Genomic DNA, 72,089 nt, shown 5'->3' on the forward strand with positions numbered 1-72,089 from the left:
ATAGGTTAATCCTAGAAATGGCTAGAATCTGTCCTTGTGAACTCTTGGTATCAAAGCGATCATTCTCCTGATCCAATGCAACGGTGCCTAGGATGTATATAAGTTTAAAATTGGTTCATTTAATTTATTAAATAAAAAGTGAGTTCTAATAAAATACTCTATGGTGTTTTTCTGGAAGCCTGGCAACTAAAAACTATGTTTACCATTACTTGCTAAATAAATAAACCACCTGTATGCTAATATGACCTTTATTGTGCTTTTATTTTTCAGAAAGGCTACTAAATTTGCTTCTGCGTTTACTGCGGTATATTTTGTTTTAGTGTAAACATCCTGCATCTGGTCAACACACTCTGGGTTTGCCAAAATTGCCGCTGGTGTCTCCACTCATTGTACACTGCTCGGCACGGAGCATTTCCAACCACAGTGCTGCTGACATTCAGACAGCATTTCACACCTCAACCAGCCTTGACAGGGTGATCGGAGAGGACAACAGAATTTCTAATGAAAAAGAATGACATGTTTACATTTCAGAAGAATTTGGAAGTCAAACCTGGGTTGCTGGCCAAAAAGCAGATTTAGCTTAAAAGAAAGGGAAATGAAAACGGAGACTTGCAAGGACGGCTGTGAGGTCATGACCACGTTAGCTGTACAAGGGGTTACTCTAATGTTGCTCTCAGCTGCACATGCTTCATCACAGGTAACAGCCTTGGCCTCAGAGTCATGACTGGAATTTTCTTTGGCAGAGGAAGCAATCGAGATAAGAGTAGTTCAGGGATTGTTCTTAAATACATGTTATGCAAACCAAGAGGAGGTGAGAAAGTTAGATGCAGACATTTCTTCTGTGAGGAGGCCTGAGCAAAACTGAACAATACCAGATACCCATGAATGGTCAGGATCACGGGGATCCATCAAATACCTTAAATATTTGCCATTTTGATTGAATTTATAATAAAACATGCATATTTTCAAATAGCAAATTTAACTTGGAAAGCAGCAAACCTGACACATTATTTCATGGGCCAAAATGGTGTGGCCAGAGCTGGCTGATCTAAGTGGAACAGTAACACCACTGCCACGAAAATGCTGAGAGCAGCGAGGCCCATAGACAACTCCAAGAGGAGGCCAAATATCCATAAGGTTAATGCCCCAGGGGTGGGTGGGAGCAAAGCTTTGTTCTTTGTGCTTTTCTCCTCCAGAGAAGGACGAGTCAGTTTGGTCTGGACTCATGAATTCTAGTAAGGAGAAGTAGCCTCCGAATCAGAAACAGACACAATGCTTGGTACCAGTTTGCAATACTTTTGTCCTGTCCTATCCATTCTGATGGGGGATCCAGGCAGCCATGGCAGCTCTCAGGCAGTACAGACTCAGGCCACTACTTGATTAGGACTCCACAGAAGAGGCACAGACAGTAAGTCAGTAGCTGCTAAGTCATCTTATAGTTTATGCCCAGTGAGGAAGTGTCTTAAATCTGCCAGGGTAGATGTTCAAATCTAGCACACAGGTGGGCCACGGGGCAACAATCCATCCATGAATCCAGAAAAAAACATAGGGAGATTGGTTCAAGAAATACTGTCCAGGGCTAAGAGAATGGCTTTGAGTTCTCAGAGTCTCAGAGTGCAACTTTTTTTTCTGGTCCTGCCCCAAGCAGGCACTGGCTCATCAGTATCAGACTTCTTTCTTTTCTTTTCTTTTCTTTTTTTTTTGCTTTTTCCAGTTTTATTGAGAAATAATTTATATACATCACATCAATTTAAAGTATAAAGCATAATTTGATTTACATGTTTTGCGAAATGCTTACCACAAGAGATTGAGCTGATATCCATGTCCTATAGATACAATAAAAAGAAGTAATAAAAGATGTCCAGCCCTGGAGATTAAGAGATCTACACCAGCTCTGAACATGCTAAGTCTCAAAAATATATCTTTGTCATTTAATCTGACAATTTGATTCCAGTATCAATGACTTGTTCATTCCAGTGTACGTACTTGTTGTAAACTTATTTACATAATTAAACATCCATATGTTAACTGAAAAAAAAAAGAAATAATAAAGAAAAGGAAAAAAGGAAAAAATTCTTCTTTGGTAAGAACTCTTAGAATTTATTCTCAATACATTTCCTGGATATCATAAGGCAGTGTTAGCTATAGTCACCAATCCGGTTATCAGTATCAGATTTCAATAGTCAAGCCACCTGCTATCCACACCTCAGTGACCCCAGACCTTCTGAGCTATCAAATTTCCTCACATCACAGAGGGAGGGATGAAATTTCCACAAAAGGGAGAGATGTGCCAGTTTTTCAGGTACAGGCAAGATAGTTCTAGAACAGGCTGTCTGTGTTTCTGGACATGACATTTACATTTGACCAGAAGGCTTATGAGTTCCTGCTCTCTCTATTCTTATTGAATTCAAGTTAAATCACCCCAAATAGGGAAACCAGACTACAGAGTCGCAATGACCCATGCATCAAGTGTTCAATTTTGACAAGAAAACATGACAGAACAAATGAATAGCTGTCTTTTAAAAGGAATATAAACAGGTAACCAGGTTAGGAGACTAACAGCCTAAACCTCAAGGACACTTCAGATGGCTTTCTTCCTTGACTAAAAGTCTCTATTAAAAAAAAAAAGAAAAGAAAAGAAAAGAAAACTGTCAGTTGTAGAAAGTTGTATTTCCAAGGGTTTATTAATGTCCTGAGGCCACAATGGTGTTAAGATTTGCCACAATTGCTCCCAAAAAATGTGTTGATTTGTTTGTTAATCTGTCAAATAGAAGACCCCAGCCTCCCTCCAATACCCAGTAAAATGCTGGCGCTCCTTGTTGGAAGTGGGCATGGAAGTGAAGAGACTGCTGTGTTTCTTTGACTTCTGGAGAAATTAGGCTTGTAAATCAGTCCACATTGTCCCAAGAGAGCTATTACGCAGATTCTTAAATTTTGTAGTTTATCAGCGCTCTCTGCTGGCAGACATATGCCATTGCAGCCGGGCCCGTCAGATAGGCTCTGATTTTCTGATCAATGGAGCATCCTTAATATGTCAATGCTTTGCATGTCAGTGGATCAAGCATTCCATATAAATCCTGACCTTCTCACTAGAGGCAAAAGCCAGAGAGCTTGTCCCTCTAGCATTAGTCTCTTAATCAAGGGAATCTTTCTGGCAACCATGGAATGGAAAGGAAAATTATAAGGATATGTCAATTCTACAAAAATGTAGAAGAAACAAGTGCATTGAATTTGCCCAAAGACCAACACCTATGAAATTTTCTAAACTTAGATTTCCCAAATTCCATCAGTTAGATGTATGCTGTACCCTTTCTCCATGAGATTGGGTAAAATGATGATGGGGTGAATATCTCAAGCAAAACCTTATTTAATATTATTTAATAAACAATAATTTATAAGTAAAAAAATAGTCTATATTTTTTCATGTTAGAGAATTTCATGAAAACTTTGAGTGGAGAGGATATTTCCTAGTGTGTCTATCAAACTGAAGTCACTGATTTTAAATAGGCTGTTTGAATATTCAGTATTTTATACTGAGTGGGTGTTTGTTGTGCTTATGCATGGATGTGTGAGTTTTCACATTATTTATATACTTTTCCTAGATTTTATTTTGATTTGATTTTCGTTATACTACAGATAGAAAAAAAATGCTGAAAAATCAGCATTATAAATTTGGCTAGCTTGAGTTAATTATTAAAAAAAAGAAATGGAGATTGAACACTTTTGTAAAGCATGTTGCGATTAGTCAAACTATATTTCTGTTAAAGCTAAAGGCTCTGGACCATGGCTAAGTGCTAGGCAGGATTTTTGGTGATGGATTCAAAGTACCATTGACAGAGGTCTGCTCTTGAGTACAAAAAAAGTCTCAATCAGTGTGAACAATGTCACAAGACCAAGATTTTGTATCATATTCTCAATATGTGGAAACCAAAGAATTGTATGTCATAGGACCCAAGGGTAAAAATCAACAATTTGTATGAAACTTAGGACAAGTCCCTCTGCTTTATTGTAACCTTTCTTAAAGAGTAATCAGTAAAATAAGGGCCTCCCCCGTGGGGCAGTACGTTGAGCATAGAGGGTTGAGCGCCGCGGTCTGAAGCTGTCCGACGCCTCCGCAGAGCGGGTTCCATCCGGAGGGCCAGGGAGCCAGCACATGGGGCAGCAGACCTCTCCTGTCTCGCCCACTGCTCCCCTCAGCAGTGTATTTTGTCAGTCCACTTGTTCTGTTCCCCACTCTGACAATGGTGAGTTCTCTCACCCTCCCGCATCTCTGGCCTATACCCTGGTTCTTGTATAAAAATAAATAAATCTTTTAAAAAAGAGAGAGTAATCAGTAAAATAACTGATAAACATTCTTTTTTTTTTTCTCAAGTGGGGTAGAGGCAAGAGTCGCGGGAACGCTGGATCCCTGGTTTCTGATGCAGCCAAACAATACTCACAACGTTCTCACTTGTCCTGTTCTGACCCATGGTGGCTCTAACCTGAGAATCAGGTAAAATTAGAATCAGGTAAAATTAGAATCAGGTAAAATTACAAAAGATTACATCTTTTATATCCAGAATACTTAGGCGCCGCCTCCCTTTGCCCCCTGGAAGACACTGAGGAAATATGGCTTCAGGATCTAAAAGATCCAGGAACTCTCTATGGTCGCCTAGTGACGCGTAAATATTTTTGCTCTGGAGTTCATATCTTTTGATCAAAGGTGAGGCAGGCACCCCTGTGGTCAGGGTGGTGTGCTGACCTCAGAACACACATTAGGCTGGAAATTACATTACTTTGTAAATAATAAATAACATAGGATTTTTTTTTTACAGCATTGTAGGTTTCACATATACTGTTGATATTTTTTATTAGTATCATAATTTTGTGCTTTTTTGTTGTCCTACCTTTTTCTGGGTTTTCCTCTCTCCAGCTTCTTTTGGATTTATTATTCTCAATCTATGGTTTCCTCCATAATTTTTGAAGCTATACTTACCATCCTTTCAAAATTCATAGAATATATGCATAAAAGGTAATGAATGTTACTTATTAACGTCTGAAATGTACCATTATATTTGCCCACTTCCAAAACAAAAGATCCAGAACTCTCTATGGTCCCCTGGTCACATTTTTTTTTGTTATGACGTTCATGCCTAAAGATCAAAGGTGAGGGCAGGTAAACCCATGGTCACATAGTGTTCAAACCTCAGAAAATACATTAGGCTGAATATAAAATTTCACATATAGAGAGTCTAATACTTTTGATGACAAAAATAAACTCTATTCATTAAAATAAAGAACACAGTAATGAAAAATACAAATTAGCCAATTTATTCACTTAAATATTATTGCATTGTAATCTTAAATATTTAAGCACATCATAACAACAGATTTTTTTTCCTACCAATCACAATTAAGAAATCACATAATATAATAATTGTATCTCTTCCCAGAGATACATGGAAAAGTATCCATGTCAATACTTTCAAAAATCTCTCATCTATATTTCTGCCTCTAAGCTTCATTGTAGGAATACATTACAATTTATTTCAATACTTGATTTCTTGATAATTACACTTTTCCTTTTACATTGCTGAAGAAAACATCCTTTAGTCACTTGAAAAATTAGGAAAAGGAATAAATGATCATATCATGTTAAGAGTAGTTATATTGGGCCTCCCCGGTGGCGCAGCGGTTGAGCGCTGGGTTGCGAAGCTGCCCGTGGCCTCTGCGGCGCCGGTTCGATCCCCAGCTGCTCCCCAGCCACCGGAGGAGGGTCCCACATGGCGCGCAGACCTCTCCTGCCGCCCGCTGCTCCCCTCAGCGGTGTGCTTGGGTCCTTCTGCCTGCTCTGCTCCCCGCTCTGGCTCTGGTGGATTCTCTCACCCTCCCGCGCTTCTGACTGTACCCAGTGCATGTATAAACAAACAAACAAACAAATAAATAAATAAACATGCCTCAAAAAAAAAAAAAAGACTCTTTAAAAAAAAAAAAAAAAAAAAAAAAAAAGAGTAGTTATATTGAGTGAACAGAGTTGTATGTCATTTTCACTTACTATGGGGTACATTCTAATATATTTTTAATCATTTATAATGAGCATGAATATTTATTACCACAAAAGTTATAAGAATCAATATGTTATCTTATTTAAATACAACATACCATTTCTATAAATAAACATGCTTTAGTGTTCATTGTTCTATTCATTAATTTTGAAAAATAACAGGACAGAAAAAAACAATAAAAGTAGTAGAATTTTACATTTTAATTTGAAAATAAAGAGGTGATCATTAAACCAGAAGAATAATAGATTTAATCTGTAGGGACTAGATCACATTGTCTTTTATTTTAAGTGAAAAGAAGTAGTTTACATATTAAAAGGGTAAATATCCTGTTTGATGTCGCAACAGTGAGGTCTGTTTCTTTGCTCCTGTCTCATTCTGACCCTCAGCTGGTCATCTGATGGTTGACACTTAGCCCAAACTATGGAACCAGAATTGTTGAATCTGTCCAGCCACTGCGATCCTCATCTTGAATCAGTGGAATTTCAGGAAAGAAATACAGGTAAATTCAGATACTGCTATTATTGCTAAATAATTCCTTTATTTGATGAGAAAATGATATCAAAACAACAAAGTTATACCAGATACTTTAAGAGGACTAGTTGAAAATCTTTTGTCTTTATGGATGAATTTAAGATTCCCTAATGAAATGCAATTAAATTTTAGTTAGTCACCATTTGATGAATTAATACCTACAATGGGGTTAAATATGATTGTTGACTTGGTGGTTGTGAGTCCGCTTGACTTTGAAGAAGTGCCTGCACTGTCACTAAGACAATATATCTACCCAGTGAGAATTACATATATATTTTGTCTCATTCTCCTTTAAGATTAAATTAAACTCTAAAAAGGAACAAAGATAGGCATTTAAATTAATTTTTATATATTTCTACCCTTACTTCTGCATCCAGTGTTACACCTGATGTTATTGCCTATTAGATTCTTATAATTACTGGTCTCCACTACAACTACTATTGCTACTTATAATAACATGATAGCAAATGTATGGTTCCAAACACATGCTATTAATTTTGTATACATTAAAGGAGCATTGTTATCCCTTTATGGATGAAATAAACTAAGAATTGAAACAGAGCTTACCATATTTCACAAAGCATTGAGTCAATTTTTAAAGTTTTATATAAGCATAAAATGGGGTAATTTATTATGATTCTAATGTCTTTTTAATCACATGCTTATATATCACACGTATATGACTTCATTTATTCTTATCTATTTTCTAGACTTTTGTGAGGAAAACATAACATACGCAGAACTCAAAGTTAAATGTTCTTCAAATATTCAGAAGAAAAAATTGACTCGAATTTTGAAAACAAAAGGTAAGACACATTTAAAGCTCTATATTTCCTTTTTGTTTGAATATTTTAATGAACTAATCATAAAAACAAATATTTTTGGACTAATCTCTGAGTTGGAATCTTTACTCTTACCCAAACTTTTAAACTGGTTAAAGTACCTAAAGTTCAGTGTTTAAAAAATGTGAGAATCACTGGTGGCCACAAAGCTTAGAAAGATACTTAATAGTCATAGAACAAAGAATGGTGCCTATATAGTTTTCCAGTTTAATATTTCAGTCTGGCAAAAGTCAAGTGTCCTTTCTTTTTTTTTTTAAATAATAAATTTTATTTTTATATTCCCCATACAATTGCAACCCCTCCATTCTGACCCCAATCCCTCCCCTCCCGCCCCCCACCCCCAAAAAGTGTCTCTGGTCCATAGTTTTTTGTTGATTTTGATTTTCACTTTCTTATAGTTATTCATTTTCCTGGTCCCTTATTTAAGTTTTCTAGATTCCTGCTATGAGTGAGACCATCCGGTATTTTTCTTTTTCTTTCTGGCTTATTTCGCTGAGCATGATCCCTCCCAGCGCCATCCATGTTGCTGCAAATTGCATGTGTTTATCTTTTTTGAATGCTGAGTAATATTCCATGGTGTATATGTACCACATCTTCTTGATCCAGTCATCTATTTTTGGGCATTTGGGCTGTTTCCAAAGCTTAGCTATTGTAAATAGTGCTGCTATAAACATAGGGGTGCAGGTGTTCTTTGGAATGGATGTTTCTGTGTCCTTTGGGTAAAGACCTAGGAGTGGAATTGCTGGATCATATGGAAGCTCTATGTTTAGTAGGTCCAGAAATCTCCACACAGCTCTCCATAGCGGTTGGACCAGTTTGCACTCCCATCAACAGTGCACAAGAGTTCCTTTTTCTCCACATCCTCGCCAACATTTGTTGTTGCTAGTTTTTTTAATATGTGCCATTCTCACTGGTGTAAGATGGTATCTCATGGTAGTTTTGATTTGCATTTCCCTGATTACAAGTGATGTTGAACATTTTTTCATATGCCTGTGGGCCATTTGCATTTCCTCTTCAGAGAAGTTTCTTTTTAGCTCTTCTGCCCATTTTTTGAAAAGTCAAGTGTCTTTTCAATGCTTCAGTATTCCTACAAAAAAAAAAGGGGGGGATTTTATAATGCATATCTTAATAAATATCTGTGCCAACAGCTTTTATAGGAGTTTTATTTTTTTTTTAAAGATTTATTTATTTATTTATACAAGCACTGGGTACAGTCAAAAGCGCGGGAGGGTGAGAGAATTCACCAGAGCCAGAGAGGGAGCAGAGCAGGCAGAAGGACCAAAGTACACTGCTGAGGGGAGCAGCAGGTGGCAGGAGAGGTCTGGCGCCCTGTGGGACCCTGGACCGGCTGTGGCAGCCTGGGGATCAAACAGGCCCTGCAAAGGCTGCAGGCAGCTTCACAAACCAGCGGTTGGCGCCACCAGGGAGGCCCAGGAGTATTATTCTTAACCTACTTCTTAACCCTCTTCCTTCCAAAGTAGGAAGAAATCTCTTTTTTATAATTGGGGAAAACTGATAAATTTAATCTCCAATAGGATTTCTAAAGGCTCCTTTGCAGTCTTTGGAAGATTTTCTTAATAGGACACCGTCTTATTCCACAAACAACTTGTTCCTGTATAAAAATATCCCTGTCTTCTCTGACTACCCAAATAAACAGAATAAGTTTCAGAGTCCCCTTCGCAGGCTGGGGTGTATTTTTCCCCAATGTGGTGCTGCCATGAATTTTGATTTCCGCCTCATTCAAGTAGATTGAATATTCCTAACCAAATTCTTTCCATTCCCAACTCCTGCATCCTCTCTCCATTGGTGTCACAGCGGCCCACTTCTTTCTCTTTGCACAGGGTCTCCATGGTGCTGGGCTGCAATAATATTTGCATTCCTTTATTTAATTACTTTGGCAGTTGCTGCAGTTATGGTTGCTAAGGGTAAGCAATTTTTAAAGTTCTTTCCTTAATTTGTTTTAAATTACAAGAATGTATTTTCCCTCAAATTTTATTCATTTATTAGTCAGATACATAGCTATATAATTTTGGAAGTAAAATTGATTTTAAAAATATCTTCAAGGCATTTTTTTCTCATTTGTTATTTTAAATATCAGACTAATTTATCAATTCAGTTTTTGAATTCTTAAATTAGGATAGACTCAAGTGATATACCAAAGATCTTAATAGCTAGGTAGTTGAATGTCATGATAAAGGGAAAATAATAGCAGCATTCTGTATTTTGTATAAACTGTCCATGCGGCCTCTGTTTGCTAAATAAACTATTGAAAAGAAGGCTTAAGACACCATATTTGACAAAGAATCTCCAGCCATTAGATGTAATAAAATGGGAAAATATTTATAGATGTTTTTGGTGGGTCCTATTAAAAATTAACTATAAGATCATTGAGTCAAGTAATTTGAATGCAAATTTAATAGAGGAAGGGAAAGAGGATGGGCAGGTATTATCAAAAAATGAAATGAGTGATCAGGATATTGGACTGAATCTATACATTGCTTGAACTTAATTATGTCTTAATATTATTTTAAAATATGTAACTTTTAAAAAATAAGTCCATAAAACAACACTATTAGCAAATCAGAAATGTGAAAAATTTCTGCAAATATTGAAAGCAAGATAAATTAGATTTATAAAACACAGGAAAAAAAAGGTCAAAACACAGAGTATAAGTTCATTCAAAAGACATAATTACATCATAAAACTATAATCTCAAAGAGAATTGTTTCAGAATATAAAGCATAATATATAATGTTCAATAATAAATTTTAAAAAGGCTTGCTGAAATATATTCTGGAAAGACCCATATGATGATAAAGAAATGCAAGGCAATGTGGAGAAATTGAATAAAATAACTAGATTTTCTAGATAAATGAATAATCAAAGATGTACATCCAAATAGATACCTGACTATTTTTTAAGAATGAATTTGAAAATATCTTAACAACACAAGCTGATTCTTAGATAAAATGTTAGTTATCTAGCAAAAGTTGAAGGTGTCCACCCAAATCAATAAGGTGACTTTACCATTATTTCAAATTATCTCCAGACACAGGAAGATGTCTACCCCTTACAAACTTATAAGCAAAAACCTTACATAAAAGAACTGATATAATATTCTATTTTGCTAGAAGAATGCTAAATGATAATAAAATTGTGGTCAAAATTAGGGATAAGGTTGTACATTTATATAGAAATGTGTCAATATAAAGGAGAAAAAAAACAGCTACAAGTAGGGCCTCCCCTGGTGGTGCAGCGGTTGAGCGCTGGGCTGCGAGGCTGCCCACAGCCTCTGCAGCGCTGGTTCCTTCCCTGGCCACCGGCAAGGGTCCCACCAAAAAAAAAAAAAAAAAATAGCTACAAGTAGAAGGAAATACAGTTATCTCAATTAAAGGTATGGTATCTATAAGTACCTTCAAAGAATGTCATCTTTCATAAAGAAAAACTAGAGTCATTTTCAATAAAATCAGGAAGTTCAAGGGTGACTGATAAAATTATGATCTCCCAATATTTTTATTTCCTGACCAAAGCAAAGCAGTAGTTCAGGAATACCTACTTAGATATTAAAAACTGAATACCAAAATTATCTGCATATGATATACTTCCTTACTGGGATATTGCCAGAAAATCTACTGACATGAAAATAATCAGAATTGGGGCCTCCCTGGTGGCACAGGCGGTTGAGCGCTGCGCTGTGAAGCTGTCTGCATCCTCAGCAGTGCCGGTTCAATCCCTGCTGGCCAACGAGAATCCCACATGATGAAGCAGACCTCTCCTGTCTCCCCTGCTGCTCCCCTCAGCAGTGTGTTTCATCATTCTGCCTGTTCTGTTACTCGCTCTGTCGCTGGTGAATCCTCTCACCCTCCAGCGCATCTGGCCTGTACCCCAGTTCTTGTATAAATAAATACATCTTAAGGAAAAAAAAAAGTAATCAGAATTAAAAAGAACACTCACATACTTGAAAGAAAATGAACAGTTTTATTATATACCAGCAAGAGCTAACATCCAAATATCTAAGTCCATATTTTATTCTTCTACTGGACATTTGTTTTTAGAGAAATTTTACAAAACACCTAGTATACTACATTTCCAAACAAACTTATCTTCCTGGCTCTGAGTCTTACCAAAATCAAGAAAAATACCAGGTACCTAATACTATTGTTTTTCTTGACACTTATAGCAAGTGAAATGAAGCCACAAGTTATCCATGTTACTTATCCATGTATTACCTACCATGAAATTAGACAACAATCTCCCCCATCTCTATTACTATACAAGCCCAAGTGATCTAATTACCCCATCTTTAGCCCCTTCCAATCAATTTCCAGCATCACCTCTTCAAAATATAAAGTTTACAAACTCATCATACCTTCATTGTTATCTTCGTAATACTCTAAATTCAGTATAAATTTAATAATCCTAACATGGTTTATAAGGCTGTTCCTCAATTGGTCTGTGAACTCTGGCACCATGTCTGTAGGCTCAGACGAGGTTGTTCCTTAGTTCATTGATTGACTCATGGCCAAAGTTACCATGTAACATCATAAAGGCAAGTATAATTTTTAAAATGAGGATATACACTGTTAAGAATTACTGTAAGACAACAAGAATAAATCAAGACTTCTCTCCATTGTACTTTTATCCTGCCCCTGTTGGTTTCTCTATATTCCGCATACAACTGAAACCATCCAGTATTTATCTTTCCCCTTTTGGTTTATTTCACTTAGGATCATTTTAAACAAGATAAAGGAATAATTACTTCACTTTCAGCTTGTATCAAATCAGTGCCCTGCAGCTTCCATCATAGAATGGATATAGAATATGTTTAAATAGGGAATCTTCCAATTTAGGGAACAATCATGGAAGACAGCAAGTTTGAGGGAATGGAAAGTTTGATAATATACTCTTCTTGTTCCAGTGAGTTTGTCATAAAAAGATATTTAACTTCAGTCTCTAAATGGCCTATGAGGAGATGACCCAGCAATATTTATTACATGTATTTTCATGAGTCCAGCAATGCATTTAAGTCTCAAGCTGGAGCAGGATGGTGCAGAGAACTTAAGATCTGAAATGATGTGAGTGACATGAGTCTATACTTGACTAAACCCTATTTCCAGCAAGTTACATGACTTTGTAATTGGACTGGGATCCAATCTTGGTAAATCAGGCATACAGAAAGATTTTCTGTACATTTAGTGAAACTTTCCATAATCTCTTAGAAGTAGCCATAGACTATTTGGACTAAAATAAATTTAAGCTAGGTGTATTCCATTTGCTCTGTCTTTTCAAATTTATGTGGTGCACATGGAGTACCAATGGCTTCAAAACAAAACCAACCACATTAATGAGAAATTATGCAAGTTGAAGTTTTCAGATTTTAAATGAAAATAGAGCTGTTGAAAAAAAATCAGTGAAATTTTGCAAAATTTCACTTGAAATACACTTAATTTTTAACATATAAACAGCCAATAGTCTCTGAAGACAGCTGGAAGGGTCACATTTTTCAACTGTGCATCAAAGTCTTATCTCTAGAGGCATTCTGAGGAAAATATTGTAAGTTGAGACTAAAGACAGAGTCTGTAGACCATTATAACAGCTCAACATAAAAATAATGAAAATCTGAATAGGGAAAAGTTTATGGTACTGTGAAGAGGGGACAGATGTATATTTGTGATTATGGTTGAATAAATAGTATTTTGTGACTAATAGAATTTGTGGTATAACAATGGTGTTTATGCCTTAAAGATAGTTTCTGTCATTCTGTCCTAACTGCCCAGGTTTACTAACTACATAGAGTGGCATCAGTCAGATGCAGAAACTTCAATTATTAAAGCACCAGTTAGGGCCTTATAAGTAAGTGTCATAAAAAGTTCATACTTTAATATCAGTCACTTGCAAATGATAACTTAAAATTCACTCCAGTTAATAAGAAAAAAGTGACTAGATAATTGTTATTTAGGCAATTTTAGATTTCTGTTTGTTTTTTTTTTTAAGATTTATTTTGCACAAGAACTGGGGTACATGTCAGAAGCGCGGGAGGGTAAGAGAATTCATCAGATACTGAGCGGGGAGCAGAACAGGCAGATGGACCAAAGACACTACTGAGGGGAGCAGCGGGTGAGACACGAGAGGTCTGCTGCGCCATGTGGGGTTCTCCCTGGCCAACAGGGAATCAAACCGGCGCTGCATAGGCTGCAGACAGCTTCTCAGCATGGCACTCAACCGCTGCGCCACTGGAGAGGCCCTAGATTTCTATTTTATTTGCAGTCCCAAATATTTGAAAGTGATGAAGTCTTAAAACATATTTTCTTTTGCAAACTTTATGAATTCCAGCTCGTTGTGTAGAAGACCTCTTGAATAACTACAACATATCTGACAATGCATCCTGCAAAATCCTATAGCAAAACAGAGGTATGTGTCAGATTACAATGGGAATCTTGCTAACACATGTAACCTGCTTAAATTTAATCTTGTGTATGTAATTATAATTAAAGTATCAACCAATATAATACTTATCTACCAATACAATATCAATAAAATAGTTTAAAAACTATGGAGCACTTAGAAAAATGCTCATGAAACAAGACTTCTCTTGAAGTTGGGGAGGATAGTTGTGAATAATCATGAAAAAATTATAATGTGCAGGGCCTCCCTGGTGGCACAGCGGTTGAGCGCTGGGTTGCGAAGCTGCCGTAAGCCTCTGCAACACCAGTTCCATCCCAGGCCACTGGCAATGGTCCCACATGGCGCGCAGACCTCTCCTCCCTCCCACTGCTCCCCTCAGCAGTGTACTTCGTCAGTTTGCCTGCTCTGCTCTCTGCTCTCGTTCTCCGCTCTGGCTCTGGTGAATTCTCTTACCCTCCCGCGCTTCTGACTGTACCCAGTGCTTGTATAAATAAATAAATAAATCTTAAAAAAAAAAATTGCAATGTGCTGAGTGACTATGGGTGATGAAGTTATTTTAATGTATGTACTTTTTGTCTATCAAGGTAACTCCTGCTTCCCTGAAGAAAACTGGTATTTTATTTCGCTGAAAAGAAAACCTTGGCAGCAAGGAAGCTGTTCTGAATCACTGAGCTCCAGTCTGATCCAGACAAGTAGCCAGGAAGTCTTGTAGTGTATGGCATGCTATTCGTTCCTGTACTTTCTTATCCAGAAGACAGTTATAAAGATCTTTTTAACATCTTGTGTTCATTCACATACTATGCATACTAACCTCAATATTATTATTGGAAATCTCTTACACCTGAAAAGTTAAAATATGGGCTTAAAGCTATCATGTAAACTTTAAATTATTAATATATTTGCTTGTGGAAGTAAATACTAATACATGAAATTTTCAATTTCAATTTACCTTGGTAAATGAGGAAAAAAGTTACATAGGACATAAAACTAAAATGAACCTACTCACAATTAGCATCTAAAAATTTGATATTTATTGAGTGTTTCTAATATTCCTGGTCCTTCTTCAGTGAGTATTTAAGTGAAAGTGTGTACTTTCTCAATAGTCCTTTATATTAATGCTGTCATACTAATTAATGTGATCATATTAATAAATAAACTGAAGCCCAGAGAATATGGGAAGCTTTCCCAAGGTTGTAGAGCTAGTGAGAATGAAAACCAACATTTAAGCCAACATAGTCTTACCCTAGAGATCACGAGTACGATCTTTATGCCATTCTGACTCCAAACAACAAATCATCAAATCAGTCGTAAGAGTATTGCTTCTTTGAAAATAGTCAGGGCTGCTCATTTAAGCAGAATAACATTTTTTCCCTCAGAATGTATCTTACAGTGAGGAACAAGTGGAAAAAAGAATTTTCAAGAATCAAATAGAAAATTTCTTCATAAGGACTGGTTATTTTTCTGCTAATTATTGTTTGGAATATAAAAGAATAAGACATTAATAGAATTCATCACCCTCTCCAATTCCTGGCAAACTCTAGCAAGCTTAAAGAATATAGGTCCCCTTATCTTTTAGTTCTTATCCACTATGTAATTATTGTCTCAATATTATTTATTTATCAGTTTCTGTTACTGGCTTGAATAAAGACATCAATCCATATCAGTGACGGTAAATTTATGGCGGGTATGCTGACAATTTCTGCATGGTGTTCTTGGAAGGCACACATCACAATTACAACATTCTTCCTTACTGAGGGTAGAATCCACTGAATATTTTTCAACAAATCACACCTGAAAGTCTTCCCCAGATCCACTGTTCTCATCTCATTTACATGCTATACTTCACACTGAACTTCATATCATTGGATAGATATAGATAGATAGATAGATAGATAGATAGATAGATAGATAGATAGATAGATAGATAGATAGATAGATAGATCATTGGTGAACTCTTTCAGGAAAACAAGTAGAAAATTTGTATTACGAGTAATAAGTCTGCTAAAGCAATGTCTCTTAATGGTCTGTTACATTGAATTTTGCTTTTGGAATTCACAGTTTACCCATAACTTATCCTGGAAAAAAGCATGCCTGTGAATGTTCAAAATTACAGAAGACATCACACTAAATACTAACAAAGATTTGTGATCTGGGCAGCGTGAACAAATGAAAACGTTATGAATGTCATGCATAATTGATGCAAACTGAAGCAAACTGAAGCCAAAATGCTGTAGGACAGTTAGAGAAAGCAAAGTTTATCTTCAAAATAGCATTTAGTGGCTAAACTTTGAAAGAAAAAAAAAAAACAGGAATGTCCTATAACTACAAAAAACAATTGCTAGACTAAAATATTATTTTTGGAGGTAAGATTCTAATTACATGAGAGTCACATGAGTATATAAAATCATGTTTCACAGGTGAAATAAAGGTATTTTTTTGCAGGAAAAGTACTTCTTTATTTTTCTATAGCAAGACTTCTTTTCCCAAACCCTCCTTCTATTGGGTTCTTTTTATTTTTTGCATCATTGTTCATTTTTAAACAGTATTTGCTTCCCCCAGCCCCTCAGGTGTAGTCCCCATAGTTTCCTCCACCAATGCATGTCACCATCACCTCAGTCCCTTGTGCTCCTCCCTCCCCTGCTCTGATCCCTCTCCCACTTCCTCCCCTGCAGGATGTCTCTGATTTATAATTGTCTGTTTTTGCTTTGCTGTATTTTGCACTGTTAACATTTTTTTACACTGATGTCTTTTTTATGAGCATTTTTATTTTATTTTATGTATATTTTTACATCATTTTTCACTTTTGCACAATGTATGCATTTTCATCTTGGTTATAGTCCCCATACAATTCCCACCCCCCTTGTTTTATTTGGTTCCCCTATATTCCTGCTATAAGTGAAACCATCCAATATTTTTTCTTTTTCCTTCTGGCTTGTTTCACTGAGCATAATTCCTTCTAGATCCATCCATGTTGCTGCCAATGGCATGATTTTATCTTTTTTGAATGCTGAATAATATTCCATTGTGTGTATATACCACATTTTCTTGATCCAGTCATCTATTTTTGGGCATTTGGGTTGTTTCCACGTTTTACCTATTGCAAATAGTGCTGCAATAAGCATAGGGGCACAAGTATTCTTTTGAATGAATGTTTTTGTGTCCTTTGGGTAGAGCCATAGGAGTGGAATTGCTGGGTTATATGGTAGTTCCATTTTTAGTAGACTGAGGAAACTCCAGACAGCTTTCCATATTCATTGGAACAGTTTGCCCTCTCACCAGCAATATAGGAGAGTTCCTTTTTCACCACATCCTCGCCAACATTTGTTGTTGCTTGTTTTTTCATATGTGCCATTCTTACCAAGAATATTTAGAAGCCTTATATGTTGCTGGCTCTTGTGTGTATGTGTGTGTGTGTATGAGCGTGTGTGTATACATGTGCTGTATTTGCAGACTCAAGGTCATATATCACACAGGATTCCACTTAGATATCCAGTGTTAGCTTTGACCCTTGATCACTGGTTAACATACACTTGATCAGGGAAGGCAGGGCCCCTGCTTTACCATCAGAGTTCTGCTCAGTACCATGCATGGAGTCCAGGAATTATTTGGCTTCTTGTGTCCTGCTGGTGCATGAGATGGTGTAAGAGCAATGTGCCCATTTTCAGTGGACACCCCAGTCCACCCCAGAGGGCTCTTGCTGAATTTCAACAGATGTGGTCCTTGGTGCCAGGGAAGGATCCTCCTCCTGGAAGGAGAAAGTTAATTTAAGGTAGGGAAAGATGTTGGGGCTCAGAACACAGAGGTCACTAGTTACAGTAAAGTTGGAGATTAAACTGTAACTGAATTGTCTGATTTTTGAAATTTCCAGAAATGCTACTAAGATGGTCATTTGGGGTTAATCAGGCCATCATTTTTTGACCAGATACCAAGAATCAGTTCTGTGTATATAATGTGTGACTGACACATCACACTGTGCAGTTGGAATATTTCTAGCCACAAACTAGTTGCTGCTTGAAATAACATTTAACTCCTACACTAGTCACTGTTGTTAATTGAGCTCACTTTAATTTACACAGTGTTAATTGAGCTCACTTTAATTGTATAGGTTTCAGGAGGGCAGTTTCTCACCCCAGCAACAGTATATCTCACCCGCCCACCACCATCTCACCATTGGGATTGAACCATACAGTCTTGGGGATAAGGTATGTGGGTACTAAGTAGAGGGAACAGCATTTCTGAAAAAAGAACAAGAGGCAGCTGCAAAAGGTATAGGTAGCCAAGGCAGTGCACCTGGCCAAGGAACAGAAGCTAAAACTTCAGGAGGATAGGAGAGCAAAGCAGAGCATACAGTCTAGATTTGGTGGTATTATCACTTTATTTTTTTTTCCTTTAATTCCACTGTTTGTGCTATTTCATTGGGGCAAGTGTGACCACAGGAAATGGCCCTAAATTCAGAATCATGACAACATTTACCCACTAAGAAAAGAGGAGGGAAAACCAAAGAGTCAGGTGCTCAGAAAAACAACATGTTCCCAAAGCATTTATTGATCTGCAAACACCAACATCATATTTTGCATGATGCTTTTTTTAACCTAGAAATATCTTTTAATAGAATGTAAAAAGGAGGCATATTTTATGGAATTAATGGACTAATGGACTGATTAGATGGAAAATAAAGACACATCAGGAACAATTAAGATGCTATGGGGGAAGATTTCAATAGTAATATACAAAAAAATTACCCTGGTGTTGCTATACAAATTTAATTAAAAAGATTAAGCTCTTAATGAATAGAATTACTACCTGCACCTAGTTCCTATTGAGGCCTTATCACCCAGAAAGGTGGTTGAAATAGATCAAAAAGTTTTCAGAACAGGCATAAAGACAGTTCACACTGTAAGAAATAGTGTATAGTAAAAATTAATGCTGAAATATGAAGTGTATCAAATAGCTATGATTTTTAAAACATTTTTTTCTTCTAAGATTGTATTTATTTTTGCATGGAAAAACTAGGATGTAGCCAAGATGGGGCGAGGTGGGGGAGGTGGTGAGATGATTCACCAGAGACAGAATGGGGAGAAGACAAGGAGAAGACAAGACAAGGAGAAGTCTGCTGCACCATGTGGGTCGCTCCCTGGCCGGGGATGACTCAGGCCAGGCTGTAGAGGTGTTAGTGATGGATCTTTCATATCCAGACTACTTAGGTGACCCCTCCCATTGCTGCCTGGAAACACTGAGGAAATATTATGGCCCCTGCATCTAAAAGATCCAGGATCTCTCTTTGGTCTCCTGGTGACACTACGTATTTTTGCTACGAAGTTCATGTCATTTGATCAAAGGTGAGGCAGTGGTCACAGTGGTTTGCATACCTCAGAGCACACATTAGGCTGGAAATTACATTACTTTTGTAAATAATAAATAATATTTAGGATTTTTTTAACTCCCAAGTGATGATCTTCATCTTTTTTACAGGAGCATTGTAGATTCCACATACACTGTTGCTATTTTTTATTCGTATCATAATTTGGTCCTTTCTTCTTGCCCTACCTATTCCTGGGTTTTTCTCACCAGCTTCTTTTGGATTTATTTATTATTCTCAGTCTATAGTTTCCTCCATAATTTTTGAAGCTATACTTACCATCCTTTCAGAATTCATAGAATATATGTATAAAAGGTAATGAATGTGTATGTCACTTATTAATGTCTGAAATGCATTATTATATTTGCCCTCTTCCAAGACAAAAGATCCAGAATTCTCTATGGTCTCCTGGTCACACTATTTTTGCTACGACATTCATGTCTGTTGAAGGCAGGTAACCTCATGGTCACTTAGTGTTCAAACCTCATAAAATACATGGCTGAATACAAAATTTCACATATGCAGTCTAATTCTTTTGATGAGAAAAATAAATTCTACTCATTAAAATAAGTAATGAAGTAATGAAAAATACAAATTAGCCAATTTAGTCGCTTAAATATTATTACATTGTAATCTTAAATATTTAAGCACATCCATAACAACAAATTTTTTTTCTATCAAATAAAATTAAGAAACCACATAATATAACAATTGTATCTCTTCCCAGAGATATATGGAAAATTATCCTTGTCAATACTTTCAAAACTCTCTCATCTATATTTAATGCCTCTAAGCTTTATTGTAGGAATACATTACAATTTATTTTAATACTTGATTTGATAATCACACTTTTACTTTTACATTGCTGAACAAAACATTCTTTGGTCACTTGAAAAATTAGGAAAAGGAATAAATGATTATATCATGTTAAGACTTGTTATATTGAGTGAACCGGGTTGTATGTCATTTTCACTTTCTATAAGGTACATTCTAATATATTTTTAATTATTTACAATGACCATGAATACTTATTACCACAAAAAGTTATAAGAATCAGTTTATGTTATCTTATTTAAATACAACATAGCATTTTTATAAACAAACATGCTTCAGTCTTCAATATTTTATTCATTAATTTTGAAAAATAATAAGACAGAAGAAACCAATAAAAGTAACAGAATTTTAAATTTTATCTTTGAAAATAAAGAAGTGATCATTATACCAGAAGAATAATAGATTTAATCTGTAGGGACTAGATCACATTGCCTTTTATTTTAAGTGAAAAAAAGTAGTTTACATATTAAACAGGATAAACATCCTGTCTGCAACAGTGAGAGGTCTGTTTTTTTTGCTCCTGTCTCATTCTGACCCTCAGCTTGTCATCTGACCTTTGCCACTTAGTCCACACTATGGAACCAGAATTATTGAATCTGTCCTGCTTCTGCGATCCTTATTCAGAGTCAGTGGAATTTCGGGAAAGAAATACAGGTAAATTCAGATACTGCTATTATTGCTAAAAATTCCTTCATCTGATGAGAAAATGATCTCAAAAACAAAAGTTATACTGGATACATTGAAAGGACTAGTTGAAAATCTTTTGTCTTTATGAATGAATTTAAGATTTCCCAAAAGAAATGCAATTAAATTTTAGTTAGTCACCATTTGATGAATTAACATTCACAGTGGGGTTAAATATGATTGCTGACTTGGTGGTTGTGAGTCTGCTTGACTTTGAATGAAGAAGTGCCTTCACTGTGTCACTAAGACAATATATCTACCCAGTGAGAATTACATATATATTTTGTCTCATTCTCCTTTAAGATTAAGTGTGACTGTAGGAAGGAACAAAGATAGGCATTTAAATTCATTTTTAAATATTTCTACCCTTGCTTCTGCATCTAAGTTTATACCTGACGGTATTGCCTATTAGATTCTTATAATTACTAGTCTCCACTACTGCTACTATTGCTACTTAAAATAACACGATAGTAAGTATATGGTTCCAAACACACTGCTATTGATTTTGTATATATTAAAGGAACATTGTTATCCCTTGATGGATGAAATAAACTAAGAATTGAAACAGAGCTAACCACATTTCACAAAGCAGCAAGTCAATTTTTAAAGTTTTATATAAGCATAAAATAGGGTAATTTTTTATTATGATCCCAATGTCATTTTCAATTGCATGTTTATGTATCATATGTATGTTTCTATACATACCTATTAATTATGTATATCAACTGTAGTGATTGTATGCATTTTTCTTATCTATTTTCTATCTAGACTTTTGTGAGGAAAATATAACATACACAGAACTCAAAGCTGAATGTTCTTCAAATATTCAGAAGAAAAAATTGACTAGAATTTTAAAAACAAAAGGTAAAACAGAGTTAAAGCTTTAAATTTCCTTTTCATTTGAATATTTTAATGAACTAATCATAAAAACAAGTATTCTTGGACTAATCTCTGAGTTGAAATTATCACTCTTTCCCAAACTTTTAAACTGGTTAAAGTACCTAAAGTGCAGTGTTTAAAAAATGTGAGAATCACTGGTGGCCAAAAGGCTTAGAAAGGTATTTAATTGTCATAGAACAAAGAATCATGCATATATAGTTTTGCAGTTTAATATTTCATTCTTGCAAAAGTCAAGTGTCTCTTCACTGCTTCAGTATTCCTACAAAAAAAGGGGGGGGACTTTATAATGTATTTCTTAATAAATATCTATGGCAACAGCTATTTAGGAGTTTTATTCTTAACCTACTTCTTAACTTTCTTCCTTCCAAAGTAGGAAGAAATCTCTTTTTTATAATTGGGGGAAACTGATAAATTTAATCTCCAGTAGGATTTCTAAAGGCTCCTTCACAGTTTTTGGAAGATTTTCTTAATAGGATACCTTCTTATTCCACAAACAACCTGTTCCTGTATAAAAATATCCCCATCTTCTCTGACTACCCAAATAAACAGAATAAGTTTCAGAGTCCCCTTCACAGGCTGGGGTGTATTTTTCCCCAATGTGGTGCTGCTGTGAATTTTGATTTCAGCCTCATTCAAGTAGATTGAATATTCCTAACCAAATTCTTTCCATTCCCAACTCCTGCATCCTCTCTCTATTGATGTCACAGTGGCCCATTTCTTTCTCTTTGCACAGGGTCTCCATGGTGCTGGGCTGCAATAATATTTGCATTCCTTTATTTAATTACTTTGGCAGTGGCTGCAGTTATGGTTGCTAAGGGTAAGTAATTTTTAAAGTTCTTTCCTTAATTTGTTTTAAATTACAAGAATGTATTCTTCCCTCAAATTTTATTCATTTATTAGTCAGTTACGTAGCTATATAATTTTGGAAGTAAAATTGATTTTAAAAAAATCTTCAAGGCATTTTTTCTCATTTGTTATTTTAAATATAAGACTAATTTATCAATTCAATTTATCAATTCACTAGGAAAGACTCAAGTGATGTACCAAAGATGTTAATAAATAGGTAGTTGAATATGATAATAAAAAGGGAAAATAATAGCAGCATTCTGTATTTGGTATAAAATGTCCATGTGTCCTCTGTTTGCTAAATAAACTTGAAAAGAAGGCTTAAGACACCTTATTTGACATAGAATCTCCAACAATTAGATGTAATAAAATGGGAAAATATTTATAGATGTTTTTGGTGGGTCCTATTAAAAATTAACTGTAAGATCATTGAGTCAAGTAATTTAAACACAAATTTAATATAGGAAGGGAAAGAGGATGGACAGGTATTATCAAAAAATGAAATGAGTGATCGGGATATTGGACTAAATCTATACATTGCTCTAACTCAATATGTCTTAATATTATTTTAAAATATATAACTTTTAAAAAATAAGTCCATAAAACAGCACTACTAGCAAATCAGAAACGTGAAAAATTTCTGCAAATATTGAAAGCAAGATAAATTAGATTTATAAAACATAGAAAACAACAGGTCAAAACACAGAGTATAAGTTCATCCAAAAGACAATTACATCATACTACTATAATCTCAAAGAGAATTGTTTCAGAATATAAAGCATAATATACAATGTTCAATAGTAATTATTAAAAAGGCTTGCTGAAATATATTCTGCAAAGACACATCTGATGATAAAGAAATGCAAGACAATGTAGAGAAATTGAATAAAATAACTAGATTTTCTAGATAAATGAATAATCAAAGATGTACATCCAAATAGATACCTGACTATTTTTTTAAGAATGAATTTGAAAATATCTTAACAACACAAGCTGATTCTTAGATAAAATGTTAGTTATCCAGCAAAAGTTGAAGGTTCCACCCAAATCAATAAGGTGACTTTACCATTATTTCAAATTATCTCCAGACACAGGAAGATGTCTACCCCTTACAAACTTATAAGCAAAAACCTTACATAAAAGAACTGATATAATATTCTATTTTGCTAGAAGAATGCTAAATGATAATAAAATTGTGGTCAAAATTAGGGATAAGGTTGTACATTTATATAGAAATGTACAAATGTCAATATAAAGGAGAAAAAGAAATAGCTACAAGTAGAAGGAAATACACTTATCTCAGTTAAAGGTATGGTATCTATAAGTACCTTCAGAGAATATTATCTTTCATAAAGAAAAACTAGAGTCATTTTCAATAGAATCAGGAAGTTCAAGGGTGACTGAAAAAATTATGATCTCCCAACATTTTTATTTCCTAATCAAAGCAAAGCAATAGTTCAGGAACACCTATTTAGATATTAAAAACTAATACCAAAATTATCTGCATATGATATACTTCCTTACTGGGATATTGCCAGAAAAATCTACTGACACGAAAATAATCAGAATTGGGGCCTCCCTGGTGGCACAGGTGGTTGAGCGCTGCACTGTGCTACTGCAGTGCCAGCTCAATCCCTGCTGGCCAGTGAAAATCCCACATGGTGAAGCAGACCTCTCCTGTCTCGCCCACTGCTCCACTCAGCAGTGTATTTCATCAGTCTGCTTGTTCTGTCGCTGGTGAATCCTCTCACCCTCCAGCGCATCTGGCCTGTACCCCAGTTCTTGTATAAATAAGTAAATCTTTAAAAAAAAGGAAAAGAAAGTAATTAGAATTAAAAAGAACACTCCTATACTTGAAAAAAAATGAACAATTTTATTATATACCAGCAAGAGCTAACATCCTATTATCTAAGTCCATATTTTATTCTCTTACTGGACATTTGTTCTTAGAGAACTTTTACAAAACACCTAGTATATATACTACATTTCCAAACAAAGTTATCTTCCTGGCTCTAAATCTTACCAAAATGAAGAAAAATACCAGGAACTTAATCCTGTTGTGTTTCTTAACACTTATGGCAAGTGAAATGAAGCCACAAGTCATCCAAGTTATGTATCCATGTATTACCTACCATGAAATTAGACAACAATCTCCCTCATCTCTATTACTATACAAGGCCAAGTGATCTAACTACCCCACCTTTAGCCCTTCCAATCAATTTCCAGCATCACTTCTTCAAAATATAAAGTTTACAAACTCATCATACCTTCATTATTATCTTCTTAATACTCTAAATTCAGTGTAAATTTAATAATCCTAACATGGTTTATCAGGCTCTTCCTCACTTGGTCTGTGAACTCTGGCACCATGTCTGTAGGCTCAGACGAGGTTGTTCCTTAGTTCATTGATTGACTCATGGCCAAAGTTACCATGTAACATCATAAAGGCAAGTATAATTTTTAAAATGAGGATATACACTGTTAAGAATTACTGTAAGACAACAAGAATAAATCAAGACTTCTCTCCATTGTACTTTTATCCTGCCCCTGTTGGTTTCTCTATATTCCGCATACAACTGAAACCATCCAGTATTTATCTTTCCCCTTTTGGTTTATTTCACTTAGGATCATTTTAAACAAGATAAAGGAATAATTACTTTACTTTCAGCTTGTATCAGATCAGTGCCCTGCAGCTTCCATCATAGAATGGATATAGAATATGTTTAAATAGGGAATCTTCCAATTTAGGGAACAATCATGGAAGACAGCAAGTTTGAGGGAATGGAAAGTTTGATAATATACTCTTCTTGTTCCAGTGAGTTTGTCATAAAAAGATATTTAACTTCAGTCTCTAAATGGCCTATGAGGAGATGACCCAGCAATATTTATTACATGTATTTTCATTAGTTCAGCAATGCATTTAAGTCTCAAGCTGGAGCAGGATGGTGCAGAGAACTTAAGATCTGAAATGATGTGAGTGATATGAGTCTGTATTTGACTAAACTCTATTTCCAACAAGTTACATGATTTTGTAATTGGACTGGGAACCAATCTTGGTAAATCAGGCATACAGAAAGATTTTCTGTACATTTAGTGAAACTTTCCATAATCTCTTAGAAGTAGCCTTAGACTATTTGGACTAAAATAAATTTAAGCTAGGTGCATTCCATTTGCTCTGGCTTTTCAAATTTATGTGGTGCACATGGAGTGCCAATGCCTTCAAAACAATACCAACCACATTAATGAGAAATTATGAAAGTTAAAGTTTACAGATTTGAAATGAAAATAGAGCTGTCAAAAAAAAAATCAGTGAAATTTTGCAAAATTTCACTTGAAATACACTTAAATTTTAACATATAAACAGCCAATAGTCTCTGAAGACAGCTGGAAGGGTCACATTTTTCAACTGTGCATCACAGTCTTACCTCTAGAGGCATTCTGAAGAAAATATTGTAGGTGAGATTAAAGATAGAGTCTGTAGACTATTATAACAGCTCAACATAAAAATAATGAAAATCTGAATAAGGAAAAGTTTGTGGTACTGTGAAGAGGGGACAGATGTATATTTGTGATTATGATTGAATAAATAGTATTTTGTGACTAATAGAATGTGTAGTATAACAATGGTGTTTTATGCCTTAAAGATAGTTTCTGTCATTCTGTCCTAAATGCCCAGGTTTCCTAAATACATAGAGTGGCATCAATCAGATGCAGAAACTTCAATATTAAAGCACCAGTTAGGGCCTTATAAGTAAGTGTCATAAAAAAGTTCATACTCTAATATCAGTCACTTGCAAATGATAACTTAAAATTCACTCCAGTTAATAAGAAAAAAGTGACTAGATAATTGTTATTTAGGAAATTTTAGATTTCTGGGTTTTTTTTTAAGATTTATTGATTTTGTGCAAGAACTGGGGTACAGGTCAGAAGTGCGGGAGGGTGAGAGATTTGACCAGAGACTGAACGGGGAGCAGAACAGGCAGATGGACCAAAGACACTGCTGAGGGGAGCAGCGGGTGAGGCACGAGAGGTCTGCTGCGCCATGTGGGGTTCTCCCTGGCCAGCGGGGAATCAAACCGGCACTGCATAGGCTGCAGACAGCTTCTCAGCATGGCACTCAACAGCTGCACCACTGGGGAGGCCCTAGATTTCTATTTTATTTGCAGTCCCAAATATTTGAAAGTGATGAAGTCTATTTTTTTTTTTTTTTTTTTAAGATTTATTTATTTATTTATACAAGCACTGGGTACAGTCACAAGCGCGGGAGGGTGAGAGAATTCACCAGAGCTAGAGTGGGGAGCAGAGCAGGCAGAAGGACCGAAGTACACTGCTGAGGGGAGCAGCGGGCGGCAGGAGAGATCTGCGCGCCATGTGGGACCCTCCTCCAGTGGCCGGGGAGCAGCCAGGGATCGAACCGGTGCCGCAGAGGCTGCGGGCAGCTTCGCAACCCAGCGCTCAACCGCTGCGCCACTGGGGAGGCCCGAAAGTGATGAAGTCTTAAAACATATTTTCTTTTGCAAACTTTATGAATTCCAGCTCGTTGTGTAGAAGACCTCTTGAATATCTACAACATATCTGACAATGCATCCTGCAAAATCCTATAGCAAAACAGAGGTATGTGTCAGATTACAATGGGAATCTTGCTAACACATGTAACCTGCTTAAATTTAATCTTGTGTATGTAATTATAATTAAAGTATCAACCAATATAATACTTAACCAATACAACATCAATAAAATAGTTTAAAAACTATGGAGCACTTAGAAAAATGCTCATGATTCAAGACTTCTCTTGAAGTTGGGGAGGATAGTTGTGAATAATCATGAAAAAATTATAATGTGCGGGGCCTCCCTGGTGGCACAGCGGTTGAGCGCTGGGTTGCGAAGCTGCCAGAAGCCTCTGCAGCACCAGTTCCATCCCAGGCCACTGGGCGAGGGTCCCACATGGCGCGCAGACCTCTCCTCCCTCCCACTGCTCCCCTCAGCAGTGTACTTCGTCAGTCTGCCTGCTCTGCTCTCTGCTCTCGTTCTCCGCTCTGGCTCTGGTGAATTCTCTCACCCTCCCGCGCTTCTGACTGTACCCAGTGCTTGTATAAATAAATAAATAAATCTTTAAAAAAAAATTGCAATGTGCTGAGTGACTATGGGTGATGAAGTTATTTTAATGTATGTACTTTTTGTCTATCAAGGTAACTCCTGCTTCCCTGAAGAAAACTGGTATTTTATTTCGCTGAAAAGAAAACCTTGGCAGCAAGGAAGCTGTTCTGAATCACTGAGCTCCAGTCTGATCCAGACAAGTAGCCAGGAAGTCTTGTAGTGTATGGCATGCTATTCGTTCCTGTACTTTCTTATCCAGAAGACAGTTATAAAGATCTTTTTAACATCTTGTGTTCATTCACATACTATGCATACTAACCTCAATATTATTATTGGAAATCTCTTACACCTGAAAAGTTAAAATATGGGCTTAAAGCTATCATGTAAACTTTAAATTATTAATATATTTGCTTGTGGAAGTAAATACTAATACATGAAATTTTCAAACCTTGGTAAATTAGGAAAAAAGTTACATAGGACATAAAACTAAAATGAACCTACTCACAATTAGCATCTAAAAAATTGACATTTATTGAGTGTTTCTAATATTCCTGGTCCTTCTTCAGTATTTAAGTGAAAGTGTGTACTTTCTCAATAGTCCTTTATGTTAATGCTGCCATACTAATTAATGTGATCATATTAATAAACAAACTGAAGCCCAGAGAAGATGGGAAGCTTTCCCAAGGTTGTAGAGCTAGTGAGAATGAAAACCAGGATTTAAGCCAACATAGTCTTACCCTAGAGATCACGAGTACAATCTTTATGCCATTCTGACTTCAAACAACAAATCATCAAATCAGTCGTAAGAATATTGCTTCTTTGAAAATAGACAGGGCTCCTAATTTAAGCAAATAACATTTTTTCCCTCAGAATGTATCTTACAGTGAGAAACAAGTGGAAAAAAGAATTTTCAAGAATCAAATAGAAAATTTCTTCATAAGGACTGATTATTTTTCTGCTAATTATTGTTTGGAATATAAAAGAAAAAGACATTAATAGAATTCATCACCCTCTCCGATGCCCCGCAAACTCTAGCAAGCTTAAAGAATATAGGTCTCCTTATCTTTCAGTTCTCATCCACTATGTAATTATTGTCTCTATATTATTTATTTATCAGTTTCTGTTACTGGCTTGAATAAAGACATCAATCCATATCAGTGATGGTAAGTTTATGGTGGGTATGCTGACAATTTCTGCATGGTGTTCTTGGAAGGCACACATCACAATTGAAACATTCTTCCTTACTGAGGGTAGAATCTGCTAAATATTTTTCAACAAATCACACTTGAAAGTCTTCCCCAGATCCACTGTTCTCATCTCATTTACATGCTATACTTCACATTGAACTTCATATGGATGGATAGATAGATAGATAGATAGATAGATAGATACATAGATAGATAGATAGATAGATAGATAGATAGATAGATAGATAGATAGATAGATAGATAGATAGATAGATAGATCATTGGTGAACTCTTTCAGGAAAACAAGTAGAAAATGTGTATTAAGAGTAATAAGTCTGCTAAAGCAATGTCTCTTAATGGTCTGTTATGATGAATTTTGCTTTTGGAATTCACAGTTTACCCATAAATTATCCTGGAAAAAAAGCATGCCTGTGAATGTTCAAAATTACAGAAGACATCACACTAAATACTAACAAAGACTTGTGATCTGAGCAGCATGAACAAATGAAAACGTTATGAATGTCATGCATAATTGATGCAAACTGAAGCAAACTGAAGCCAAAATGCTGTAGGACAGTTAGAGAAAGCAAAGTTTATCTTTAAAATAGCATTTAGTGGCTAACCTTTGAAAGAAAAAAAAAAAACAGGAATGTCCTATAACTACTAAAAACAATTTCTATACTAAAATTTTATTTTTGGAGGTAAGATTCTAATTACATGAGAGTCACGTGAGTATATAAAATCATGTTTCACAGGTGAAATAAAGGTATTTTTTGCAGGAAAAGTATTTCTTTATTCTTCTATAGCATGACATTTTTTTCCAAACCCTCCTTCAATTGTTTTTTTTTTTTTTTTTACATCATTGTTCATTTTTAAACAGTATTTGCTTCCCCCAGCCCCTCAGGTGTAGTCCCCATAGTTTCCTTCACCAATGCATGTCACCATCACCTCAGTCCCCTGTGCTCCTCCCTCCCCTGCTCTGATCCCTCTCCCACTTCCTCCCCTGCAGGATGTCTCTGATTTATAATTGTCTGTTTTTGCTTTGCTGTATTTTGCACTGTTAACATTTTTTTACACTGATGTCTTTTTTATGAGCATTTTTATTTTATTTTATGTATATTTTTACATCATTTTTCATTTTTGCACAATGTATGCATTTTCATCTTGGTTATAGTCCCCATACAATTCCCACCCCCCTTGTTTTATTTGGTTCCCCTATATTCCTGCTATAAGTGAAACCATCCAATATTTTTCTTTTTCCTTCTGGCTTATTTCACTGAGCATAATTCCTTCTAGCTCCATCCATGTTGCTGCCAATGGCATGATTTTATCTTTTTCGAATGCTGAATAATATTCCATTGTGTATATATACCACATTTTCTTGATCCAGTCATCTATTTTTGGGCATTTGGGTTGTTTCCATGTTTTACCTATTGCAAATAGTGCTGCAATAAGCATAGGGGCACAGGTATTCTTTTGAATGAATGTTTTTGTGTCCTTTGGGTAGAGCCATAGGAGTGGAATTGCTGGGTCATATGGCAGTTCCATTTTCAGTAGACTGAGGAACCTCCAGACAGCTTTCCATAGTGATTGGACCAGTGTACACTCCCACCAGCAACATAGGAGAGTTCCTTTTTCACCACATCCTCACCAACATTTGTTGTTGCTTGTTTTTTCATATGTGCCATTCTTACCAAGAATGTTTAGAAGCCTTATGTGTTGCTGGCTCTTGTGTGTATGTGTGTGTGTGTGTGTATGAGCGTGTGTGTATACATGTGCTGTATTTGCAGACTCAAGGTCATATATCACACAGGATTCCACTTAGATATCCAGTGTCAGCTTTGACCCTTGATCACTGGTCAACATACACTTGATCAGGGAAGGCAGGGCCCCTGCTTTACCATCAGAGTTCTGCTCAGTACCATGCATGGAGTCCAGGAATTATTTGGCTTCTTGTGTCCAGCTGGTGCATGAGATGGTATAAGAGCAATGTGCCCATTTTCAGTGGACACCCCAGTCCACCCCAGAGGGCTCTTGCTGAATGTCAGCAGATGTGGTCCTTGGTGCCAGGGAAGGATCCTCCTCCTGGAAGGAGAAAGTTAATTTAAGGTAGGGAAAGATGTTGGGGCTCAGAACACAGAGGTCACTAGTTACAGTAAAGTTGGAGATTAAACTGTAACTGAATTGTCTGATTTTTGAAATTTCCAGAAATGCTGCTAAGATGGTCATTTGGGGTTAATCAGGCCATCATTTTTTGACCAGACACCAAGAATCAGTTCTGTGTATATAATGTGTGACTGACACATCATACTGTGCAGCTTGGAATATTTCTAGCCACAAACTAGTTGCACTTGAAATAACATTTAACTCCTACACTAGTCACTGTTGTTAATTGAGCTCACTTTAATTTACACAGTATTGTATAGGTTTCAGGAGGGCAGTTTCTCACCTCAGCAACAGTATATCTCACCCGCCCACCACAACCCACACCATTGGGATTGAACCATACAGTCTTGGGGATAAGGTGGGTGGGTGCTGAGTAGAGGGAACAGCATTTCTGAAAAAAGAACAAGAGGCAGCTGCAAAATGTATAGGGAGCCAAAGCAGTGCACCTGGCCAAGGAACAGATGCTAAAACTTCAGGAGGAAAGGAGAGCAAAGCAGGGCATACAGTCTGGATGTGGTGGTATTATCACTTTATTTTTTTTCCTTTAATTCCACTGTTTGTGCTATTTCATTGGGGCAAGTGTGACCACAGGAAATGGCCCTATATTCAGAATCATGACAACCTTTACCCACTCAGAAAAGAGGAGGGAAAACCAAAGAGTCAGATGCTCAGAAAAACAACAGGTTCCCAAGCATTTATTGGTCTGCAAACACCAACATCACATTTTGCATGATCCTTTTTAACCTAGAAATGTCTTTTAATAGAATATAAAAAAGAGGCATATTTTATGGAATTAATAGACTAATGGACTGATTAAATGGAAAATAAAGACACACCAGGAACAACAACTAAGTTGCTATGGGGGAGGATTTCAATAATAATATACAAAAAAATTACCCTGGTGTTGCTATATAAATTTGCTTAAAAAGATTAAACTCTTGGGCCTCCCCTGGTGGCACAGCGGTTGAGGGTTGGGCTGCAAATCTGCCCACAGCCTCTGCAGCGCCGGTTTGATCCCCGGCCACCAGGTGAGGGTCCCACATGGCACACAGACCTCTCTTGCCATGCCCACTGCTCCCCTCAGCAGTGTATTTCGTCGGTCTGCCTGTTCTGTTCCCCACTCTGGCTCTGGTGAATTCTCTCACCCTCCAGCGCTTCTGACTGTACCCAGTGCTTGTATAAATAAATAAATAAATCTTAAACAAAACAAACAAAAGATTAAACTCTTAATGAATAGAATTACTACCTGCCCCTAGTTCCTACTGAGCCCGTATCACCCAGAAAGGTGGTTGAAATAGATCAAAAAGTTTTCAGAACAAGCATAAAGACAACTCTCACCATAAGAAATAGTGTTTAGTAAAAATTAATGCTGAAATATGAAGTGTATCAAATAGCCGTGATTTTTTGAACTTTTTTTTAAGATTTTATTTATTTTTGCTTAGAAAAACTGGGATGTAGCCAAGGTGGGGCAGCGGGGGTGGGGGGTGAGCAGTGAGAGGATTCACCAGAGACAGAAAGGGGAGCAGAAAAGGCAGATCTACTGAAATATACTGCTGAGGGGAGCAGTAGGCAAGACAGGAGAGGTCTGCTGCATCATGTGGATGGCTCCCTGGCCGGGGATAACTCAGGCCATGCTGTAGAAGTGGTAGTGATGGAGGACAGGAATAAAAAAAAAAAAAAAAAACTGAAATGGAGGTGCCACAAAACCTGAAACCTGGCTCATACAAGGAGGTGGGAGTAGAAGAGATTAGCATAGCCATTGACACAGCTGGAAACCAAGATCCTTAGGCACTCACACCTAGATTACAAAGCATAACATCCAAGCAGGTATCCAAGTGCACATCCAAAGGTAAAGATACAAAGATTGAGCCCATTATGGAATCTCTGGTCCTTTTCAGATTCTGCATAGTTATCCAAAATCAGCAACTAACCAAAGGCTCACAAGGGGTGAGCCCCTCCCAAAGAGAAGAAGATTATATCAGTGCAATCTCTGCACAAGCTCAGGACAGCACTCCGTCTGCCCAACTGTGACTATACAGGTGCCTCTTTTCACCAACTCTCTCCCTCCACAGCAGTCTCCTGCCTGCCCGTGACCTGTACCAGGCCAGGATTTCTCTTCACTGACCTCCCTCAGTGGAGGCCACTCGCCTCAAGGCTGCCTGCCTGCAACTGATGGAGGCTAAGAATAGGAAAACTGGAAAGGAGGCCTCACAAGACTAAAACCTGACTCACACAAGGAGGTGGCTGTAGAGGGGAATAACATAACCATTAACCCAGCTGTAGATGTCGGACCTTACACACCAATGCTTTATCACAAGGCAGGAGACCCAAGCAGGATCAGATGCTATAGGGAGTGGAGCACAGGCCTGAGGGGAAAGATATGGAGATTGGGCCCACCCTGGAATCTCTGGTCCCTTTCTAGTTTTGCCTGTTACCCAATATCAGCAATAAGCAGCCACTCCACAGAGGAGTAACCACTCCCAAAGAGACAAGGACTATATCAGTGCAGTCTCTGCACAGGCTCGGGGCAGCACTCCCGCTGCCCACCTGTGCCTACGCAGGTGCCTCTTCTCACTGAGACATAGGGCAAGCGAGAAATTAGGCAGTTTTAGGGACAGTGCAGGAGGGGACCTCTGAAGAATTTAGGGAGGCCTCAGAGATAAGGACAACCAAGGGAATGTAACCAATTCCACTAGGAAAAACAAACATCTCAGGACCAAGGACAACATTGTTAACGCTGGTCCTGGTTTCCTTCAGGTGGTAAAGGGAGGCGGAGATTGGAGAAATGGAGAGTGGTTTAATTTATGGACACATTAGAAGGGCAGCTGTTTAACTTCAATGCAGGGATGCCCATCCAGAGGACTGGGCCATAAAGATAAAGATGCAACAAATGGGGAAAGACAGACCTGCTAGATAAGGAATGTGAAGATCCCCCACTCAGTAGCAAATTAAGTGAGACAGCCGAGAACTGACCAATCACAGAGAGACTGGTGGAGCTTTAGAATAATGAGGGAAAGAAGGTCTATATTCCCTGAGACACGACTCTACTTTGGCTTCCTTGCCCCTCCCTGGCCTGGTTCCCTGGCCTGGGAGTCCCACTTTATTTCTGTTCTTTTTCTTCTCAATAAACTTTTTCTTTCTCTAAACAAACTGCCTCTTCTCGCTTGCTTGCCTGAGCGTCTGCGAAGTTCCTGCTGTGGCTTCGTGAGACACAAACCCGTGGGGGTCTTGTGGCTGGGGCTCAGCGCTGCCCCTGCAGCCTGGGATCTGTTCCTGGCTGGGAGACTAGGCCTGACAATTCCGGTATCATCACCAACTCTCCCTCTGCAGGGTGGCAGCTTCCTGCCAGCCCATGACCTGTCAAGGCCGCCCACCTGCAACCATGCAGGTCTCTCTTAGCAAAACCTGTCCTTTTCTCTTTCCCTAATAAACCTGCTCTTTAAATATAACTAATGTCTCTGTCTCGTGGAGAAACTCGCCTGGGAAACTTGCTGTGTGCCGCTGAAACGGGAGCTCTAGTGAAGCTGTTATAGGGCAGCCCTGATATTGAACGGGTTGCCTGGCTGTGGGTCCTCACCTGCGCGCTTCCAAGGGACTTATTAATACTCCACTACAGGCACACACAAAAGGTTAATAAAAGGTTTATTTACAAGGGAAAAGGAAATAAGGAAAATGTACAACTCAGGGAGAAAATAGGGAAATAAAGTCTTTAATGCGTCCTACCCGATTCGCCGACCTGGAAACCCAAAGTCACTCTCAGAGCTGGCCGGACGGATGCTGCGAGCTGGCGGAGAGCCAAAATGGGGAACCCCCCAAAGCCCACGTGTCTGCCTTTTATATCCACCTGGCTGCTTAACCCCACCCTCAGGTCCCAGCCACCTTCCCTTTGGTGGTGATGGGATTTGGAGTTCCCAGTGTCTTTGGCTTTGGCCTGGGGTGGGGGTGGAGTCCACAAAGCCTGTATGGAATTAGCTTTAGGACATCCTTTTCCCCCTAACAAAACCTTTCCCAGAGTGAACCCAAGGATCCGCACTCCAAACCCACAGACTCCAAAAACGACAACAATAGCACAGGGATTTAACCTTTAGGACATTGTTGGAGATTATATTAAAAATACCAACCCATTCTTTGTAATTGTTGCAGAAATAAATTCTAGCCTTTTACCCAGGCAGAAGAACAAGCGATGCTTCAAGAATGGTGAGGTGAGGAGAAACTTTATTGAGGCCCCAGACCTGGGTAGTCCCTAAGGTCTGAGCACTGGTCTAGAGACAAAGAGTTTCTTTTGTACACAACCACTTTACATTGATAAAGTTAGTTAGTTAGCATACAAATTCTTGACACAGGAAAAGGGGAAGGAAACAGATCTTGGAGGATGGCCTGGGGGCTCAATCAGCCTAGCAGGCTGCCAGGCCTTGTTTAGACATGCTTATTAAGGAAGCAAACTTGTTATTTACTTTACATTTCCAGGTCTATGACTCTTTAACAGGGAAAGATTTCCTTTTCTTAGCAGTTCCCTTACATAATCAGTGTTAAGATTCTGTAACTAAATATCATTTTTAGCAAGGACACAATCTTAAACTAGGAACTTATTTTATAAATATAAGTCTAAAAATAAAGAAAGCATACTGATTATCACAAGTGAAAGTAGAGAAATAAAAAATAAAATTAAATAAATGTAAGATAATAAAAGCCAATGAATAACAGACATGAGTTATTTTTTTCTAGTGGGGAAATAAATGTGAGTAGAATATAAAGAAGCAAGAAGACTCTACAGACATATTGTAACAGGGTGGTCCCCAGGAAAGAGGGAGGTTCCAGGTTTCCTGCCCCACCCAAGGGAGGGTGGAGCTGAGCAGGGAGAGAAGAAGCTGCAGGGGAGACTGAGGAAGGAAGCAGGATGGAGCCAGAAGGAGACCTGGAGGAGGCGCATGGAGCCTAGAGACACGTGAAGAGACTGCGCTTGCCTTTTGGTCGTGGACTGGGTGACACAGATGTGGGTGACACCCGTTGGGAGGTGACCATGGCAGCTTTTATCTTGATGTTGATTTTGCTCTTTTCCTTCCGGGCTTGTCTGGTTTTTTCTGACTCTTTTCTGTGGGTCCCCACTGGAAGATGCTTTAGACTTGTGGCAGGCTTTGGGGCCTTGCTCTGGGCCAATCCCATTTGGATGGAGTTTTACCTACGAGGGGACGGGTAACTTTGGGTGCTTGATTTAGAAACTAGATTCTTTGCCTTTCCTGTATTGTTTCCTAATTGTATTAAAGTTCTTTCCATTAAAGTCTCATGTTTTGTGTTAATGCGGCAGATGGCAGAACCCTATATAGAATAGGCAGGTTTGCGGGGTTTGGGCTGCCCCTCTCCCTGCCCTGTAACAATATCAATGACCCAGAAGTTAGGTCCTGCAGAACAAAATGGTTAATGAGAAAGTCAGTAGACTTGCCATGGTCTCTGTTATGGACTGAATTGTGTGCGAAAGTCCTACCCTCATTACCTCAGAATGTGATGGTACTTGGAGATTGGGGCTTATAAAGAGGTGATTAAGTTAAAATGAGGCCATTAGGGTGGGCACTAATCCTAAAGGATTGATGTTCTTAATAAGAAAAGGAGGGCTTCCTAGTGGAACAAGGGGTTAAGTCTCAGCACTATCAAGTTATTGCCAGCCACTGCAGCAAGAGTTCGATCCCCAGTCAGGGAGTTGACCCACATGGCACAGCAGACCTTTCCTGTCTGGCCTGCTACTCCCCTCAGTGTGTTTCAGTAAATCTGCCTATTCTGCTCCCCATTCTGTCTCTGGTGAGTCCTCTCACCCCTGCACCTCTGGCCTGTACCACAATCCTTGTATGAATAAATAAATACATACATAAATACATAAATCTTTTTAAAAAGAGTCTGCGGTGTTGGTTTACAGAAATTCTGGGCACTCTTTTATTAGTGATAAATGGGGAAATGCTCATAGCAACCAGTAACAAGAGTGCATTATTACATGGAGCTGGCCTACCACCTTGTGGCCATAAGCACAATCAACAGGTGCTGGAGAAATCCAGACTCAAGCTGTGCTGAATGGGATGGGGGAGCCATACAGGAGGGTTGTCTTGCAAGTTAACTAATCAAAGTCATTTAATCAGATAAAAGTAGTTTCAAAGACACCTGGAAACTTCTTAGAAATGCAAATTCTAGTTCTCCTCTAGAGTTAATGGAATTAGAACCTCTGGTTTCTGATTGGTTTTGATGCACTCTACAATTCAAGTCTCCTGGTCTCAAATCATGCCATCCTGCTTCACAGCTTTGTCACGGAGTTTCTCCTTATTCATACAATTTTTCATCATTCTTCTCACTCATGCTTTTAGGAAACAACCAGGCCCCTTGCCTATATGTCAATAGAAGGGAAGGCGTCTGAGATTTAAAATGACAAGACCTGAAAGGGAATCCCAGCCCTGTCAATCACTGGAGATCTAGCAGCAAGTAAAGAAAGGCTATGTACATATAGCTCTCTGTATATAACCCTGTCATTTCTGTTTCTCTGATTGTGACTAATATGAAGGGACAAATAATTTAGATAAATTTTTGGAAGGTCTTCGGGTCACAAAACATTTGATGTGTGTGAGGAAGAAAAACCTACTGAAGCAAAAGCAGAGACAGAGCAGTGGCACTGGCTGAGGCTGGAGAGAGAAGCTGGTAGGGACCAATGAGGAAGCAACTTGCCAATTTACACTCTGTCTTTGACAACTAAATAAAACTACACTTAATTTTGCTTCCAAAGATGCCTCACTTGCATGCTAGAGAATTTTGAGATTTGTGTTTGGTACGCAGGGTATGAAAAATGTCCAATCTGCTTTAGTCTTTATTGCTGTACTGTATTGCACAGTCATTTTAGATTCAACAGAAAATGCAGTAAGAGCCAGGCATGGGGATACCAAGATGAATTCAACAAAATCCAGGTCTTACAGAATTCAAGACAATGAAGGAGAGAAACATCTATGGGAAAAGTTACAGTATTTTAGGATTAACACTCACTCTGATAGAATTAGAGAGTAATTCTGAAAAGCAGATATGATTTCTAATATACCAATAAGGAAATTAAGATTCATAGAGGTTCAGTCACTGGCATACTTATACAGTGCTGCCTGTCAAGTAGAAAAATCTAGTCTTTGATTTGCCTATTTCTTTAGGAGAAAAAGAAAATGGGTTTTGGGAAATAAGAAATCATTTCTTGTGCCTTTCTGAAGAAAACACTTTTTTAATTTTTTTTTTTTATTTTTATATTCCCCATACAATTGCAACCCCCTGATTTTGACCCCAATCCCTCTTTTCCCCGACCCCCCAAAGTGTGTCTCTGGTTCATAGTTGTTTGTTGATTTTGATTTTTTTCTTTCTTATAGTTATTCTTTTTCCTGGTCCCTTATTTAGGTTAAGAAAACTCTTTTTTTAGGAGTCTAAAGATGGTGTTTATTGTGGTTAGAGTTACCTTTTTTTATTTATTTTTCTTACATCATTTTGGTACATTTTGTAACATTTTGTTCATTTTGGTGCATTATTTGATTTGTCCCTCGGGTGTAGTCCCCATGTTAGGGGGAAAAAAGGCAAAAAAATGTCCTGAGCTAATCCCATACAGGCTTTGTGGACTCCACCCCCACTCCAGACCAAAGCCATCAGGACATTGGGAAAGACAAATCCCATCACCATCACCACCAAAGGGAAGGTGGCTGGGACCTGAGGGTGGGGTTAAGCAGTCAGGGTTGGTATAAAACCAGACACTTGGGCCTTGGGAGGTGCCCTTTTGGCTCTCTACCAGCTCAAGGCTCTGGGCCAGCTCTGAGAGTGCCATTGGGTTTCCAGGTTGGTGGATCAGGTAGGACGCATTTAAGACTACTTCCTATTTTCTCCCTGAGTTGTGCATTTCCTCATTTCCCCTTCCCTTGTAAATAAACCATTTATTAACCTTTTGTGTGTGCCTGCAGTGAAGTATTAATAAGTCACTGTTAAGTGGGGGGGGTGGGGACCCACAGCCAGGGGGTGGGTTTTATATCGGGACTGAGGATATTACTGCCCTGTAACACCCATGGTTCTCCCACTACCATAGCCCCCATGAACCATCACTATAGTCCCTTGTGCTCTTCTCTCCCATTCTAACCCCCCTTTTCCCGTCCCCTGTTGTACACCTCAGATCTACAATCAACTTGCAAGTCTTTGTCTTTTTCCTGACCTTTTCTTCAGTTTCCCTATATTCCTCCCATAAGTGAAACTGTTATAGAGCAGCCCCGATACTAAACGGGTTCCTGGCTGTGGGTCCTCACCTGCGCGCTTTAAAGGGACTTATGAATACTCTACTACAGACACACACAAAAGGTTAATAAAAGGTTTATTTACAAGAGAAAAGGAAATAAGGAAAATGTACAACTCAGGGAGAAAATAGGGAAATAAAGTCTTTAATGCGTCCTACCCGATTTGCCGACCTGGAAACCCAAAGTCACTCTCAGAGCTGGCTGGACCCTGCGAGCTGGCGGAGAGCCAAAAATGGGGGATCCTCCAAAGCCCACATGTCTGCCCTTTATATCCACCTGGCTGCTTAACCCCACCCTCAGGTCCCAGCCACCTCCCCTTTTGTGGTGATGGGATTTGGAGTTCCCAGTGTCTTTGACTTTGACCTAGGGTGGGGGTGGAGTCCACAAAGCCTATATGGAATTAGCTTTGGGACATCCTTTTCCCCCTAACAAAACCATCTGATATTTTTCTTTTTCCTTCTGACTTTTTTTGCCGAGCACAATCCCTTCCAGCTCCACCCATGATGCTGCAAATAGCATGAGTTTATCTTTTTTGATCACTGAGTAGTAGTCCATTCTGTGCATATACCACAGTTTACGAGCCATTCACCTGTTTTGGAGCATTTGGGTTTTTTCCATATGTTAGCTATTGTAAATAATGCTGCAATAAACATCGGAGTATAGGTTTACTTTGACATTAGTGTTTTTGGTCCTCTGGGTAGATTCCTAGGAGTAGAATTGCTGGATCATAAGGTAGCTGGTGGGAATGCAAACTGGTCCAGCCACTCTGGAAAGCTGTGTGGAGGTTCTTCGAAACACTGAAAACAGATTCTTTGAAGAGTCTTTCAAACTCTTGATTCTTTCCATCACCTTAGTCTTTAGTTAGTTGTGCAAGCCCCAGTAGCAGGTTGAAATCAAGTGTGATTCTCTAGTGAGGTAATTTTCCCCCACAGCAATGGTCTTGGATACACAATCCTACTTTTACTGCTTTCAAAATGTATACAGTTGCATTTTAAGAGCCTCTGCAAAAGTGCTCACACAAAGCATAAATATAGTAACAATACTTTCTAAAATAGATCAAAAATGATTAAAACTGGGAACATCTTACAAATCACTTAACCTCTCTCTCATATTCCTTATAAGCAAAAGATAGAGAGAGATAGAAAGTTGCTAGTCTTAATACTCAAGTCCATTGTGACCTTTTTAGCTAAGGTGTTAAAAGAGAGGGGCAGTTAAACTCTGTCACAAAAATAACTCATTCTCAATTATAAATCAGAGACCGTCCTGCAGGGGAGGAGGAAGAGGGATCAGTGGGAGGGACGGAGGAGCACAGGGGACTGTGGTGATGGTGCACAGGTGCAGGGGTGCATTGGTGAAGGAAATTCTATGGGGACTACACCTGGGTGGGGGGAAGCAAACACTGTTTAAAAATGAACAATGATGCAAAAAAATAAAATAACTCAGTTTCTTTTTATGCTGGCAATAAAATTGATCATGGGAATTTAAGAATGTTAATGTTGTTTTATTACTATGAAATTATCATACTAAACACATTAATAAAGTCATAATTGCATCACAATTCTAAATTTTAAATTCCTTTTATAGTATGTGTCCTATATAACTTTATAGAAAATCGTTCACTGGGATAAAGGGATTCCTAGTTCTTTCGTTAGTCAATCAATGCCAGAAGCATCTAGATTAATTTGAAACATTCCGGTGGATATTCCCTAAGAGTGCACAGGTAAATCTCATTTTCTAGTACAAGCATCTGTGCCTGCTGATCAGACTTTCATTTAACAAACATTATCTCCTTTGGGGAACACATATCTCTTATGCTGGCTACAGGGGACACAGAGATAGGATTCCAGACCTTGAGGGATCTAAAATACAATTTGGAAATTAAGATAAGTTTAAATAAATAATGCAAAAAAATACAAATAAAATGTATGAACGCTTTAAAACCAGTACAGTGACATAGGATGTTACAACTACACCAGGAATTATGTTGCCAGTTTTCCAAGAGTGCTGGAGATACTGAGAACTGATTTGTAGAATATCCATTATGTTTTTCTTCCATAGAATAAAGCTTTGAGACAGGGAGCTGGTCACCTAACATAAAGGCTACATTTTCCTATTTCATTTGCAGCTAGGCGTGGCCAGGTGACTCGGTCCTGGCCAGTGGAAATAAGAGGAAGTCACCCCGTCACCTCCAGAGACCTTTCCTCAAGACAGCTGACTACACGCTATGTCCTCTTTTGGACTCTTCCACTGGCTTCAGGGAACAGATGCTGCCTTTGACCTTTAGGAGGCCACACCCAAAGGACATGGAGCAGAGAGGTCAGGAGTGGCCAGAGTCTGAGGTGGCTGAGCATTTAACACCAAACCTGGACTTGTTCCCAGTGGAATATGCAACTATTTTGTTTAAGCTCCTGTTTTTTGGTTACGTGTACCAGAGCCTAACCTCACACAGCTGCTGCTCCTGGAGAGAACAGGCAGGTAGACAGGGAGGGGCATTCCGCAGAGAGACACCTCAGATGTAAAATAACCTGACTTACATGTCTATACAGTGAACAGAAGCAACTCAGGTGCGCACAGGGCACCAGCCCAGAGACGCAAATACTTTCTGGCTTCAGTCCCTTTTCTCCTCTTGTAACTACACGTGGAATTTTCTCTGCTTTGACTCTGGTGAGGACCCACATGTGAGAATGTTGGTTAGGCCCGGATCTCCCCACCCAGGGCTCCAGGACTCTCCTTTATACCCAGTCTGCTCAGATCATAGATGACCTGCTCTGTGCCCATCCTGCCTCTACAATATATATATTGTGTATACACACACACACACACACACCTTCCTCTCTCTCTCTCTCTCTCTCTCTCTCTCTCTCTCTCTATATATATATATATATATATATATATATATGGCTATTTCTATTGGTAGGCTTTGAGTTGGTTCTTCCTAAATATCTCAGCCTGCAGACTCCAGGCTGCGACCAGTCACGGTGGGTGAGTGTTTACATGTAGTATGGCAAACAGGTACATGGCAGGCAGGGCGGAGTGGGCAGGAGGCCGCTAGGCCTCCAATCCTCTGGCAAGTCTTCACTCTGGGCTTCTCTCACCTTCTTTCTCCCCTTCTCTCTCCTGCCTCTCTCCTGCTTCTGCTTGGCTCTATGACTATCTCAATACTCCTCCTATGGCCCAGAGAAGTAAATAAGATAGTTTACAACAATGTAATGATATAACAATGTTTGTAACAATGTATGTTATCAAACTAGCTGACAAAAACAAGTTCTATAGCCCTGAGTCATCCTTAGGACAGCCTGCCACAGGCTGGAAGTAAGTCACTGCCCCTGGCAGCACAAGACCCAGGTAGACAAGACCCTGCAGGTGCCCCATCAGGCAGGGCATCCTAATGGTAGAAGAGCAGAAAAGGCTGAAAACCATTTACCCTAAATATATATATTTGGGGGCCTCCCTGGTGGCACAAGGGGTTAAGCCTCATCACCATGAAGAAATCCATAGCTACTGCAACACAAGCTTGATCCCCCACTGGGGAGCTGACCCACATGGCACAGCAGACCTCTGCTGTCTCACCTGCTGCTCCCTCAGTGGTGTATTTAAGTGGATTCGCCTATTCTGCTCCCCACTCTGTCACTGGTGAATCCTCTCATCCCCCACACCTCTGACCTGTACCCCAGTTCCTGTATGCATAAATAAATCTTTAAAAATATATAGTAATAACCTTGGAAAACATAAAAATTCCTATTTGGCAGTCAAACTGAGTAAAACATTCAACTTAGCATTTATTTTGTAATATTCAGGATGAACATTAAGTATCTGGCACAGTGATTTCTATGTAAGAGTTGGCTAATGAAGGTTTGTCCTCTGTGCCTCCCTTTCTCCTTTAATGTCCCTTCTTGCTCACTGGTGGGTATTTCAGAAGTGTGGGTGCTTGAGGGATTTGCCACCTGGGGATTCTAAAGCTGACAGGAGAAGACACCTAACTTGCGAATGAATGCTCGGGAGTGAGTTATATTTGTTAATGTGTTTACAATGTGATGTCAATTTGTCTGGACATTATATAACTATTTAATAAATAAAAGTTTTAATAAGATTCATAATGTTGATTCTACTGAGGCCTGAAAAATATTCTGTCAGCTCTGCCCCACGCCTAGGTTTTGCCTATTGCTGTGGAAAAGGAGACAGACAGTACATTTTTGAGGCTAAATGGAAGTTAGAAAATCAATTCTAAAATTTAACCAGAAAGGAAAAGAGCACTCTGCTGTCTTTCCCATCAAGTCTGAGAGCTGTCTTTGGAGACACCCAGCTCAACATGTTCATTTTCATCTTTTTTTGACTCAAATCATTCCTGTATTTGCCCATAAATGTTCTGTACTAGTACCAATGAAAGAAAAAAAGAAAGAAATCCTAGATTAGTCCTGCCAGCTCGGTTACATTACTGCCATGTTAGTTTTATTTATTTATTTTTTTAAAGATTGATTGATTGATTGATTGATTGATTTATACAAGCACTGGGTACAGTCAGAAGCTCGGGAGGGTGAGAGAATTTACCAGAGCCAGACCGGAGAACAGAACAGGCAGACCGACGAAACACATGCTGAAGGGAACAGCGGGCGTGGCAAGAGAGGTCTGTCATGCCATGTGGGACCCTAGCTTTGCAGCCAGCGATCGAACCTGCGCTGCAGAGGCTGCGGGAGCTTCGCAGCCCAGCGCTCAACCACTGCGCCACTGGGGAGGCTCTGCCATGTTAGTTTTAAATGCAATTTATGCCCAATATGCAATAATGTTATATAATGGTTTACTTTGCAAACCATTATATAATAGTGACATGATGTGATTATCAGCATCAGAAGATAAACTGGCTGTCATCACAGAGCTGGTGAAATGTTAGTATTGGGGCCCCGGCCCTGGTTCTGTTATGAGAGTAGATGCTTGTGGGTCCGGGTGTATACGGCGCTTGCCACACCAAACGTGAGAGCAAGCAGGTGTGGACTTATTGAAGCAAGAGGAAAGAACTTCCAAGGGAGAATGCCCATTTTCTCCAGCCTGACTATGACTATATCCTGTCAGACTCCCTGTTGTCCAATGCACGGAACTATAGATGAGGCACTAGGTGGTCAGGAAGTTTCGTGGTGATTGCTTTTCTGTTTCCTAATTGTCCTGTAACCGGATCTTACTCTAGGTGGTGGCTAGCTCAGCAACATTTCAATGAAACACTTCTATTTTCCTGGGAGCTGTTTTGTTCCATCTGTTCCTATAATGTTTAAAATCACTGTCCCGTGTCTCAGCCTTTCCTGCTCCCCAAGTCCTCCTGGTCTCAGTTCCTCTCAGCTCCTTCCTCCAGCTCTTCAGTAAACTCCCAAGGTGCTTCCAAAGTTCCTTGAATAGCCCTTTTGTACCTTGTGTTGTTATTTACCTTCTAATTATCTAGTCCTGGAACTGCAAGCAGCAGTCCTGCAGAAACTGCTCTTTTATCACTGTGATTTGAGCATCAACGATATGTAAGGCACTGTTCTGACCAGTTTGTATAAATCAGAGAACAAAAAAACATAGCGCCACTTTTGTGGCTCTGACAATCCAGTGACAGAAGATAGATAATAAGCTGAAGAAAATGATGCTAGCAGGTGGCCAGTGTCAGTGCAAAGGACAGAGTCCAGCCAGGTGGGAACAGGTGGACGGTGACCAGTGGCTGAGTCTTCAGTAAGGAACTCTGAGCAGGACTTGGGAGAGGTAAGAAGTTAGCCAACATTAGCATGAAGAATACTGCTTATGGTTACTTTTATTCTTTGAAATATCATGCATTTGACAAGCATCCTGCTTTTACTGGTGATGTAAGGCAACTTCAACTTTATCATAGAGTAAAAGTAGGAAATGTTTCAACTCCAGGCCTCCCTGGAGCAAGGGGTTAAGTGTCAGTGCTATGAAGCTATCCGCAGCCACTACAGCACAATTTCAATCTCCCACCAGGCAGCTAATCCACATGGCATAGCAGACCTCTCCTGTCTCCCCTGCTGCTCCCCTCAACAGTGTATTTCAGTCAGTCTGCCTGTTCTGCTCCCCATTCTCTTGCCCTCCACACCTTTGGCCTACACCCCAGCTCTTGTATGCATAAATAAAATAAATCTTTTTTTTAAAAAGTGTTTCAACTCCTACCCAAGAGTCTTGTTCTTTGTCAGTTGCTTTATGGAAGTTTTAGGTGCTAATAAGCACCTCTAAACAAATCATAAGGCTCTTAGCTGCACTGCTCTGTTGCAAATAGAACTGTCAAGAGACAGCCCACGCAGCTGAACACACACCAGAGTGGCAGCTTCGATCTTCTGTTCGTCACTGTGGGAACAGTTGCGCGCCTGCCCTGTGGCCTGGGGCAGTGCCATTTGCTTATCCAGGGACCATCACTTCCTGCTGCTACAAACTTTGTCAATAATCTGCTTGTATATAGTTACTTGCAAAAGTACTAATGGACTCATAACTGTAAGAATTAAAGAAAAATAGGGGCACAGCACACAACAGAGCAATCGGACTGACACCATCAGTCTCAGTTCTTGGGACAAAGAGTCTATTGATTTGTTGTTCTGGGGGCTGTTTCTTTTTTTCAAGTATGTTATCAAAATAGCTGACAAAAACAAGTTCTATAGCCCTGAGTCATCCTTAGGACAGCCTGCCACAGGCTGTAAGTCACTGCCCCTGGCAGCACAAGACCCAGGTAGACAAAGAGGCCTGGTGGGGAGTGGGGAGTCACTGAGGGCTGCACTGAGCAACAAACTGGACGCAAAGCCAATCAAGGCCAAAATGCACCAGTGAACCTAACTGGCTTCATGCAGAAGAAATAAAAGATGATCGTGAAGAACTTGTTCAAATCTGTCAGAATGAAAGTGTAGCAGAAAGAAAATTAGTTACAAGTTCTACAGAGCAAACACTAGGTGGCGTTCACTTATCAATTAATTTATTTTCCAGAAATGACTGAACTTGTTCATTATTAAGAGGTGACAGACCTGGAGCTATAGTCAGGGTGAGCAGGCATGGCCTGCACCCCAGTATCAAAATCACACCATACCCAAATCTGGTGGTTAATGACAGATACAATGTACAAATGTGGGCTTAATAAATGTCACCAAAAAGTGGACACGAACTGACAATATTGCGTCCAACAATATTGTGTCCAACGAGCCCAGAGACATGGGAGTACACCGCAAGGAGATCTGTCGTCACGATGACAGGGCGCCCCCTGGAGTTGTGCCAAGCAGTGCACTCATCTATCCATGTTACCTTCATGTGTAACTTAACCAGTCAGTTTGGCTCTTTTAGTCTTAACCTCTGATTTCACAATAGTCTATACAGACTTTTATTTTAGTACACAATAGACTAAAGGAACAGAACAATTCCACATTAGGGGGATGGAGGGGTAATGGAATGAAGCAGAATAATCTGCAATTAAGGAGTGGCATTCTTCTAGTCTCTGCCCCTACAGGTAAGACTTCCTAGGTCAGGCTATCACTCTCTCAACATCTCAATAGCATCCCCTCCCTACACTCTCTCTGATGGGGAGAAGCTTCTATTTTTACACTAAGTGTAAGAGCAATCATCTGATATTCTGTCCACTGGGGAACCTGTGACAGAGAAATGCAGGACACTTAATCCATCAATCAAGGCAAGAGGGTCGAGTAAGTCTACCCTAGGAAAACCCTAGATGTATGCTCACCCTACAGGTATCTGAGATCTTTCCATCAAAACATTCAGGTAAAAGCACAGGACCGTTCACCAATATTGGTGCCATACTCGCTCCAAAGCAAGAATGGGTTTACTTGACAAGTCATTCAGATCTGGCACCCCAGAGAGAAGCCTCCAGGCATCAAGGTGAGTCTTATATGGCACAGGACCCACTCAGTGAAAAGATAAGTCCTAAATTGGGTGTAGTTCACTAGGGGTACAATGGTCCAAAGATACTAGGAAGCTTTAAAGCCTGACTAGCAGGAAACCCAGGAGCAGTGCTCCAGTACTGACATTCCAGTCAGAGCATTATATTCAAAGCAAAGCACTAAAATGGGTCTGCCTTTGCCTCTCAACTTAGCTAACTTAAACTTTATGGACTCTAAAAAAATCAAAGACTGGTTTCAAATGGTATGTAATGTCCCATATACGGAAAAATTTTTTCACCAGAAGTCTAGAGACAAATAGCACTGCAACATGCAAAGGATTCCTGGGGAGGCAGAGCCCCAAATTCCAGGTCCCTCTCTTGGTGTCTGCCAGGGCCTGCAGTCTCTCCTACACATGGGGATGGCTCCCCTTAGTAGAGATGGCTGGGACCTGCTGTTTTAACACTCACCAAGTCTCATTCCCAGGTTGTGGGGAAGTCTGTTTCAAAAACATGGTTCATACCTTAATTCAAAAACAAGCTTCCATTTGGCTTTATCAGAAAACCTCCCCCAAATTTGTCTACCCTTAGTGACAGGTGTCCACTTTCAGTATTTTGATGGCAGCATGGAAACTGCTGAGAGTTCTCCATAATGTATTCTATGTGCTACTTGCTAAGCTTGCGCTATTTCTATGCCCCTCAAACCCTGACCTAACTTTCTCAAACATGACACTGGGCGTGGGTGGGATCCTGCCATTGAATTTTGGACCACCTGCTTGTTTTCTGGTGACTCCGGTTATGTTCTATAAAACTCTAGAGAGACAGACACCACCTGGGGACATAGTTCGAAGGGATTAAAGAGGGTTAGAAAGAGTTTGAAAGGGTTTTTTAAACAGAGCCTTGCATGAAAAAAAAAAAAAAAGAGCCTGGTATGGGCCTCCCCGGTGGCGCAGTGGGTTGAGCGCAGCGCTGTGAAGCTGTCTGCAGTCTCCATGGCACCGGTTTGATTCCTGGCTGGCCAGGGAGATATCCACATGGTGCAGCAGACCTCTCCTGTCTCCGCTGCTGCTCCCCTCAGCAGTGTATTTCGGTTCTTCTGCCTGCTGCTCCCTATTCTGTCTCTGGTGAATTCTGGCACCGCCCGTACCTCTGGCCTGTACCCCAGTGGTTGTATAAATAAATCAATCTTAAAAAAAAAAAGAGAGCCTTGTACTCATCTGTTTTTTCAGTGCCTCGTAACATGCACCCCACTCCCCACCCACACATAGCTTCCTGACTGAACATGGGCCTCTCACAGCATTAGAGCTGGTTCTCAGCCCCAAGCCTGATCTAGGTGCCATCTGCTGCTCTGGGCGATGGTGGTGACATACTGACCAAGATGTGACAGGGACAACAGGCTGGGTTGGGACTTACAGCAAACCCACATCTATAGAGCAACGCCTGTCAAACTTCAGGGTGCAGCAACATCACGGTTAAAAATACAAACACCTACGCTGAGATTCTGAGTCAGCTAAATGTGGGCCAGGCCTAGCCATCTGCATTTTTAATAAGCACACCTCCTCCCTCCCCACCTCCTATATTCTGCTGGAAGAAGTTTTCTGCCTTCAGCTTTGAGCAGCACAGAAAGCAGTGACAAAGCATTTATCTGCGGAGGAGAAAGTCAAACGCATACCACCACCACCGTACCACCTCGAGCTCCACCACGTTCACCTTTGCACACCAGCTCCTGGCCAGTACAGAACAGGGCAACACATGCTCATCTGATGAGATGTGAGCGTTCTATTTTAATAGCCACCCCCAAAGACTTTCTGCTCAGAGAGCCCACTCTTTCAATACTTTCTTTAAAAAAGGCAACATTTGTGGACATGGTGGGTTTTGAAAGTATGCAATTATTTTATTTCCTTGGCCTGACAGCATCAACTTTATTATACAAGAGCCTGCAGCTGACAGAACAGACCCACTGATTTTCCCCACAAGAAGGACCCTTCTCATGAGCAGAGATATTAAAATGTCACATCTGAGTGTAATTCCTGCTCCCGCCCCCACCCACGTCATACCCGCCCTTAGAGTTAAAATAAATTGGAATCAGTAGAATCCCCATGAATGACTAAAAGTCATCCAGCAAAATTTTTCTAACTAGCAGCCGCAGTACATGGAAACCCAAGGAGGGAGGCCACTGGCCACCACCGAGATCTCCATGCATGTGAGATGGAAGGGAGAATTCTGGGGCAGGGCAAAGCATGGATGCTCTGCATCACCTCACACCTGCCCCTTCCTTAAGTCATCTCGTCCCCACCCAAGGAGCCAGTTTGGGAAAAGCTGGAGGTTTGGGATTAGGGTGTTAACTGGAAATGGTCAAGGCTCATTAAAGTCAGAGGTTGGGGTAGGATGAGGGACACCAGAGAAGCAGGTTAGCTAGAGATGCTCAGTACTAAGTGAATTCCAGTTTAATGCTATCTACAGGATCTTTCTCGTGACATCCCTCACGCCTGGCCACTGTGTTCCAATAGTTCAGTGAGCCCCTTCTCAGTTTGTGTCTGACGTCTGTGGCTACCACTGGCGTAGTGCCATGACATGTGTGAGGTTACGACAGGGGTGAGGGGGGAGGTATGGAGAAGGGAGGGATCGAGGGTCAAAATGCTTAAATACAACGAGTCTCTTCTGGTCCCCTAGAGTGGTCCACTATCGCTCATCCTAAAACATTCCCTTCCCCATTCCCTACCTGACTTGTGCAAATGTCAAAAATAGAATCTCTGCCCAAAGAGATGGGAGAGAGGGAAGTGACTGGTGGTCCACCATCATCTCTGACCCCACCTTACCCACCTCCTGGCTCGTCTAAAAAAGGACACAGAAGTTAACTCGCAGCAATGCTGTGAAATTACATCATCTCCTTCGTCCAGCAAAGCTAATCCAACGGTTCTGTCCTGACATGCTTTCCCCCTGGGCCGAGGAAGCAGCAAAAAATATCAATTGAGCATGTGAAAATATGGTGACGGTGTGTGCGGTTTAGTGTTTCCAGATGTCGTCCCCTGCGTCTCCTCCATGGTGGGAGCCCCCCCTCACTTCCCCCGAGTCCCACACACACCCCTCCCTCTACCCCCGAGTCCAGGTGCTCCCTCTGCTGAGCTTCCGCCACTCACTTCCCATAGACACTCTCATCACTGTATGCCACGTACAGAAAATAGTCTTCCTCATGGTTGTCCTGGGGAGAGAGTTAAGAGGACAGTTTAGACGACATAATCATGTTCACTACCTCTAGGGTTCTCAGCCTCACACAGACCTTGTAAACTAGGTATGGGGGTTCGAACAAAAAAAAAACCTGCATGGAGAACATAGAGTTAGTTGATATCAGGGGTACAATGGACAAGGGTGTAGTGCTTAACACTGAAAAAGTGCATTCCAGCAGCCAGTAGTTACAACAAAACATAGACACGGGGTACACATGAACAGGGAACATGTGTCAAGGAATAAAAGTTAGATGGCAGGTTATGAGATGTTTATGCAATTCACCCAAGGGGCATGAAATGAAGGCAGCATCCTGTGAAATCCTTTAAGGAATAATACACTTACAATCCTAGGTGATGCAGCATGACAAAGTTCCCTATATCAAGGTTTTTTTAATTAGAGTCTGATAGTTACCAAGGAAATGAAATCACATAAATTACTCTCTCCAACTGAGTCAGCCCCATTAAACCAAATGAATCCATTTAAAGACCTTGCCTCAATTTTAGATTTCATTGTACTTTTGCATTTATGTTTTGCAACCAAGAGTCACTTCCTGCTGTTTCAAGGGAGACAAGCCAACATAAAAACATGGCAGAGCAAGGCAAGACCGAGCGAAGAATGCAAATGTACTCCTTAAATCTAGCAGGTTGCTCCAGGAGCAAAGGACCAGAGGTATCTCATCCCCCAGAGCCTGAACCCTCCATGCGGAAGAGCTCCTGATAAGCTACACCTCCTGCCCCACTTCCCAGTATGGTATCAACACACACGGGAACAAAAGCCGAAGCAAACCAGACTGTAAGGTATTGTTGTCACCGGACCATTACCTCATACAGCTGGCCCATCGTCGCGCTGGTGGGAGGGATAGTGTTGTTGACAAAGAAGAATAAAGCGTCCTCAGGTCTCAGGTGGATCCTCTTCCGAATTAAGAAGTAGAACTGGCCGACTGGAAGAAGGAAAATGGTTTTAGAAAAAGCGAGCCGGCCTGGAAGAAACCAAGGAATTAGTGAAAGGGTAAAAGTCCGCCCCCCAAAATTCTACTGCACCTGTTGCCTCCGAAGTCCTAGCTTTAGATAGAATCTGCGCTGAGACTAATACTGTCCTGCAGCGTTAGAGAAAAAGAAACTCAAGGAAGCTGGCATATTCCCTGACACGCCACTGAGGTGTTGGTTCCTCAATCCTCCCCTCTCCTCAAACTTACTCAATTGCAGACTTCGTATTAGAAAATCCACTCACGGGCCTCCCTGGTGGCGCAAGGGGTTAAGCACCGCACTATGAAGCAATCTGCAGCCTCTGCAGCATGAGTTTGATCCCCAGCCGGGCAGGGAACAACCCACATGGCGCAGCAGACCTCTCCTGTCTCACCCGCTGCTCCCCTCAGCAGTGTATTTCAGTCAGTCTGCCTGTTCTGCTCCCCACTCTGTCTCTGGTGAATCCTCTCAACCCACTCCGCATCTCTGGCCTGTACCCCAGCTCTTGTATGCATAAATAAATAAATCTTAAAAAAAAATTTTTTTTTAAAAGAAAATCCACTCAAGGCCCGCAGACAACTTGAAGGGAACACTATACACATCTAAACCAAAACATTCCCATTACTGTCTGAACTGACTTGAAACAAGTTTCCATCTCTTCTCCCTAAGACAAACTAGTTCTGGGAAGAGGTACACTGGACTCTCATCTTACCAGATGACTCATTCCAAACACTGCAACCATGATTGGGGTTCAATGCTCTACCTGTCACTGAGCATTCTGATAATGTTCTAGAAGGTTCACATGCCAAACCTAATCCCTTCGGAGCAAACACATCTACAAAATCTTTCCTCTGTTTTCTGAATTCTGTGGTTATTCCACTAAGGATCAAGGTGAGGAATGAATATATTCTTTGTAATACTGTAAGCAATAGCAATAAAACAGAAAAACTGTGGCTTCGGATAAGGTATTCCACTGAGAATCTCTAAAATGTAATCCAAGAAACGTTTCTGGTTTCCCTTTTAGAATACACTGGCATCACAAAAACAAAACTGAATTGTAAGTGGTAGGTAAAATACACACCTGGTGTTTTTGTTTACCTATTTGCACTTTGCTATGACTAATCAAACAAGACACTGTGACAGGAAAGGCTGATGATGAGGAACTACAGGGTCACCATTTTTGAATCACTCTCTGGAGAAGCCCACCCGCTTTCTTCAAGCATTCTTCTCTATGTCATAATCTATAAGGAGGGCCTCCCCGGTGGCGCAGCGGTTGAGCGCTGGGTTGCGAAGCTGCCCACAGCCTCTGCAGCGCCGGTTCGATCCCCGGCTGCTCCCTGGCCACCGGAGGAGGGTCCCACATGGCGCGCAGACCTCCCCTGCCGCCCACTGCTCCCCTCAGCAGTGTACTTTGGTCCTTCTGCCTGCTCTGCTCCCCGCTCTGGCTCTGGTGAATTCTCTCACCCTCCCGCACTTCTGACTGTACCCAGTGCATGTATAAACAACAACAAAAACAAACAAACAAACAAATAAATAAAACATGCCTCCATAATCTATAAGGATGGGAAGGGAAGCTTATTACCAGTGAGGTCAGAGGGCACCAGGTACTTCCTCTTGTCCAGATCGGGCACCCTGGCTTTCGGAGCCTTTTCCACGATCACCTAGGGGGAGAGAAAAGTAGCAATGAAAATTATAGAATTCAAAAGAGTGTTTTTTCTTCCAAAATCCTAGAGTTGCTCTACTTAAAGTGAGTTTGTCTAGAGCCACTGAAACTTCTCCATGTCTTATTCCTCCTTCACTCCATATAAAATGAGGGGAAATAGGCTTCCTTAGTAAGGCAATAGTTTTCTAACTTCAATAAAGAGATGCTGGAGAAAGCACTTTGATGAGTACTTTGATTTTGAGTAATGACAGGTTACCTTGCTGAATATATTCTTGCTTCATTTAATTAGAACATCAAGAAGACTGTCTGGGTTTTCTTAGATGGTCCCGAGAAACATTTAGTTTTGTTCTTTCCTTAGACATCATCGATAAAGTGGTATAAATTTTGTACTTTGTCAAAAAATTTCAAGTATTACTGCAAAAAAATATATTCAAGGCACTATGGAGTGAAATAAGTACTAAAAGGGATCCTTTAGTATGACATCCTGAAATATTCAGTACAATAATCCACCTACCAACATTAATTATGTTAGAATTTTAAAGGATTTTCAATGTCTACATTAAATATTTCTATGCTTCAAATATTTCTAAATATTTATAAATATTTCTATGCTTCAAATTTTTTAAAGATGATACATAAAGAAACAATGAGATGCATAAAATTTAATGCTTTCTCATTTGTAGCAACATGGATGGATCTGGAAGGGATTATATTCAGTGAAATAAGTCAGAAGAAAAAGAAAAACATTTGGATAGTTTCACTTATAGGAGGAATATAGGAGAACCAAACAAGGGATCAGGAAAAAACATAACTAGCAGGCAAAAGATAAATCACAGTCAGTTAGCTGTGGAGGGGAGGGACAGGGATCAGAATAGGGGCGGGAATAGCACACAAGACTATGGTGATGGTTCACAGGTGACTTGGTGGTGGGAATTCTATGGGGATTACACCTGAAAGGAACAGCAATGTAAAATATATATATATATATATACACACATATATATGTATAAAATAAATAAATAAAATCATGGTAACAGAGGGGCTACATGTCCACTTCGAGCTTGACCTTGGCTCTGGCAGATTTTGCCAAATGCACACCTTTTTACCAAGTCCTCATACAACACAGCAATTAGGAAGAAGTGGATTTTGTGTACAATTCAGTGGCATTTAGTCTAAAATGGTCATTTTTATGTTGTGCTTATTTTACCAGAATAAAAAGAAGGTATTCTCCTGATGCATTTGTTCATCCTAATGATGTCCCAAAGTCTGGACTACTTTGGACAGATATTGTATGACCCGTGGGTTTATATTGTTTGACTCAAAGGACATTGCTGCTGGACAATTGGTGGAAGATGAGGTATGAGGTTGTGTTCCCAAAATGACATAATTATGTAAATTAAGGAAAAAAATCACTAAAATTTGATTAAATATTTTAAAATGCAAAAAAAGTTAGTAGCTTCTTAGGTATGTAAACAGAAAATATTTAAACATATCTAAATTATATATTACAAATATGTATTTAGTATTAGTATATATTTATATATTATATCATATATATTATATCAATTATATAATATTTATATATTATATCAATTATATACTATAGTTGTTTAATCTCAACTGTAAATATTTAATATTCTAGAACATAACCATCCACTGTAAATGTTTACTTTAGAAAATGTAATCATCCTAGAGAGAAGATATGAGGATAGAAAAGTTAAAGAACAGGTGTGATCTTCAACAGGTCATCAAAATTAAACCTCTAGTGCTTCAGCATTTCAGGGAGTGAAAGTCCTGATACTAATACAGTGAACTGGAGTCATCTGTAAGATGTGTGTGAAGATGTCAGGTTTGAAGAACTCTCCAAACATAGGACTTAGAAAGGTTTCAAACTTTCAATGGAAAAAGGTTTAAAAACCTACTTTACATATACAGGGAAAAAGAATCCCATGCCAGTAAGACCAGAGGGACTTGATCACACTTAAAATTTCAAAATCTATGTAAATCAAGGTAGAAAAATGTAAACCAGGGGGAAAAAAAAAAAAAAGGGCAGGAAAAGCTTCCCAGGAGGGGTAGCAGGTTAATAAAATCAAAGCAGTTACTACTTCACAGGAACTAAGGCCTGGCAGGTCTGATCAGTAAGAAGCCATGAAAGTTTTTTAAAGGGAGCAGGAAAAAGAGCAAAAGCTAAGCTAAGAAACAGGCTGGGGTGAGAAATCACTACGGCTTTGGTTACTAGAAAAAAAACTTAGGTTTAAAGGAGGCTCAACTACTCGAGTGACCTTGGGCTAGATGCTTTTCCTGTTTGGTTCTCCAATCTGTGACATGTGGTTAACACTCTAAAAATCTGTTCACACACTTTAAAAAGGAGACAATCTGTTCCTGCCTTTTCCTGCTATGTTGTTAGTTTTTCAATTCACTGTAGTTATTAAAGAAAATTGCAGGACCCCATAAAACCCTCCTCTCTCAGGCATAAGCACACCTGTTTTTTTGGATGTAGCCACAGAGCTCGCAGGGTTAATTAAAATCCAGTAAGGTGACCCATCAGGGACTGAAGCATGTGACTGCTGTAACAACACCAGGCACGTGACTCCTGGCAGGTACTTCATTTATTCTACCTCCTCTTCTGCAAATAGGGCACTGTGGCACAGGCAAGATTAAGGGCTGTTCCCAGATCTAGCACATTTCAGAACTCTGAGACCATTGCTCTTCTCTCTGCATCCCAACCAGAAAAAAACTCACAGGCTGAGCACCTAAGAAATCGTGGGTCAAGAGGCTGATCTCTAGTTAAAACTTAACTAGAAGAACCATGAGACCTGAGGGATGGTCCTTGGAGTTTAGACATTACCATAAAACATTTACACCAAATGATGAGCAAGGAACGAATTGGGAGGATTAGCTAAAATATTCTGGGTAAATGCATATAAATGATTAAAATGGAAGAGCTCAGTTTTGAGAAAATATACTGGGATTTTAATTAGACTTAGGAAAAGATAGATTTCAGAATCTGTGACTTCTGCAGAGCTTCGCACTTGGAAATACATGGTTGTCATTTTGCTTTCTGGGTTACTTTTCTGGCATCACTCACTCTGTTACCCTCCTGGGTAACAATTTATTTCTCTATCTTCATTAAGGAGCAGAGTGAGGCACAGGTAGTGCACTCTTAATTAATTTGTTCTGGTACAGAACTTGAGAAACCTATAGCCTGGAGAGCCAAGAGGCTGCCTGGAGTCCCCACTTAACCACAGACCAGCAATGTGAATCCCTTAGGAAGCGACTTCAACTCTGCTTTGGATCCCTCACCGGTAGAATGGAGATTACCATGGTGTGAGGGTTAAGTGAATGAATCCAGACAGAGCACTTAGAATACTGCCAGGCATATGGTAATCAACAGAAGTTGTTACTTTTAAATATTACTGTACAAGAGTGAGAATATTATCACTAGGAGTCATCCAAGGTCCAGGGACCAGTAACCTGGAAAGTCTCCTTCACTGGATATAAAGCTCACACTCCTTGTTAACCAGAAACCTTTTGCCTGCGATTGCAACAGACCTAATCTAATGTCTCCTCTTCCTTACAAGAAAAGGATTCCCAAGGGTTTTTAACGCAGGCGTCTGGCCGCCCTCGGGTTGTCCTTGGTATCTGTAAAATCACAAAAGTTAAGTAAGGGTGGGACAGGTGTCCCAGAGTGTACCTGCAGGTCCAAAAAAGACATCAGATAATTGCAACTCCTTAACCTGTAAACCACATGCCATATGTATCATAATGTCCCTATCTTAAGATAATGAGCAATTTTAACATCATTGGCTCCTGCATCGTCCAAATGGAACTGCGACCGTCCCCTCTAGCACACTCTGCCTTTCAATCTGGCTGCGCAGCCAATATTAGAGGAAAAAACCAAGCAAGGGGCGGGGGAGGGGGGAACTAAAAAACGCCCGGATGCAGAATGATCTCTTAATATTTCTCTGCTCCTCCACTGCCTACACTGGTTTTAACTATACAAACCGGGGTCCTAAAAAGAGGAGAAAGCTCCTATCCTCCCTTACCGTGCCCAGGTACAATCTGATCGCAGTACGGGAGGAAGGCAGGCCGCCCCCACACGCGCCCCTGGAGCCAAAAATGATGAGGCAACCGGGCTTTAACGCAGAAAATTTGACCTTGTTTTCTAGGCCAGGCAAGTCTCGTGGCGTCCCCCACCCTATTCCTAATCCTCACAGAATAAAAGAATCCACATTCCCCTCCCAAACCCAATGCCAAGAGGTCAAAGTCGACTCTATTCGGGGAGAACCAGCTAAGTCGGAATTCGCTGGGAACAAACCCGATCGTCCCAATTATTCCCAGAACAATTTCCCTGCAACCTGAAAATCAACAAACATCATCCCCCAACCGAATCATTCTCGCACAAAAGGACCACGTCTGGAGACATCCCAGCCTGAACATCCTCGGGATACTGCTGAGTCACTCGAACGCACGTAGTCTCCGCTCTCAGGATGCGGCCAGCTGCAAAGATTGGGGTACCCGGCCCCGGGATACGGGCTTTAAAAGATCCGCAGTCCCAATGCCCGTCCACTGGCTCTCGCTGAGGTAAAGGGCGTTCGGAGCTGTCATTCTAGGGGCCTCCCTTCTCCGGAACCCCCTCTGCGCCCTAGGGCGGCCATGTCGCCTCCCCAGCCCCCCACTAATCCCGTCCCCTCCCAGCTGCCAGGACACTCACGGGCACCCGGTCCGGATATTTCTTCCGGATTTTCTCTCCTTCCTTTTTCCGATACTCAAAAGGATGGTCCTCCTTGTACTGGAACTTCATGATGGTCCGCAGGGTTTCCAAGATGCCCGCGCCGGGCCGGCCTGGCTCGCGGCTGCTGCGTCTCGCTTCCCCCCGCCGGGTCTCGACGGGGTCAGAGCCGCTTCGGGGTGTCAGGTGCGGCCGCGACGCCGCGGGGCCGAGCTTTGGGAAGGGATCTCCGGGCTCCTGGAGTAGAGGTAGGGGAGGGCCAGGTGAAGGGATCCCAGCGGCTTTTCCCTACAGCTGGGAACACAAAAACAACTCCGGGGCGCGTAGGTGCTGTGACGTCTCGAGGCCCCACCCTTGGGCCCGCCCCCCGAGTTCTAGGCCACGCGGAATAGGGGTGCACGACACCTCGTCGATTTCAGCGTAAGTCCTTTCTGGCTAAAATTTTCCTCTATAGAGTTCATTGCAAACATAAAATATTTTTAATTTCTCATCTTATCTTGATTTTGCATGATAGATGGCTCGAGACAACCAATGCAAGGCCCTCAAGTTATCTGCTCCCCTCTCCTTGGCTGTTCTTGGTTGAGCCCCAAAACACATACAGAAATTAGCAAGCCTTCTTTTTCCAGCTTGTTGGGATCTGTAGTCCTGAGGAGAAAGGGGTGGCGTTCTGAGATTGTTTTGGCCCCAGCAGAAATGCCCCCAGGACTGCATTTTGCCCTTTGCTCGCTCATCTGATCCGCCGGGAAAGCGAGGACTGGGCTGGCTTCCTGCAGCCATAACCCCTCTGTCACCTGTCGGCCTCAGCGTCATCTTGTTTGAGTGCATGTCGCAATTTGCTCCTGGAGCAGCAACATAAACTAAGCGTGACTCAGGGATTTGAAGAGATGTATAAGATGAAGTGTAATCAAAGTCCAGAGAAGTGATGTCAGTCATGGCTATTACGGGCTTCAGCCACGTTCAAATATAGAGATGATTCACTTTCTCTGGTTAACTCAAAAGTTGAGTCTCTTCTAGTAAAGAAAACATCAAGCAATTTAGGTGATTCACTCAGTAGTTCCCAAACTTTTTCCCCCCCAGCGAAAGTTCACCTGACCTATAGCAAGACAGGGTATTAAGTGTCCCTCACGAATATAATGTGCCCCCTGAGAGACTGGTGGAAGATTCTGGATGTTGGGCCAAGTGTCCATGTCACCTCCAAAGCTTTGGCCCATCCTTTTCCCCACTAAGTATCAAAACCTCTCCAGCCAACACTAGAGGCAGTGGTTCCACTGCAAACTACTCAGGTAGGGCAGTGGAAATTGTAAAATATAAGAGAGGAAGGCCTGAACAAGGCCAGGAAGCTCTGGAAAATACATTAGGTACCCACCGCTCCTACACTTACTTCCTTTATCTAGTCTCAGTGTCTCTGAATTAAAAAACAAACCCCTATATTTCATAATTAAAACAAGGAAAATGAATTGCTTAGCCCAACTTCTTGATTTTAATATTTTTCCATGTATTTTTCAATCCATTTTATGGAGGAAAAATCAAGACTTATTTTATTACATTCTATGTTTATGATTTGTAGTCCTTATTTTCAAGATGAAAATGGTTTCATTAATTCCTCCTCCCTCATTTTAGTTTTACCCAAATACAGCTAATTTTTTCCAATGAGTACTTTACAGTTGGAAAAAATAATTGTGATGGAGTGATATTTTCAGTGTTGTTTTGTGTCAAGTATACTGGAAACCAACAGAGCTTGTTAAAATGCTGCTTTAAACTTTTATATGAAAAGGATATAAGCAAAGTGGCAATTTGTATATGAAAAATAATTTACTGATAAAATTTCAGCGTATCTTTCTGCCTCAAGGCTTTCCTAAATGCTATCATTGTATCTTAGCATACCCAGTCTCTCAGCTTCCAAATTTGAGATCTACTTTTATTCTCAGCATAACATTTAAAATAGTATACAGAAACTAATTTTTTAAATTAACACAATCAGATAAAAGGATTTCAAAAATCCTTTTTTAACCAAGGGCAAAAATGCTCTCTTAACAAACCAGCCGTTCAAAAGCATTTGTTCATTGGTCATGGGAACAGAAAATGACACAGCCACTTTGGAAGAGAGTTTGGTAATTTCTTAGAAAACTAAACACATTCTTATAATCCAATCCAGCAATCATTCTTTGTATTACCCAGAGGAATTGAAAGCTTAGGTTCACATGAAATCCTGCACGCACTTGTTCACAGCAGCTGCCAAAAGTGGGAGCAATCAAAAGGTACTTCAGTAGGTGAAAGGATAAGTAAACCATGGCAGGCCCAGACAATTGAATATTATTCAGTGCTGAAAACAAAGGAATGAGTTGTCAAGCCATGAATATTATTCTTATTCAGGACTAAAAAGAAATGAGGGCCCTCCTGGTGGCGCAAAGGGTTAAGCACTGCACTATGAAGTAATCCCCAGCCTCTGCAGCATGAGTTTGATTCCTGACTGGCCAGGGAGCTACCCACATGGTGCGGAAGACCTCTCCTGTCTTGCCTGCTGCTCCCCTCAGCAGTGTATTTTAGTCAATCTGCCTGCTCTGTCTCTTGTGTATCCTCTCACCCCCTGCATCTCTGGACTGTACCCTAACTCCTGTATGCATAAATAAATAAATCTTTTTACAAAATGAGCTATCAAATCATAGAAAGACCTTAAATACATATTACTATGTGAAAGAAACCAATCCAAAATGACTAAAGACTGTATCCTTCCAATTATATGGCATTCTGGAAAAGGCAAACTATGGAGAAAAGGCAAACTACTTAATGTTCAGAGGTTCCAGGGGTGGGATAAGGTGGGGAGGGGAAGGGACTAGGCAGAGCACAGAGGATTTTAGGGCAGTGAAAATACTCTGTATGATAATATAATGGACACAAATCATTCAGCTTTTGTCCAAACCAGTAGGATATACACCACCAAGAGTGAGCCCTAAAGTAAACTGTGGATTCGGGGTTGATTATGATATATGATGTAGGTTCCTCTTGAAACAATATAAGTTGGGGCTGCCATATGGGAAATCTCTATACTAGCCTCCTAATTTTTTCAGTGAACCTAAAAAATGTTCTTAAAAAATAAGGGTTCTGGGCCTCCCTGGTGGTGCAAGGATTAAAGACAAAGATATCAAGCTATCAATAGCCACTGCAACATGAGTTCAATCCCCTGCCAGGGAGCTAACCCACATGGCAGAGCAGACCTCTCCTGTCTCCCCACTGCTCCCCTCAGCAGTATATTTCAGTAGTTCCGCCTGTTCTGCTCCCTGCTCTGTCTCTGGTGAATCTTCTCACCCCCTGCACCTTTGGCCTATACCCCAGTTGTTGTGTGCATAAATAAATAAATATTAAAAAAAAAAACAATAAGGTTCCTAAAAAACCCACATGTTCTCCAATATCCCTTTCAAATTAGTCTTCTCATCTAATGTGTTCTCCAGGGTTAGAATTTTTTTTCAAAGTTTCAAAAAATAGTATGGTACAGCCTCCCTGGTGGCATAAGAGGTTGAGGCACAACCTATGGAGTTCACCGCAGCCACTGCAGCACAAGTTTTATCCCCGTCCAGGGAGCTACCCACATGGCACAGTGAGTTTCAGTAGATCTGCCTGTTCTGTTTCCCATTCTGTCTCTGGTGAATCCTCTCCCCCTACACTTCTGGCCTTTACCCCAGTCCTTGTATGTATAAATAAATAAATCTTAAAAAAAATCTTAAAAAAAAATAGTATGGTAAACACCTATATACCCACCACTTGATTTTTTTTCCATTTAATAGTAAATTGGATGCACTGAAACTTCAGCTAAAACACCCACTGTGTTCCTCTTCAGAATAAGAGTATGTTTCTACATAATCATCAACTATTACAACTAACATTACCAATATTTTCCAACATCACCTAATTTCTCAATGGCTCCTTAAAATACTTTTAATATTTTCCCTCGATCAGGCATTTGAGTACGAAAGCTAGAACTCAATATAAATGAGTCTGAATTATTTTCTATTCAGCATTTTTTTTAATATTATATCCAAACAGATAGGCAAAACCAGACTTTCAGTGTATTGATCGCCAGTGAGAAATATAGTAACAAAAAGTTCAGTTCCTCACGTCATTTGCTAAGCCTGGCATTTTGACAAGGGAGTTATTTAATTTGAAGTTTTTACTTGTGTTGCAATCCACAAAACTAATGCCAGCTCCGCGGGGATGGGACTGGGTGACTCTAAGAACAGAAAAATGTCTTGCTTCTTGGACAGGGTGCTTGGGTGAATCTTCCTCCTTCTAATTTGAATGTACTCTCTTCTCCATCCAACTGTCTCTACCTTAGGTTAGTCTTGTTTCTCACTTGCTGATTACCTATTGCTCTACATAACAAACCACTTCAATCATGGGCTTAAAACAACATCATCCATTTTGCCTACTACCAATCTGAGGTTGGGGGTTCAGCTTTTCACCAAGAAACAATCTGGCTATAATAAAATTAAGAAAGTGTTGATCCCCTCTCTTCCCCCAAACATAGCGTTTATCCCAAAGAGGAATCATAACCAAGAGGAGGTCCTAAGTGTGTTCTAAATTTAAAAACTAAGCCTCCACTCCTTGCCCAGCAGGCAAGTTTGGGAGGCTTGAATGGAGAAAGGGAGAGGATGGGACTGCCAAGGGACCCTGGACATTAAGCTGATGATCAAGAGAGCTGATGATCCTCTGTGCTAATTCATAAGCTCAGTCAGGACACACCCAAGACTAGTCACCCTAACCCATCAAGGATGCCTGGGGCATATATATAGAGACTGGGGATCCTTCATCTCTGTGTAACAGACCCCTCTAGTCAGTGTATTTCAATAAATCCACCATTTCTGCTCTCTACTCTGTTTTTTGATGAATTCTTTCGCCCATGTGCCTGTGGTCTAAACCCTGAAACATGTTCCACCAGGGTGAGGGCAGGACAGTTTTAAAGGATCAAGCATGGGCGTGGTCTTACTAAGCTTACATCACATGTTCAAAATATTTGGATGGGTTCACGGGAGTCTTCAGACAAAAAGCTGTAGTGTGGAGTTTGTTGTAACAGTCAGCACATCGCTTTCCAGACTCTTTCCTAAGCCTTGATAAGGAGAGTACAGAGTGTTGCTGTTCTTTTGCAGTCCTTGATAAGGTGCAATCAGTGAGCTCTTTCAGAGGGAAGTCAGGCTGCTTTTCACCTAGAAATCTCACCCTGGCAGCTAAGAGGCCAGATGGAGTCTATTAACTGGAAATAGGTTCCACAAATGAGACAATTCTTTTCTGGACTCTTATTTGGGTTTAGACAGTAGCTGGGAATTGGATCTTCTTGGAAGGCTGCTTCACTTGCACATTTGGGGAGAGAAATGGGAAAATTTTAAACACTGGGCCTGGGCCACCTCTGTTACTCTCTGGTCTCACCAGTCTCAGCGTGGTCAAGGCTAGGCGGGGTGCTTCCAGGCCAGCTGCAGAGTCGCAGAAAATTTCCCAAGAGCAATACACAGAACACACAGCCCTTGGTAACCCTGCTGTTTCAGTTTTGCTGTGACACTCCTGCCTCCTTCTGATCCTGCCCAGATGCAAAGGGAGGATATCATACAAGCCCCTTGAGACAGCAGGAGTGTTCAAAAATTCATGAATTTTTTTTGTTTGTTTTTATTAAAGTAGACCCACACTGGAGGTGGGGATATGGAGGGTTTTTTTTTTTTAAGATTTATTTATTTATTTATACAAGCACTGGGTACAGTCAGAAGCGCAGGAGGATGAGAGAATCCACCAGAGCCAGAGCGGGGAACAGAACAGGCAGACCGACGAAATACACTGCTGAGGGGAGCAGCGGGGCGGCAGTAGAGGTCTGTCGTGCCATGTGGGACCCTCACCTGGTGGCTGGGGATCAAACCGGCGCTGCAGAGGCTGTGGGCAGCTTCGCAGCCCAGCACTCAACCTCTGCACCACCAGGGGTGGCACAGATGAACATGTTTTAAAACCACCATTACTCAAACCCATTCTTAATTAGTCTTTGATCTTTAATATTTCCTTTATCATTTCTAGAAGAAAGGGCTAACTGATGTCAGAATCAACATAATAAAATTATATATTTTTTAAAAGATTTATTTATTTATGCATACAAGAGCTGGGCTATAGGCCAGAAGTGGGTGGGTGTGTGTGAGAGAGGATTCGCCAGAGACAGAGTGGGGGAGCAAAACAGGCAGATCTACTGAAATATACTGCTTAGGGGAGCAGTGAGCGAGGCAGGAGAGGTCTACTGTACCATGTGGGTTGCTCCCTGGCCAGGGATCAAACTCATGCTGCAGTGGCTGCAGATAGCTTAATAGTGCTGACACTTAACTCCTTGAACCACCAGGGAAGCCCTAAAATTATATTTTATTGTGTATTTCTCAATGTAATTCAGTGATCAGAGCTTCCCCACAGTCTTCAGGAAAAGTTCAAATTCCTTAGAGAAATATAAGTACAGAACTAATAATCTGTTTATACCTCTAGCTTCATCTATAGCCATTTCCTGTTTCGCAATGGCTAGTTCCTATAAATCCTTTAGGCACCACTTTCTCTAGGAAACCTTCTCAACCTCATTTACATGGGCTGTGTATCTTTCCAGGTGCTTTCAAAGCATTGTGTGGTATCTTTGTCATAGCTTTTATAGTGATGTATTGTTCATGAGAAAACGCAATGCCCATTATTCTCTCTCTCTCCTCTCTATCTCTGTCTCTATCTCTGTCTCTATCTCTGTCTCTCTCTCTCTCTGTCTCTCTCTCTCTCTGTCTCTCTCTCGGTTTCACAAGAAACTACTCCTCCCATCCTGAGATCACTTTTATATATATATATACAAGAGCCAGGGTACAGGCCAGATGCACGGGAGGATGAGAGGATTCACCAGAGACAGAGCGGGGAACAGAACAGGCAGACTGACTGAAATACACTGCTGAGGAGAGCAGCAGGTGAGACAGGAGAGGTCTCCTCGCCATGTGGGTTGCTCCGAGGCTGGCGGGCATCGAACTGGCACTGCAGAGGCTGTGGACAGCTTCACAGCGCTGCGCTCAACCGCCTGCGCCACCAGGGAGGCCCCACGTATTTCTTTTAGTGGGAATCAACAAGGCATAGACCCTCACTGCCTTGACCATTTAGAAGGCCAGGTGACTTACCCAAGACAATTCAGAATCTTTGGAAGTTCTCACATATTAATTCAAATAAGAAACACCCCCTCCTCTGGTGACAAAATTTGGATGATAGAAAATGAGACTCTCACTATAGAAACATTTTTAATCTCACACAGTACAAATGTACCATTTAGAGATAAGGGAGATAGAGAAGATGACACTTGAAGATGCAGATAGATATTTTTAGGTTGTTTTCCCAGTATATTCTGTGATATTTGATGCCATATTACTTAATTTCTGTCCTCCATGCTTTGCCTAGTCTATGACAAAATAAAGACTCAAAAAACGTGCCGTATGCATAGTCAAAAGAACAAAGGAGGGCCCGGAGCAACCCACATGGCACAGCAGAACTCTCCTGTCTCACCTGCTGCTCCCCTCAGCAGTGTATTTCGTCAGTCTGCCTGTTCTGCTCCCCACTCTGTCTCTGGTGAATCCTCTCACCCTCCCATGCATCTTGGCTGTACCTCGGCTGTTGTATAAATAAAATAAATCTTTAAAAAAAAAATAACTAAAGGGTAACATAAACAATTAAAGGGTAGCATGAGGAGCTAATACACAGAGAAGGGGCATTATATTCAGATTGCTTTGCTTCATCATTTGCCCATAGCTGAGAGTTTATAAGAGAACTGAAAGAAGTATTATCTTTCACATAGTTCAAAAACTGTAATTGTTTTCTGTTTTCTACCTCTCACTTCTCTTATGCATCCTCTTGTGAACATCCTTCATCTTACAAGTTACATGATCTCTTTTTCCCTTTCAAAAACTTACAATATTTTTCAGAAGGTGGGATAAAGACCAAACTGTTTAAACTCCTAAGTACTTGTCCACAAAATAGATGCTGACCCATCTTTTCAGACTCATTTCCATTGTATCACACTTAGAATCTTTAAGATTTTTTGATGATCCATGTTCTTATTTTTTCCTACCCTTGCTATCAGAAAGCATGTTCTTCTACTGTCTATTTGTTTAAAATTCTATCATCCTTCAGTTTCAATTCCAGTACTATTGCTTTCAAGATCCCTTTTCCAAATTAAAATTTTTGAGGTATTCTGCTGGGAAATGGAACAATTCTGAGTCAAGCACCTTGGAGGTGCCAACAGAAGGACACAGACCAACATTATTCAGAGACAGCACATAAAATACCTTCCACTATGGAACTCACATTGTATCTTGGACAATCCATAATTCACTGAAATTGTTTTCCAAGTCAGTCAAGCTTCTCAAGGGAAGACTTTCCATCTTGACTTCTTTATTGCCTTCAGTGAACCTGCTTACCCAGTGTAGGGAAACCAAAGTGACTCCATCTTGCCATCTGATGCCCATAACCAGTATTTGTCCTACCCTGGGAAGATGGCCAATTCCCTATTGTTTCTTTTATGTGTATTAACTTGTACTTGAACCACACACAACTCTATTCATCTTAATAGGACAAAGATGCAGGTGGCATGTCCTTCCCAGCACCTGCCCTTGTTAGTCTCACACAAGAATGATCTCACACACTTAGCAGGGCATAAGAAAGCCCCTGTCGGGGTGACTGGGTGGACCCTGCCTTGACCTGAAGTCCACTGGTCTCAGCACTGAGTACCCTGTGTGTAAGTTGCCCTTAATAAACTTTGATTATGTTTAATCGATGTGTCTGCTTCCTTCTTTGGATTCAAATTTCCTGCTCCATTTGGGGAAACATATTCATTTCTGTAGCCTCATACCAAGGAAGAGAAAAGAACACTTTCCCAGACTTTATTTTTCCCCAACCCCTTAAATTTACTCCTTACCATTTTGGCTCTATTTCCATGCCCTCATATGCAAGTAAACTCTCGACATGCTAATTAATCAGAACTCTCATTACAGTCTTCTAGGCCACCTCTATAAAGTGAACTCAGTAAGATTCTGTACTGTACTATTAACCCCCAAGCCACAGACAAACCAGTTACCACAGTCCAATCCTTATTCCCTCGGACCCAGCTTTCCTCAGAAAATGGAGCCTGGTTGTTCTTGTGTAATTTAATATTCTGTCCCCCCTTAAGGTTTTTTTCTCACAAGTTAGGAATTTCGTGTTGTCAATCATTCCTCCTCTATGTGGCTATTAACCCCTTTTTTCAGAATCTGAAATTGTAACAGGGTGGTCCCCAGGAAAGGGGGAGGTTCCTGGTTTCCTGCCCCACCCAAAAGGAAGGTGGAGCTGAGCAGGGAGAGAAGAGGCTGCAGAGGAGACTGAAAAAGGGAGGAAGCAGGATGGAGAGCCAGAAGGAGACCTGAAGGAGACACGTGAAGAAACTGCACTTGCCTTTTGGTCGTGGACTGGGTGACACAGATGTGGGGAGGTGACCATGGCAGCTTTTATCTTGATGTTGACTTTGCTCTTTTCCTTCCGGGCTTGTCTGGTTGTTTCTGACCCTTTTCTGTGGGTCCCCACTGGAAGATGCTTTAGACTTGTGGCAGGCTTTGGGGCCTTGCTCTGGGCTGATCCCATATGGATGGACTTTTACCCACAAGGGGATGGGTAACTTTGGGTGCTTCATTTAGAAACTAGATTCTTTGCCTTACCTGTATTGTTTCCTAGTTTTATTAAAGTTCCTTCCCATTAAATTCTCCTATGCTTTGTGTTGATGTGGCGGATGGCAGAACCCATTTAGAATAGGCAGGTTTGCGGGATTTGGGCTGCCCCTCTCCCTGTCCTATAACACAGGGGGTTCAGTCTCAGCACTATGAAGCTATCCCCAGCCATTGTGGCAACGAGTTCAATCCCAGCCAGGGAGCCACCCACTTGGCACAGCAGACCTCTGCTGGCTCACCTGCTGCTTTCCTCAGCAGTGTATTTCAGTAGATCTGCCTGTTCTGCTCCCCATTCTATCTCTGCTGATCCTCTCACCCCCAGCACTTCTGGCCTGCACCCCAGTTCTCGTATGAATAAATAATTAAATCTTAAAAAAAAAAAAGAAATAGAAAATGGTTCAAATAGTGCTGGAGACCTCTAGTACAGTTTGACTGACTGAATCTGTTATAGGACAGGGAGAGGGGCAGCCCAAACCCCGCAAACCTGCCTATTCTAAATGGGTTCTGCCATCCGCCGCATCAACACACAACATAGGAGACTTTAATGGGAAGGAACTTTAATAAAACTAGGAAACAATACAGGTAAGGCAAAGAGTCTAGTTTCTAAATGAAGCATCCAGAGTTACCCATCCCCTCGTGGGTAAAAGTCCATCCAAATGGGATTGGCCCAGAGCAAGGTCCCAAAGCCTGCTACAAGTTTAAAGCATCTTCCAGTGGGGACCCACAGCAAAGGGTCAGAAACAACCAGACAAGCCCGGAAGGAAAAGAGCAAAATCAACATCAGGATAAAAGCTGCCATGGTCACCTCTCCACGGGTCTCACCCACATCTGTGTCACCCAGTCCACGACCAAAAGACAAGCGCAGTTTCTTCACGTGTCTCTAGGCTCCATGCGCCTCCTCCAGGTCTCCTGGCTCCATCATGCTTCCTTCCTCAGTCTCTTCTGCAGCTTCTCCTCTTCCTGCTCAGCTCCACCCTCCCTTGGGTGGGGCAGGGAAACTGGAACTTCCCCCTTTCCTGGGGACCACCCTGTTACAAATCCACAGGCGTAACCTCCATATGGCTGAGGAATGTGACAAGGGTCTAATAAAGTTGGGGCAAGATTTTGCTTTAAAATAAGATCCTTATGGGCAGGAGTTCCTCAAAGATCTTTTTATATTCAATAGCATTTTAACTTCTTCAAGACCGTAGTATTGTTAGGGGGAAAATGATGTCCTAAAGCTAATTCCATACAAGCTTTGTGGACTCCACCCCCACCCCAGGCCAAAGCCAAAGACACTGGGAACTCCAAATCCCATCACCACCAAAGGGAAGGTGGCTGGGACCTGAGGGTGGGGTTAAGCAGCCAGGTTGGTATAAAGCCAGACACATGGGCTTTGGAGGGGTTCCCCATTTTGGCTCTCTGCCAGCTCGCAGCATCCGGCCAGCTCTGAGAGTGCTTTTTGGGTTTCCAGGTCGGCAGATCAGGTAGGACGCATTAAAGACTTTATTTCCCTATTTTCTCCCTGAGTTGTACATTTTCCTTATTTCCTTTTCCCTTGTAAATAAACCTTTTATTAACCTTTTGTGTGTGCCTGTAGTGGAGTATTCATAAGTCTCTTTTAAGCGCATGGGTGAGGACCCACAGCCAGGCAACCTGTTCAATATCGGGGCTGCCCTATAACAGTATCTTTTCCCTTTTAATTTTATTTCCCCCCCAAATTATGTTTATTGAAATAAAGTAGGCTTACCTCTTTGTATCTGCTCTGGTTCAAACATTTACAAATACATTCACCCCCTTCCCACCACCAGAGGCCCAACAATCTTCCACCATGTTCCCTTGGGCCCTTTTCCTCCCTGACTCTCACTCCATTATCCATAGCCTGGAGTAAACTGGAGACTGCCCTGTCCTGAAAGACAATAGAACCTAAACAGAATTGTTTGTGCATTGTGTGTTAATTTTTTTGGCAAAATAAGGCCACCTCAGGTATGTTATCAATTCAAGCATTTCAGCCACTTTCAGAAGCAATTTGATAAATGACTCAGATAAATTTAGCTTACCAGCAGGTTATATTCAGAACATTTTCTCTTCTGCCTGAGTGAGCATTCCAAGAAAGCATTTGATAAAGATCTGTACTAGTCAGTCCTTGAGTCCTAGAGCTAACTGCCCCATGAGGAGTTTCTCAAATAACACTTACTTCCACACAGAAAATATTAAGAGGAACCCTATATTTTTAGTTGTTTACCTCAATCAGCAAATATTTATTAATGAAATAAAGCTACAGTGGGTGGGATTTAGCAAAAGCATAACAGGCTGGTGGGCAAAGGACAAATCAGAACAAAACTCTCAGTAGATTTCACAGCTGGTGGGTGAAAAGGAGTTGTCAGCAGTCGGAATACAAATACGTGTATGCAATACTTTACAAATCTTATCATGTATATTTAGCTTATTTGATCCTCATAAAATCCTTGGAATCATTTTCCCCTATTTGACAGATGAGAAAATTGTATTCTAAAGACTCAGTGACTACCTAAGGCCACAGGCCAGTAGCTTTGTCCCAAATACACTTCATTTCCTCAGCCTTTCAGCAACAACGCATTTTAGAGGTAGAATGTTATGTGGACAGCTTAGCACTGCACAGCAGGGTGATCCCAGGGGCAGAATCCCTCCAGGCTAGTGGAAAGCAGCGCAGCAGCGTTCAGAGACTGCATTCTACTATCATTCCACTGGGTGGCAGTAAAGGTCAGCAGTCAGGACTACGGTGTGTTACTACAGACACTTGAATTTATTTATTTTTGTTTTTGTTTTTATATTTAAAGAGCACGTTTATTAGGGAAAGGGACAAGAGAATGAAGGACACCTGCATAGACACAAGCGGGCAGGAAGAGCTGACCCAAAAGGGACAGACAGATTTGCTAAGAGGCCTGCATGGTTGTGGGTGGACAGCCTTGAGTAGAGCTGCCTCCTCTGAGGGAGGTCAGTAAAGAGAGGTCCCGACGTGGTACAGGTCACAGGCAGGCAGGAAGCTGCTGACCTGCAGAGGGAGAGAGTTGGTGAAAGGAAGCACCTGTATAGTCACAGGTGGGTAGATGGAGTGCTGCCAGACACTTGAATTTAAATGGTCAAAGCAGGAAGGAAAACAGCAAGGTGGTGGCTGTACATGTCTGTATGTGTTTGTGCATGTATTTGCAGGGTAGAGGAATTGAAAACTTAATAGAATTGTTACTGCATTCCATATTTATCATACTGCTGGTGGGTAAGGCCAAAGGGAAAGAAAGAACTTGATATTTGGAATTTTAGTACAATACTGTGTTGCTAGCTCAAAGCTTCAGTCCCGCCTCTGAATTCTGGATGTCCAGTTAGATATTTGATGATATCCAAAATCATCACTGTCATTCAATATAAAATGAGGATACACTCAAGAGGAGTGTGTGTGACTTCTGTGCACTGATGTCTATAGCTGCACCCATGTTCTTGTATGTCTCCTCAAGGGTGTGACCATCCATTAGTTAGCAGAGGGGAAGGCAACTCACAGAATCATATGCATGCAGGAACTCAACAGCTGAAAGAATTCAAGATACCTTTGATGATTCCCTGGTTCTTGGTGATTAGAATCCTAGAGTTCCTGACTACAGCATTCTCCGTCAGGAAGTACATGGATATGGAGATAAAGAGGTGTGACCCATCTTTCCATGAATAATGTTTAGATGCCATCCTGAATCTTCTGAAAGTTATGGGGGTTGGGGGGCTGTTCCTTTTGTCTGTGAATCTTTACAGATTCTGGGGATACTCCACACCATTAATGAAACCAGAGGCCCCATCAGCTGGAAGGCTGCTCTGTTCTCAGAGACTCCTCCGAAGGGGGCAGCTGCTTTTCTTCTGGCACTGGGGGCAGGTCTGGTGCTTTCTGCCCACATCTTGCCACGGTGAAACGACTCATGTGCAGAGCTTCCTCATACCCTGGGAGGGTGTCCAATGAGGAGGGCAGCTGGCCCAGGGGGCTGTGGGAATGAGCCACAGCCAGGATTCTTCGAGCCGCAGGGCCAAATACTGACTGCAGGGCTGATGAGGAAAGATGAAAAGAATCCAAGTAAACACGACAGCCCCAGAAGTCAGAGACGACACACACTTGTTTTCCCTTCATTTTACACACATCCAAACTCATTGTCACTCTGAGCCACAAAATGTTATACAAATCTTGTGAGGCTTATTTAAAAACTAACTTCACTCCCTGTTAGAATATGCGGTCCTCTCAAATCCTCAAATCATCTAAATTGTGTTCCCATTTCTCACAACCCTTTCATTTCCCCTTTACAGAAATGGAGCCCTTTACACCAACCCAAATTCCTTAGAAGCATTTATTTCTTCTTGCTGTTTGCAATGACAGGGGTGGCACCGGAGCAGGGCACGGGAGCAGATGATGCTATGTGAAGTAAGGCAGAAAGAGAAAGACAAACATACATGATTTCACTCTGTGCAGGATATAAAGAAACAAAGGAAGAGACAAAACTAAGCAAAGCCAAGCCTTGGAAATCTGACAGCAGAATTGAGGCTATTCAAGGGGGAGGAAGAGAGAGAGATTAGGGGGCCCTTGGTGGTGGGTGTGGTGAGGTGACATACATCTGAAAAGTGTGAACCAGCATCCCTAAATCATATACCTCATTGTAAACCAAGGTTACCTCAGTAAAAATGATGCAGTTAAAAAATACTTATTTCTGATACATTTTTTTCTCTAAAATGACAGTGAAAAAAGGAAAAGGAAGAAATATTT

At 40.4% G+C, this 72,089-nt stretch overlaps 2 protein-coding genes across 5 annotated transcripts in view; both read right to left on the minus strand.

Moving 5' to 3' along the window:
* Positions 1-23,123: 23,123 nt before the first annotated feature.
* GABARAPL1 (GABA type A receptor associated protein like 1) lies at positions 23,124-57,946 on the minus strand. 3 transcript variants are annotated; one of them, XM_054696452.1, is made up of 4 exons: positions 57,597-57,946; positions 52,802-52,880; positions 51,076-51,194; positions 23,124-24,245 (listed from the first exon to the last, which is right to left on the minus strand). In XM_054696452.1, the coding sequence occupies exons 1-4, from the start codon at positions 57,684-57,686 to the stop codon at positions 24,144-24,146; spliced, it is 390 nt and encodes a 129-aa protein (XP_054552427.1). In that variant the 5' UTR covers positions 57,687-57,946; the 3' UTR covers positions 23,124-24,143. The 3 variants fall into 3 exon arrangements, with proteins under 3 accessions (XP_054552427.1, XP_037370262.1, XP_037370263.1); XM_037514365.2 differs by lacking the exon at positions 23,124-24,245 and adding an exon at positions 29,446-30,814 and having other exon boundaries at positions 57,597-57,945; XM_037514366.2 differs by lacking the exon at positions 23,124-24,245 and adding an exon at positions 38,622-50,228 and having other exon boundaries at positions 57,597-57,941.
* Positions 57,947-69,563: 11,617 nt separating this feature from the next.
* Positions 69,564-72,089, minus strand: part of TMEM52B (transmembrane protein 52B) — an 8,821-nt gene continuing 6,295 nt past the window's right edge. For both annotated transcript variants that reach the window (XM_037515308.2, XM_037515307.2), the window contains one exon: positions 69,564-71,380. In XM_037515308.2, the coding sequence (XP_037371205.1) occupies positions 71,139-71,380 (242 nt within the window). In that variant the 3' untranslated portion in view covers positions 69,564-71,138. The remainder of the gene's footprint in view (positions 71,381-72,089) is intronic.

The sequence above is a fragment of the Talpa occidentalis genome, unplaced genomic scaffold (assembly GCF_014898055.3).
Source record: "Talpa occidentalis isolate TD23 unplaced genomic scaffold, MPIMG_talOcc4v2.1 talOcc4.16, whole genome shotgun sequence".
Taxonomy (NCBI): domain Eukaryota; kingdom Metazoa; phylum Chordata; class Mammalia; order Eulipotyphla; family Talpidae; genus Talpa; species Talpa occidentalis.

What these genes read in the sequence shown, in the direction of transcription:
- GABARAPL1 (XM_054696452.1), bottom strand. Translation starts at nt 57,686, where the DNA reads ATGAAGTTCCAGTACAAGGAGGACCATCCTTTTGAGTATCGGAAAAAG. An exon ending in AATATCCGGACCGGGTGCCC is followed by an intron (nt 52,881 to 57,596) that starts GTGAGTGTCCTG and finishes CTCTCCCCCTAG; the next exon opens with GTGATCGTGGAAAAGGCTCC. An exon ending in GGTGCCCTCTGACCTCACTG is followed by an intron (nt 51,195 to 52,801) that starts GTAATAAGCTTC and finishes TCCTTCTTCCAG; the next exon opens with TCGGCCAGTTCTACTTCTTA.